The sequence below is a fragment of the Phragmites australis genome, chromosome 10, assembly GCF_958298935.1.
Source record: "Phragmites australis chromosome 10, lpPhrAust1.1, whole genome shotgun sequence".
Lineage (NCBI taxonomy): Eukaryota > Viridiplantae > Streptophyta > Magnoliopsida > Poales > Poaceae > Phragmites > Phragmites australis.
This window is the reverse complement of record NC_084930.1, coordinates 7,625,196-7,697,284: the sequence shown is the minus strand read 5'-3', so window position 1 is coordinate 7,697,284 and position 72,089 is coordinate 7,625,196. Positions and strand designations below refer to the sequence as shown.

General features: G+C 42.2%; 2 protein-coding genes and 2 pseudogenes across 2 annotated transcripts; 2 read left to right on the top strand and 2 right to left on the bottom strand.

Moving 5' to 3' along the window:
- The first annotated feature begins 24,125 nt into the window (after nt 1–24,125).
- LOC133931218 (D-3-phosphoglycerate dehydrogenase 1, chloroplastic-like) lies at nt 24,126–26,129 on the top strand (annotated as a pseudogene).
- An 18,012-nt stretch (nt 26,130–44,141) lies between these two features.
- LOC133883407 (zinc finger protein CONSTANS-LIKE 5-like) lies at nt 44,142–45,829 on the top strand. Its single transcript, XM_062322726.1, has 3 exons — nt 44,142–44,915; nt 45,017–45,142; nt 45,238–45,829. Exons 1-3 carry the CDS (start codon nt 44,286–44,288, stop codon nt 45,529–45,531), a joined length of 1,050 nt encoding a protein of 349 aa, XP_062178710.1. The 5' UTR covers nt 44,142–44,285; the 3' UTR covers nt 45,532–45,829.
- Nucleotides 45,830–52,281: 6,452 nt separating this feature from the next.
- LOC133930062 (protein NSP-INTERACTING KINASE 3-like) lies at nt 52,282–53,062 on the bottom strand (annotated as a pseudogene).
- Nucleotides 53,063–62,001: 8,939 nt separating this feature from the next.
- LOC133931150 (protein GLUTAMINE DUMPER 4-like) lies at nt 62,002–63,161 on the bottom strand. The gene has a single exon (XM_062377956.1). The coding sequence runs from the start codon at nt 63,015–63,017 to the stop codon at nt 62,448–62,450; it is 570 nt and encodes a 189-aa protein (XP_062233940.1). The 5' UTR covers nt 63,018–63,161; the 3' UTR covers nt 62,002–62,447.
- Nucleotides 63,162–72,089: the final 8,928 nt, after the last annotated feature.

Here is a 72,089-nt window from a genome sequence, read left to right as displayed (position 1 = left end):
TCGAGAAAAGCGGTTGAAAGAGATCTGGCTCTTTGGAGCCTCCTCAACAGAAACGTATGATTCACGGTGGTGAATCCGAACTTTGGGAAACAAATCTTTGTGTCTCCACTTCGATTTGTTTACTTTTGAGTTCTTATTTTGATATGTGCTTTCCACTAGATCTACTTGGTTGTGCGTACTTGTGAGTGCAAATGCTTTATGGATCTGCTAGTGGACACCTCCAGACGCATATCTTCTTGTTTGGTTTGAGCTAGAACTTATTAGACATAGTTTACATTCGAGCTGCCTCTATTTTTGTGAAATGTTCGTAAAAGTGCGGAGAGTCTGCAAAATTTTTGGAGACTCCACTTTTAACTAATCTGCTGCAATTTTGTTTGAATTACAAGGAAACGCCAATTCAACCCCCCACTAGGTGACATCTCGATCCTTTCAATTGTATCAGAGCCAATGCTCTCAATTTCGAGCTTAACCGCCCTTGGAGAAGATGTCGACTATCGGTGATGTATCTTTAGAACCTCTTTTGTGAGATGGTTCAAATTACCCTTTGTGGTCCGCTCGCGTGCTTAGTATTTTTCGGGCCATGGGTCCTCAATTCGAGTGAATTATAGATACGAGCATTTCTCCTCATAGTGTTGATTGGTTCAACTTATCCAAAGAGAAAGAGAAATACATACATCTCAATGCTTTAATTCATGCTTTGAGTGAAGATGTGTTTGACTCCATAATGCTTGAGGATGCTAATCTCATTTGAACAACTCTTAAAGAAAGATATGACAAGTCCAAAAGTGATAATGAAGTGCTTCTGATGGTGAAGATGACTTTGCCACATTCACTTTTCACCAATATATGATTATTACCAAGGTAATGAAATAATGAGTAGTAACAATGACCTTACTTATGGTACTTCTGCTTCCTCTAGTTCTTGTGAAACAAACCTTTTGAAGAAAGACAAAGGTTGTGGCCATCATCGGCCAAGTGAAGAATCAACCTCATCTAGATGCTCACTTTACTTTGTCGAATCCCACATGTGCTATATTGCAAGAAACAAGAAGAGGCTGGCCAAGAAGGTGGAAAGTGAGAGTGAAGATGAGAGTGAGGATGATAGTGATGGTAAGATTGAAAATGAAGATCTTGAATTTGATCACTTGAGTAAGAAGGATAAGCTAAAATTAATGAAGCTTTTGAAGATCATCAAGAGATAAGAGGAAGATCATGAGAATAAAAAAGGATGCCTCATTAAGAAGGTTAAAGAGTTGAAGACTTTGACCAAAGAGCATGAAGAGCTGGAGCGCTCTCATGCATCCTTGGTCAATAGGTATAAAAAAATTATCAATTGAGCATACTTATGCTACTTACTCTACTTCTTGTGTAGTTCAATTGGAGAAAACAAATTGTGAGCTAAAGGCTCACCTTGAAGAGCTCACTAGCAAGCATGTGGCATTGCAAGAAAATCATGATGAGCTTGTGTGCTCTTATGAAAATCTTATAGACTCACATGGTATGCTATAAATAACTCATAAGGTTGTGTTAATAATGGTAAAAATCCTACCAACCTTATATTCACAAGTGCACATGCTCACTAGTTCATATTGAATTGCCTTATGCTAACCCTTGTTGCTCTCAAGCAAATATTGCCCTGAGCACTACATGTGGCTTGTATCATGTAGGTAAAAATAAGAAGCATAAGGATCATAGACTTAAAGCAAAATCTAACAAGAAGAACAAGTCCAACAATATCAAGAACAAAGGGGTAAGAACAAAAGAAGAACAATGCTCTCATCACTTACTTCAAGTGCAAGAAGGAGGATTACCATGTGAGAGATTGCTCCTTGAAGAAGGAAGAGAAGGACATGAGCAAGAGCCAAGATAAGAACAAGACTTATGTCAAGTGCTTCAAGTGCTCAAGCATGAGACATATGCGCCTATGTGTTCCAACAAGAGTGATAACAAGAGCACACTTTTAAAGAAGAAAACAAGAAGAAGCAATAGAAAGTGCTATGGATGTAATGAGAAGGGGCATGAAATTGCATCATGCCTCTACATAAAGAATGAAGGTCTTATATCATCAAGGAAGAGGCTCACCGGCAAGAAATCAAGCAAGAAGAAAGATGAGAAGACATCTTGCAAGGACATGCCCGCATTTGCTACACTTGCCGGGCCAAGAGACATATTGGTAATAATCGTCCCATTAGTAACACTCCTAAGCCTAACTCTTCAATTGATTATGATTTATCGCTTAGTAAGGCTAAAAATGAAACTTGTGCTACCAAGGTGATTAGTTCATCATTTGCTAGCACAAAGGCCATTTGTATGCCTAAGTCTTTTGTGACTAAATGGGGTGGACCCAACATGGCTTGGATACCAAAATGTGCTTAAAATGGCTAAATAGCTACTTGGAGGTACATTGAAGACTTGGCATGCTTGAGAGGAACTATATTGTAAAGAAGTGCCAAGATATTTAGGCTTTCTCTTGATATTTGGAAAGAAGTGACAAGAGTGTGGATTATTGCGTTATTTTAATTTTCAATGACATCTCAGTAACAAATATCTAACTTAAGCTATCTAGCCACTTAGCTTAGCATATGTGCTAATGTTCACATTTTTTCATGACTGTGAGCGCTTGAAGGTGGCTAGGTAAAATTTGAGCAAAATTTATACATTGTGTAATATGATGTTTTCAACGGCTCTCTAGTAGAGCAAGATTTTGTTAATAATGTAGGTGATGAAAATCAAGAAGCTAGCCATTGAAGAAGTGAAGCCGCAAAGAAGCTCGAGATCAAAAGAAGGATGAAGAAGATGAATAAAATGATCAAATTCCTTCAGCTGCGACAAAATGCGGAGAGTCCGCAAATAAGTGTGGGGAGTCCGCACATTGCTAGAAGAGTGTCCAAGCTCGAGTTCATGATCAAGGTCAAGGTCAAGATCAACCCAATGAAGACTCCATTGAATTTATACAAGAATGGTGAAGAAGGGCCAAGTCAAGATCAATCCAAAAGGGCCACATCCAAGAATCCAGAGATTACCTTATCAACTATATTCATGAAGACATTTGAAAAAGAAGTGCCACTCAGGATAAAAGAAACACTTGAGGACCTACATTGGTTGATGACCTTGCAAGAAAAGCCAAATCACTTCAAATGAATGAATTGGATTATTGATGGGAATACCAAGTAAAAGGTCATGATTGGAATCATATTGATCTTCCACAGTAAGCAAGAAATGGATGATACTTGGCTCACATCATTGAAAAATAAAATGAATTTCAAGCCAAAGAAGCCAAGTGTGAAGATCAAATGAAGTGGAAGAGCACACCACTTAATTCTAGAGGGTTCCACTTATAAAAGCTCATATATGGTAGATTGTCAAATCATTATTCATATCTTATGGTACTCTACATGCTTTCATAGTTGCAAGTAGTTCTTGGCATGAGTATTTTGTTTTTTTTGAAAAATATCTTTTGCGCTTTGGTCCAAAATATAGGGTACACTCCTCTTGAGTCTTAAATGAACTCGTGCATGTCTCAAGAAATTCAAATACTTGGATGCACATATTTTGGGGGCTCTTATCCTATGTTTTGTGATCTTGAGACTAACTTGTTTACAAATGAAATTTGTGTTTAGGATCATGGGAAGTGAAAAATACACCCGAAGGTATGTAAAATTCTCTCTCTTTTAATTGGTACTTCATTGTATCTTTTTTCTACCTTCCATAATATAGATTAAATTCCTCTTATGATTTAAATGTCTAATGGTGTACATAAACTTGCCTTCCATCATATATATGCACCACTTTAAGGGGAAATTTAGTATATATTATGAGGTTTTATGAATAATTGATCCACTTGCGTTCCACATCGAGAGGATCATTATTCATCAAGGTTCTTCTAAGTACTTTCAAGTTGTCTTCAAAGTTCTTATATATGAGTCATGGTCCCTTCAAGTGTGCTCCTCTTCAATTGATGTCACCTCAATTGAGATTATAATCGGGACCGAAGCAAGTAAAGTTGTAAGAAGAACAATATCACTTGGTTGGATGAAATCAAAAGAAGAAAAAGGATAATAATGGATCAAGAGGGAGTTGAATTTTCATGACAACCAAACAGGGAGGATGAAGTGGGATAAAATCATTTAATCTCCTTCATTGTGAGGTTTGAGGTTCATAAATGCATGCTTTACTTTTCAGTCCTTAAATTCCTTTCTTTTGGTAAAGTTTGCTTGCTTGAACCAAGATATAGTGTAAACTTCTCCCTTGACCTCTTTTTGAGAATGTGCATGAGTGTACTTTATTTATTCTTGTATGCACACCTTGCGGGGGAGTTTTGTCTATATCTTATGGGACTAATGCTTTCTTTCAAGTTATGTTGTATAGTTTTACTTGTTGAAGAAAGGAAGATATCAAAGGAAGAGGAATGGTTCCCGAGGAATTTTTCGGATGCTCCGAAATTATTTTGAGAGTTCTCAATCTTTATAAACTGGGTACTCCTGTTTAATACTTGATGGTCCGATTCCTACCGTGGATATAGATTTGACTAAGTTGCAGGAAGAAAAAGGAATTTAGTTTTCTATACAAACTCTCCACTCTAGAGCTCATCAAATATCCAAGAGATCATCCCATTGATCATCCATGACCATAACTTCAAAGGATGGTAACTCATAGTTCACAATTTGAAAATTTTATGAATTTTACCTTGTTTTTCTCCTTGTGAGCTGCTTAAGGTAAGGAAAAGAATTAGGAATTTAAGTTGGAGCTTGGACATGCAACAGAAACTCAAGTTCACCACAAGACATTGAGTGAAGGAATTCAACACTCAAATCAATGAAGCTTCACTTGATAAATCATCATATGAGGATTGTCAAAATTACCTATATCATATGGTGATCTACATACCTATATGGCGGTAAGAGTTTCTTGGTATAATTTCAATTTTGCAAATTTCTTATGCCTCGACCAAGATGTAGGGTAAACTCATCTAAACTCTAAATTAAATCAAGTGCATGTCTCAAGTAATTTAAGTACTTGATGCGCATATTAAGGAGAGAGCCTATCCTATGTCTTGTGTCTTTAAGACTAACCTTTTCTTCTGTTGAATTTTTATAGTCTCTTGGTGAGAATGAGTTTCTCAAGGATATGCTACCTTAACACAACCCAAATTGGTAAAAGTATCTCTCAATTTCAATTGGATTGCACATTTGTCTCTTGTATAGCTACTCTCCATAATATAGCTTACATTCCCTTGTTTGGACTTAATTGATCAAAAGTGCATATGTACGTGTCTTCTATATACACATGTATGCTTTATCAAAAAGGGGGAATTTAGTCTATGTTATGAGATTTCACTATTTAATGATCCACCTACCTTCCACATCCAAAGGGTCACTTCATGTGAAACGCTAGCTTGTGTAATTTGATGCTATGCTATATCTTGTCTTTGTGAGTAAATAAAGCTGATATTAAAAGGAGATAGCATATGGGTTTCAAAATTGATCATATACAAGCTATTGGGCTATCTTCACCTAAACGAAGATTGTGAGGATTAGAACAAAGGTACATCGCTCCATGAACTCTTGTATTACCTTTATGCATCTAGGCCCTAACATGCTAGTGTGCATGTGTATGCAAAAATTTTAGTCATCATGAGTTTGTCTTTTGGTGGCGATTAGAGAATTTTTTAGATATTTGGTTGATACCTCTTGTTATGATGGTGACATGAGTTTGTCTTGTGTTAAAAATGTCATCTAAGTGAAGTATGCGCTAAATTTGCTGATTTCTCAAAATTTTGTCTTAAGGTGTTACATACTTTGTTTGGTATAATAAATAGGGTGAAATCCTATATGCTAAACTATTACCCCACTCTTACTTTCACTTGTTTATCTTAATTTTTTTCTTTTGGTGGAAAGATCTTTTTGGAGATTGATGCCAAAGGGGGAGATATTTTGGGGGAGAGTGTAAGGAGGAAACATTGATCCTTAGATTTAAAGGGGTAAGGGGGAGGCATATAAGTTTCTTTTTCAAATTTGCATGGTGTGTGCTAAACTCGATGTACTTGTTTATGAACTAAGATACTCATTATGTTAATATGCAGTCATATGTTTTGTGCTATGATGCATTTTTTTAGTTTCTACAAAATTTGCGGAGAATCCACAAATTTGTATGGAGGTTCCACACTTTCAGAGTTGCGGAGGCTCCATATCTGTTGCGGATTGTACGTAGTCTGGCAGAGACTCGGCTTTCTGTTGTTATGTATATTTTGTCATACGCATCACAGATATTTTTGTTCACACATAACTTGTGCATCCCATGAATGCTAAGATATAGGGGGAGTTCTCACACTTTACCTTAAATAATGTGCATCTGGCATTTGAGGCCAAAATTTGAAATTCATTCAATGCACATATTTAGCGTGAGCTCTCTATATCATAGGATTCAAAATCTTATTTTTATCAATCATTTATAAACTTTAATCGTGTTATCATCAATCACCAAAAAGGGGAAGATTGAAAGTCCATCTAGGCTCTATAGTGGGTTTTGGTGGTTGAATGATAAAACAATTAAAGGACTAATAAGTTTGTTGAGCTTGGATAGGTTTTTACTTGCAAATGACAAAGTGAAGCTCATATCATATGAAGTATAAAAATTAAAGAAATGACGTGCAAATATTACAAAGGGCAAAAGAGACAAGGATGCAAGTGCAATTGTATGGTTTTATTGGTTGTTTGCTTGTATAATCAAAGGAAAATTGAAAGTGCATAAAGATTGATCAAGGTTGCGGCACTAAGAAGAAAGGTGATCAAGGGTTTAGTATTTCAAGAGCTTTGGAAATCAAGGAAACTTTAGTTGAGAGCTTGTTTGGTCACAAAATTTGTATCTTGATCAAGAAAGAAGACAAGTGATCAAAGACTTAGTTGATCAAGAAGTGTTTATATGGAAGCTTGCTTGGTTACAACATTAATTTAAAGAAAGATACTGAAATTAAGATTAAGTTGAAGAAATAGAATATATGAGTGTATATTAATGATGAAGAGATATGTGATCAAGAGCAATGGTAAATCAATGTGAATTGCAATGATAGGTTGCTTAGTCACATGGATAGTATTCTTAATCAGAAAGAAGAAAGTTGATCAAGGGCTTAGCAATTCAAGGAAAGTCAACATAGAAGCTTGATTGATCACAAGATTGATATAAAAACAAATATTTAAGCAATGATCATGTTATTGAAGAAATGAAATTCAATGAGTACATATTGTTGATGTGAGTCTATGTATGACTCAAGATGGTAAGATGGTGAAGAGGTGGCAATGGCTTGGCTACAAAGGACCATGCGAGTGGAGAAGGGCAAGCAAAGGGCTTGGCGCCGAGGGACCCATGTGATGGAGAAAGAGCAAGTATTGGCCTAGCGCCGAGGGACTGATCAAGGCCATAAGCAGTCATATGCTGTCATGTATCAATTCATTGTTGATTCATATGGTTTAAGGTGGCTTGACGATGTCAAGTTGATTCTTGACCATATGTGTTTAAGAATATCAAGTCATAAGCTCAAGGAGGATGTGCTCAAGAAGAAGAGACAAGAAAAGTTTGCATCCTCTTCAAGTGAAATTGAAAAGAAGTGGCAAGTTGAAGTTAACCAAGCTCAAGAGGTTTAAATAGATTTCATATGTGACCTTGAGTATAGGTATGTCACTCTATCAAGAGGGATGCGATATATAATGGTTTGATAAGTCTCGGTGCTCAAACTAACCAAACCCAAATGCTAACATGAGAGAAACATGTGTCACAAAACTTGCACCTGGTGGTCTTGGAGCTCTTTTTTGGTTGGGATGGGTAACCCTCCGAATAAGCTTTTCATAAAGTCTAAGATCATCGAAATCGGAGTTCGTAGCAAAAAGTTATGGCATTTTCACTACGGTGACCTGAGCTATTTTGTTAAGCTCCAGAGTATCCGTACTTTTTTGCGGATAGTCCACATTTTCTCGGAGGGTCCATAAATTCTAGGTCTAACAACTAGTTTTTTTGAAACAATGGCTAATTATGTTAAAGTCTAGTGTGTCTGCAAATTTTTGCAGAGACTCCGCACCTTTCTAACTGTAACGACTACTTCTTGTGTGTGGGATATTTATTCCCTATCCCCTTCATTTGGAGGTGGTGCTGATGCTAGTGATGGTGCTCTTCACGTCCACAACTAATGCAAAGGCTTGTAGAGCTCTTCCCAACCCCTCTTTGTGAAGTGTGTGTGTGATTTGTGAGAAATCTTAATAGTTGGATCGAGAAATTGATGTTTGAGAGCACAAGAGAGAGCAATCCATCCTTGAGCACTTGTGGGTTTCATCAAGCAATTCATGAAGCATTTGTTACTCTTAGAGGTGAAGCCTCCTAGATTGCTAGATGTCGCCCGGTGAGCTCCCGTGCTTGTGGTGAGCCGCGAGAAAGTTTGTGAAGGTCTATATCGCCTCCGCATGGGAAGAGATCAAGCTAGTGGATGAAGGAAAAACGGTTGAAAGAGACCCGGCTACTTGGAGCTTCCTCAACGGAGACATATGATTCATGGTGGTGAATCCGAACTTCAGGAAATAAATCTTTATCTCCACTTCGGTTTGTTTACTTTTAAGTTCTTGCTTTGATTTGTGCTTTCCACTAGATCTACTTGGTTGTGCGCACTTTGTGAGTACATGTGTTTTGTGGTGCTAGTCGACACCTCCGAACGCATATCTCCTTGTTTGGTTTGAGCTAGAACTCATTAGATGTAGTTACATTCGAGGTGCCTCTATTTTTGCAAAAGGTCTGTAAAAGTGCAGAGGCTGCACAAAAGTGCGGAGAGTCCACAAAATTTGCGGAGACTCCGCTTTTAACTAATCTGCTGCAAGTTTGTTAGAATTGCAAGAAAACACCTATTCACCCCCCCCTCTAGGCGACATCTCAATCCTTTCAAGCAGCAATCTTGGACTTTTTGGCTTCTAGTGTAGTACTTATGGTGAACATAGTCTTACTCTTCCCGATGTAGGCCACCCTCTCAAAACCTAACCCAAAAGCCGCCTAGTCAGCACACATCTTGGTCTTGGCTAAAATCAAATTCATTTTTCCCTTGCCATCTGAGCACTTCTCCACTAGAAAAAGGAGGTACTCATTATTTGTCAAAAGCTTTTGAACTTGCTCTCTAACCCAGTTAGGCTTGTCTTGAAGGACTATACAAGTGGAACAGTTCGGCTGTATATACTTTGAACACCCAACACTCTCCAATCTAGATTCTAGATCTTTAAGGTACTTGTCTTTTAGTTCAACATCCATTGCAAGCACATAAGAGAGTAAACCTAGACAACTCCTCAAGGAGCTTCTTCTCGGCATTCTCAAGCCAACTGGCAACTTGAGTATGCATATTCCGTAGCTCGGCAAGTTCAGTCATGACAATCAAACTACTCTCACACTCCTCAACACCAAGTCTAGACCTAAGTAATGCAACTTCAGTAGACATAAACTCATACTTAGGTCTAACATCGTTCAAATCATGCACAACTTTCTTAAGTAATATATCCTGGATAATAAGAGCATTATTCAAGCTATTGACTTGGATAGAAAGCTAGTTGTAGGAAGGCAATACCTTGAAAGGATCAAGCTCGGTGTCGTTGTCGTTGTCGTTGCCATACGCCATGAAGCAGAGGCTGGTGAAGTACTTGGCATTCTTCTTGATCTTCACTTATGGTTCCTCCTCCTCCGAACTCTCCTCCTCGCTTGAAGAGGTGTCGGTGTCGCTGAGAGCCACCACGAACGCCCTAAGAAGCCACCTTCTTGGCCATCTTGTCATTGTTCTTTTCGAAGAAGTACTTCTTGTTCTTCTTCTTATGCTTGTTGTAGTTGTGGTCGCTGTCCTCCTTTTTCTTGAGCTTGGGGTATTCCACCTTGAAGTGAGTGGTTTCACCACACTCAAAACAAACGTGAGAACCCCCTCTCCTCCAATCTCTTCTGTTGTTATAGAAGCGAGTGAACTTCTTTACAATGAGCGCAATGTCCTTGTTATCCAGTATGACCACCTACTCCTCTATGATAGAAACCAAAGAAGAGAAAAATAAATCCACTATGTAAAGTATTAGCATAAGAAAAACTTGCTCCAGCCTGATTGTCACCACTTGGTCCAAAAATCAACACCATATTCTAAGACAAAGGGTTTTCAAGACCGATCTGAGCCACCTTGGATATTTCGGTGGACTTGAGCTTACTGAAGAGTTCATCATAAGTTAATATGTCATAACTTGGTGACTCTTCAATGCTCGAGATCTTAACTTTTCATATGCTACGGTCAAGAGCATAGAAAAGGTTGATTGTTCTCTCGTGGTCAGAATAGGGTAAAACACCAATGGATATAAAGTTGCTAACAATTCCATTTAAATGAGCAAACATAGCATTCAATGACTCTCCAAGGTTCTGTACGAATATCTGATATTCCTAATTGCACGTGCTCTGGTGTCTGGCCTTGATATGGTGAGTTCCCTCATAAAAGACACTAAGAGTTGACCAGATCTCACGAGCATTTCAGAGGTGTTGAACTCTGTCAAACTTATTACGACTCAGGCTAGTGACCAATATATTACGAGATTTGTTGTTGGCCTCATATTGTTCAATCTAGTCCAAAGAAGAACGAGCAAGAAAAATCGCATAGTTGGAGTCCATAATCTCCCATATTGTACTTCCTTGGCTTAGGAGATAAGCATCCATGCACACCTTCCATTACGAAAAATCTCGACCATCGAAGAACGTAATTCTCCCACTTCTCTCCATTGTTGGCTAAGGACCATAAAGCTGATTAAGGTCAACAAGTGATTAAACCGGCTCTGATACCAACTGTAGGACCGAGATAGGTGACAAGAGGGGGTGAATATGCATCTTGTAAATTTCTTGCGAAATAGATGATCTACTTCTTATTCACCAAACGCACCTTAAGAAGAAAACACCACAAAGAACAACGCAGCAGAAATTCAGGCTCAACTCGGTTCCGATTCAAAAACCAAATTTGAAAATTCAACAAAAAGTGAGTCTCATGGTTGGAATCGAACCGTAGATTCCACAACAAACCAATCCATGACTCAACCCTACACAAAAATTAGATCTTTAGGAGAAACACAAAAAACTCAAAGAGATAATCACCGAGTGAAGAAAACCTCCAAGTTGATGGATTAGAGGCAAAGGAATTCAATACCCAATTGTGTACTTTTATATGCAAATTTTATGCCCCTAGCAACTAGAAGATTAACTCCAATAAGGTAAAAAAATTTAGTTCAAACATGAAAAAGAAAATTGCAACCGAGATTGAAAACTTGCAAACAAAATAAAGGAACAAATACAGTAAAACTAGAAGGAGGGGAATTCAAGCATATACAAAAATATAAACTTTATTACTCAAAGAGATCAGTCCTATATTAGGCAAAATATAAAGATTTTTCTCTCAAAAATCACACATATTACATAGGCAAAATGCTCATCATTCCTTTGCTCTAAAACCCTTGCACTAGGCTCTCAAATAGATAGCATAAGAGGCACAAGTGGCTGATTCACACTCTCCCATAACCCTTTGTCACGTCCCGAATCCTTAATCACGCAATTAAGCATAATTATGCTTTTAAGTATTATATTTAATTTTATGTAATTGTAATTGGAAATACTAATGTACTTCGTTAAAAGTCAATTGGATGAGAGAAAAGAAATCCAGACGGGAAAAGAATGAAATTCACAGTCAAAACAAAACTTTTTCTCTAATGGACCCCACATGTGGGCCAACCACTCAACCACTAAAGTGGGCACCCCCACATGCTCTCTCTCTCTCTCTCCTCCCTCACTCCCCACACCTCCACCTTGCAGCTGCAGTTGCAGCTCACCCCCCTCTCTCTTCCTCTCTCAAATCCAAGCTCAAGAGGAAAAATTAAGGTGTGCATGTGGTACCATTGCATTCTCTAGCTCATGAGCTGCTCATCTATCCAATTCATTTTCATTTTTGTGGAAGATTCAAGTATTTCTAGAAGTTCTTGGCGTTCTTAAGCTTTTTGAGCAAAAATGGAGTTTTACGCGAATATGAGCTCTAGAGTCGTGTTGCTAGTTGATGAATAAGTTTCGGAGCCTTAGACTACCCCTAACATGTTCTCTTTAGGCTTGGAAAAGATCGCAACTCGAATCGACCAAAAATCCACTCGAGAGCAGTTTTCTGGGCTGACCCGGATATTTCGGCCTCACCCGGATACTCCGGGTTCAACAGAAATCGTCCGTCGAATTGTGTTCAAAATTGGTTAGGGTTTAGAATGCAAGATGGGTTTAGGATCCTTTGGATAGGGTATATACACATTTGTGTAGCACAGATTTGTAAAGTGAGTCGAATCATCGAGGGGAAAAGTTGTAGAAGAACCCAAGTCTGTATCACCCGGATAATCTGGGTAAGCCCGGCGACTCCGGGTAACTGTGTTAACGAATAACCAAGAGCCTCTTCCGGAGCCTCACCCGGAGTGTCCAACATATACCGGATAGTCCAAACCAACCCGAAGGTTCCGGGTTAAGTTATAATAGTGGCTAACTGAGAGCCTTCACTGGAGGATGGCCCGGAGGCTCCGAAACCCGGATATTCCGGATTCACTCGGATACTCCGGGTCAGACAAGCAAAAGGCTGTAACAGAGCGCCTCTTCTGGAGGTTCACCCGGAGGGTCCGAACCTGAATACTTCGAACCAACTCAGATACTCCGGATGGTTGTTATTTTTCGGATTTCATTTAGATCGTTTAGTTTTGCAATGTTTCGCATATCTTATACTTCTAGCATGTTGTTGAGCATTGTGGCATATCTTGTTGCATTAATTCATGCTCATCATTGCACACGTTCTTGTTTAGCGAACAAGGAGCCAGAGCAGGAGGCGACCGTGGTCAAAGATGACTCCAATCTTCCGGATTTCTGCGAGTGTTGCGTGGGTAACTATAGGCAGTCACCTGAGCAGCAAGGCAAGCATCTATCATATTGCACCTTTGTCGAATTGAATGAAATCTAAATATTGATAAACTATGCTTATGTATAGATTTGCATGTATAGGGAGTCGATGTCGGGTTTTTATGGGTAGAATCTATGTTGATTGCATAATCCCTACTTTGAATTCTTCATCTATATCTTTGTAGCCTTGGTAATATGGTAAATGTCTAAGAGTCGATCGAAATGCTTAGCAATGCATAGGTCCTCAGTAGAAGACAAGCAATGGTTCGACCGTTGTTCGCGAGCTTAGGGCTTACTATTTGTTCAGGTATATGGTTATATGGATGTTGGTTGGATGAGTGGTGAGTATGAGACGAGATGTGAGCGGTGTTAGGGGTGAAGCCTCCCTCGAAGGAAAGTCCTGGAGGAAGTTCGGGAGAGAAACCTAGGCACCATAAACCGCTTGCATCATTTAAGACCCATCGTTGGGGTAGTTGACTTTAGCATTTACCTTACTCACCACATGTCGATCTAATGGTAAGGCGAGCCGAATACCTTCGTAACTGTGGCTTTTTGGGCCTAAACATCGACGATGTGAGCGAGCGGGCTTGTAAGTGGTACTAGTTTGCTCTGCGAGTAGTTCTAGTATCGCCGCGCTAAGCGATGCACGATCCACACAGTTCGGGCTGGTTGGGAAAGGTTGTCACGAGTACCCCTTGTGTGCACTTTAGCGGGTGGCACAAACCGTATGATCCTCATGTCGTGTGGGTCCAGGAGTATCCCTGCAGGGTGTATAAACAGTTCAAACTGTCGCGCTCTCAGTTATGAGCATGCTATTATTTCATTTGCACCCGGTCGTAGAGTTCTCGTTTGTGGGTAATGGTTCGGATATGTGGTTGATGGTTCGGTTATTATGGTGGTGGATGAATTGGTTCAGTTTACTTATATGTTCAAGTACGTATGTTACATTTACGTTACAATTTCATTTATGTTCAGTTAGTTATTGCAGGGTAGAATGACATGTTTAGTTAAGTATAGGTGCTGACACATATATGTCTAGGTTTCCTACCGCATATATTTTACTTAATCTTATGACATGCCCTTGCTACCAGCTCAATGCATAATCCTTGAAGTCGGAATATTAAATATCCATATTGTGTAAGTCTTGCGAGTACCTTCGTACTTAGGGTGCTACCCTTAAGTTGATGTAGGTATTGTTGCTGTAGAGGAAGAGGTTGTCTTTGGCTACTTCGTGCCTGCCGATCAGGGTGGCGGGCAAGAGTAGTTCATCCTACTCTAGGTGGTCGTGATTTTGGGATAGTGCCTAAGGGCATGTGGCACCACTCTCTCTTTTGTTGTATAGGTTTCTTCCGCTGCGTAGTTGTTCTTTCTCTTTTCTTGTAAATTATTGGAAACCGTTGCATGCTTAAAGAACTTGTAATATAATGTTGATTACTTGCTTTTTCTTAAGCTAGGTTGTGATGTTAAATGTTAGAAGGCATGTGTTCCGATCTTAGGAACAAAACATGTGCCGGGACTACCGGGGTGGTATTCGGGTTAATCATTGAAGTCGTGATTAAGTAAATGATCGACTTAATGATTAATTCAAATACTGTTTGGACGGTTTGTCAAACCCTACATCTCTATTTATAGACCTAGAAAACTTGACTCCTAAGTTTTCTAGCTTATTACCAAAATACCCCTCTCTTATAATATACTCCTACCTATCACAGAGAGCATTTTGGTCCATTGTTTGGTCCATCCCTCGAACGGCCACGATGCCTTCACGAATTAGCTTCGCCTTGACACAAACTTTGCGATGGTACTACATACTCCTCCAATCCTCTCATGATTTTAAGGCTAAACCGTGAAACCCTCTACACGCTTCTTAAAGCGTGACTCGCCGCTTGTTTACACCTTAAGCAAGCGCTCTGATGCCAACACATATACTCTGTCTTGTGATCCTAATCATCGACAAGTTTATTTCACTCTCGATCTCTCAGGTCGTCTTGTCACTTGCATTGATATTCCTTTTACTTGACCCAAAGTTTCCTAACTTTTTACCAAAATACTCATCTATTGTAGTGTACTCCTACCTATTACGGAGGATATTTTGGTCCATTTCTTGCTTCGTCCATAGAACAGTCACGACGTCTTCATAACTTAGTTTCGTCTCAACGCAAGCTTTGCGATGGTGCCACATACTCCTATACTCCTCCCACGATTTTAAAGCCCAACCGTGAAACCCTCTGCACGTTTCTCAAAGCGTGACTCGTTACTTGCTTACACCTTAAGCAAGCACTTTAATACCGACACGTATACTCCGTCTTGTGTTTCTAACCGTCAGCAAGTTTCTCCCGCTTTTAATCTCTCGGACCGCCTTATCACTCGCATCAGTATCTCTTTCACTTAACTTTGGCAACACACAGTCATCATTCTTTGTTTCATACTTTACTTAACCTCCACATATACAGCTAAGATTACCCTTAACTCCATCCGACCTCCTTACAGTGGCGGACTCAGGATTTGGCGATTGGGTATTCAGTATTAAAAAAATATTTAATTCAAAATATGAGAAATTTATAATAACGTAAATTTTAAAGTATAAATTATTCATAGTAGAGAAGTTTCAACTAATTAAGAGAAATTACAAAATACTTAAAAGAAAATTATAATTTAACTTTGTGTTCCTTCATAGCTTGGAAGCGTTAAATGATATCATTATCCTTAACTTGCACAAAAAATTCACGCTCAACTGCTGACTGTCGAACTGGGCAGTCACAACATGAAGATCATGAACTCCTGATGCTTGTTGCTGTGGTATGAGAAGGTAGGCTCTTTCTAGTTAATAGGTCGAGTAGAGGATGGATAGTAGCTTGGGTTCACGATTTGCTAGGTGATCTGATAGATTGAAGCAACAAACAAGTAAGTTGACCTAACTAGAGATATATATACGTAGTATAGCTACTATATAATCAATTTTTTTGCAAAAAGTTAGGTATTCAACTTAATACCCATGCATCATGGTGGGTCCGCCCATGCCTCCTTATCGTCCGATACCAAGTACTTATTTAACCCCGATTACCCGTCAAATTATATCTATCACATACATTCCATAAGACAAATAAATATATTTCTCTAACTATAACTCCAATTAAACTATAATTAAAATGCTCAAATCAAGATCAAACAATCTAAACTCGACAAACTAAATCAACAATTTTATCAACCACTTATACTATACAAATCAAGTTACAATTCAATTTGATTTCTCATATCGATGTTCCAACTCCCCTCCTCACCGTCACGCATGCATGCACCTGCAGAACTGATCGATGTGTAACCAAGTTCAGTGTTCCCCAAAGGTACGTTCGGCGTTCCTTGCACCGGGCGACGGGCACGGGCCAGCCGTTAGAAGGAGAATCGATGATGCATGCAATTGCAGGGCGGGTTCATAAGTTCGGAGTTCGGCAAGCTTGTACCATGCATTACACCCCGGCCCCAGCACGCCATGAACATCCATCTGAACAAGCAACCACGACTGTGCAGCGATAGATATTATCAGCGACGGAATCGGAGAACAGAATCTCTTTTGTATTCGGTGGAGGCACCCTGTTCTTGGAATGGAATCAGGATGAATAGCTAGGCCATGAACGACCGACCACCTTTCTTTTTATGCATTCAGTGTATATCCTCTTTTCTTTTGCTGGGTGTTCCTGAGTCCTGACAGCGTATACGTATGGACAATTGGAGTTGGACCTTGGGCGCCGAGCTGGGTCGACAGCGCGGCTCTAGTTCCCAACGTTTTTTCACGGGCCAATGTCTGGCACCTTTTTGTGGTCGGCACGCGCAAGGTGAAGTATATGCGACGCTAAAGGTGGCTAAGACCAACTCCAGCAAAGATAATATCCAGCGCTACAGTACTCCGCAAAGTACTGTAGCACTGGAAAATGCACTCCACCAGCTACCGTATCCAGTGCTACAGTGCCAAAACAGTGACGCTACAGGTTGCGGGGAGAGAGAGCAGGGGTCTGTATTTTTGCGGACTACTGTAGCAGCGCGTATCACTGTAGCACTCTGCTCCCCTGGACTGCCAGTGGGCCCGGATGCAGGAAAACGCGCTCGGGTACTGTAGCAGTACTGTAGCACACTGTTCACAGAGGCTGACAGACGGGTCTAGAGAGAGAAAAAGAGGAGTAGAAGATAGGAAATGGGGTAGCTGCTGGACATGAAAAAATAAGGGACGCTGTAATAGTGATAGAGGATGCTGTAATAGTATTTTTGAGGATAAAAATTTAAGGTAGCTGCTGGAGATGGTCTAAGTGGGTTGGATTAAATGGTCCGGTGCGAGACATAGTTATTTCGGTCTAGTCTAGATATAGCACGGCTCGATGGTTTGAGTCATGCTTGGTTTGAGTCATAGTTATTTCAAAATCATTTTGCAAACGTTAATCGGACTTGGGCGGTTATCGAAAAATCGTGGTTATCGCGATAACCACTCGAAATTCAGCTAAAATTTGCTCAAATTTCATCCATAAAATTTGAAATTTAGACAAAAAAAATGTTAGATTCGTCGTTCGGTAACGATCGAATTGGACCGGTTACCGAGCGATTTTTGCAATAAACCAAATGGTTTTTTAAGATAACCGAATGTTCAACAACCTAGCGATTTTGATCGAAAACCGAGCGATTTGAAACGATAACCGATCGGATTAACTCCTAATCCATGAATTTATAGGAAAATAAAAAACACAAAAAATCACCAAAAAATCAAAAAAAAAAAAAAACTAGTAACAAATATGGCATGAGATTTGCTATGTTTTGTTTAATCAATTTTTTTTTGTATGACCTTTACTATATTTTAGATATTTCTAAGAAAACAAATAGAGATTAATAGCAATACGAGCATGACAATATAATTGTTTCATTAATATATGCATACATTACATATATAGCACTCAAATTAATAAATATGTCGAATTGTCTATACAAAAGCTAAAAACATAATCACATGTCATCCATCAGTACTTACCAAAGTGAGAATCGATGCTTAAAATGTAGTTTGCATAGTATCTACGCCACATGTGACCTATGAGATGTAAAAAAAATAGTATAATACCATGATATGGAAATAAAGTAGTTACAGAAAGTAAATTATCATCACCTTCAGAATCACCAGCTTAGGAGCGATTAAATTCGGCTGTATTATCAAATATACATGAACTCTTGCTGACTCTTGCCTCCGAAACCTCTCATCAACCTTTCTCTTCCTCTTATCTCTTGCCTTATCCAGCTCACGTATGAAATAATCACGCCTATCTGAAGGCACCATATCACAATATATAGCATTCGATCGCGCCCTGCCAAATGTTCTTTCATCTTTGTGGCACCACCACCTTTCTCTTCCTTATTGTAGCAATTGCACCTAAACCTCAGGGTCAAATTGTCCCCGTGCTGTCACACCACATCTCTATCCGCCATCGATTAGTTTGTATTGTCTCTGCTGGTAGAAGAAAGCTCAATGGTTAACCTACTAATAATTATGTCCATGCATGTTAAATTGATAAACATGTGCTGTCATGTTGCTAGTCATGCATAAATGTCTCAAGAAACAATTAACTTGATCAATATTAATAGCCCTTACCAGTACAAGGTAACAACAGTGGACATCGGGCTAAAAACCGACACAATAGGGTCCATAACCGAGCGAATCAACCACTAAATTATCCTAATTGACCACACATCGAACTGCCGATCTTCTAAGAACGATTACCGAATGAATTACATGAAAAATTGCTAGTAAATGGGCGATAACTGAGCGAATTAACTACTAAATCATCCTAATCGATCACACAACGACCTGCCAACCTTCTAAGAATGATTACCGAACGAATTACATGAAAAATCACTAGTAAATAGTCAATAACCGAGCGAATCAAACACTAAATTGTTCTCATCGACCATATAACGAACTACCGACCTCCTAAGAACGACTATCGAACAAATTACATGAAAAATCGCTAGTAAATGGGCAGTTACCAAACAAGGATCTTCGAAAATCGCTCGGCGTTAGGCGCTCTGCGCTGCTCTTCGAAGGAGGACGGTAACTGCTCAGATGCGGTCAGTTACCGACGCTAATCGCTCGATAACCGAAGCTTCAACGTTAGATTTCTGTCAGACTGTTGCAGATTTGGCCGGTCAGGCGACGATTCTTCGATTTTTGCTGTGGACACACGCGAAGGGAAAGTGAGTTGTGCACCAATGCGAGTTGAACGCTGGCTGCCCTTATCCATTTGAGCTGGGCCAAAACGGGCAGATTTCATTGTGCATTCAACCCGTTTTGACCTTTTAACCATTTTCGTCCTTTTTACAAACTCCAAATGTTTGAGCAGTTATTTGGTGATGCAAATGATATTTTTTTTTAAAAAAAATTATAGATAGTCTTAGAATTGCTTCTAGTTTTTATGGATTTGTTTTCTGAATTTTTTGAGTTTTTTTAAAATCTATTTAAATTTTTTAAATTCAAATTCGGTTACCACACGTATTATAAAATCGAATCGGACCAGTACGGTCGGTTACAACACATTTCAAGCTGTAACATTTTTAACCCTGCCAGGAGCGGTGGAGGGGGCTCAAGCCCAACCGACCGGGCGCAACTGATAGCTCCTTTAAGTCCTCTCTCAATTTTTGGACATAGAAGATAAGAGAGAAGAGAAGAGAAGAAAAAAAAAGGTAGAAGAGGGAGAGCTCCTTAGGGCCTGTTTGTTTCAGCTAGAGATTCTGAAAAGCAGCTTATAAAAGCTAAATTGTGAAAAGTTGGATTGTGAAAAGCTTTTAGACTGTAGATTCTAAAAAAATTTTAATGGACAGTTTAGTAAAATGGACTTTCACAATATATCAAAAGCTGAGAAAAACCAGCTTTTCAGATTCTCACAATCCAACCAGCAGATTTTAAAAAGCTATAACCAAAAGCTACCTGTTTGTTTCAGCTTCGAATTATAAAAACTGAAAGCTAGAATTCAAAACTGAAACAAACAGGACCTTAATTGGTGGCCTGGATCCACCACTGATGACGCGGTACACGCACAGGGGCGCTCCGTACATAAAGCATCGTTGGCGTGTTGCCGTTTCCAGCTTCTGTGCCGACGGACGAGTCCTCGCCCGGCGCGCTCGCTCTTGCCGCCGGCGTGCCGCCCTTGTGACGTTGGAGCCTGACCTGCCGTCGAGCGATACTGGGCCTACCACGTCCTCCTCGGCGTTCGGATAACTAGTGCCTCGCTGGATGGACGACAGTACGACACTTGGGTTACTGTACCAATTGCGGCTCTAGCCCACTACGTAATCGTGGCCCATGCTTCCTAGTTCCTCTTTGGTTCTTCACGCCACCGGACACTAGTACACAACAACGTGCCAATGTGACCAGAACGGATTGAACCTGCATGCGCTGGTACATCAGCGGTGTCAATTTCTTCACAAGTCTCTGGCATTGTTACGTGAAGTGTGCCGATAGTGTCATGGACAGATGAACGGCAGCTAAAATTCCTGCACAAAAGGATCCCGACACATTTGGCAAAGGAAGAGGTCACGGCGAAGATAGGAATGATCATGGTGTTTGGTTGATTAGCTTGGTGTTGTCGTTCGGTTATTTGGTGTCAGCTCGTCTTTAATGAATAGCAAAGTTCCTGCCCTCCTTTTGAAAGAAAAAAAAATCCCGATCAACGGGTAAAAAAATGAGGCCGTGAGAACATTGTCACGTTGAACTAAACACACTCCCTCGTTGTCTCGCCTCCATGGTTCAGGCGACATCTAGCACAATTTTATAACACCACTATCCCAGGAAAGTCAACTTCGTACCGGGGTGTGAATACTTAGATTATTTTATCTATTTATATCTTACTTGATATTTATTTATCAGTTAATTTTTATTTTTATTATTATTTTTAATATGAATTTTAACGTAAATGAAGCGTTTAATAGCGTGCAAATTTATCGCTTTCCCGCCATCCCCACCGGATTCCACTTCACGGCACTCTCCAATCACAACCACCTACACGAAACCCAAGGCCCTGGCGACGCCGCTCCGCCACCTGCTCCCGGCGGCAGTCGCGCCGGCCAGGCCCCCTGACCCCGCTGGGGCTTCCCTGACGACGCACGGCGCCCTCCAGCTCCGCCGGGGCCACCTCCGCGCGAACCTCCCCGCGGCGCTGTCCCCGTCCCATGGGGCCAGGGGCGCGGCAAGGGCGGGCGGGAGGCCGACGGTGCCGGTCACGGAGAAGCTGGGCCCCGCGGGGTTGGAACTTCCGCGCGTTTGCGAACATGGACTGCGCGTACGACTAGGGATGTCAACGGGGCCTCGTTCCCCGTTCCCCGACGGGGAATTCCCCTATTAGGGGACGGGGATGGGATCATTTTTTCCCCCACGGGGAGTTTAATGGGGAAAAAATCCCCCCCGTCGGGTATGGCGGGGCGGGGATGATTCCCCATCCCCCGTCCCCGTTTCCCCGCGGGGCCCCGAATATTAAGTTTTATTTTTATTGAGCTGAATTTATTTAACTTCAATCGGCCCAGCCCAAAAATTTCTACCTAACTACAATCGGCCTAGCCCAAAATTCTTTCTCGATAGCGGGGACGGGGACCCCGTCGGGTACCCATTCCCCGCGCGGGGGCGGGGATGGGGGAATTTTTTTCCCCGCGAGCGGGGACGGGGACGGGGAAATTTCCCCCGGTCGGGGACGGGGAAGGTTACCCATTCCCCGCAGGAATATTCCCCGTTGACATGCCTACGTACGACCTCACCACGGAGGAGCTCGCCCCAAGGTGTCGCTCGTGGACGCGCTGGTGGTGCGCAGGGCGACGCGCGTCACGCGGGAGGTGTTCGAGGCCGCGCCAACACGGTCGCCGCTGCCGGGTACGCCGTCGCGCTTCTCGCCGCCATGGCACGCAATGTCCGGCAGGCGACGCCTCGCTCAAGGCCGGTACGCCCTCGGTTCTCCACACAAATGTGTACACGATAACACGACCATGTTGTTCCTACCACTGATTGTGCGAATGGATAAGGTGGGTGCGTAAATAATGTGCACCTGTTGAAGGGGCTGTGAAATGCGATCGCAATTTTCTTCTAGTATTTTCTGATCTGTTCGCATTTGTTCACTAAACAAACGCAGTACATGTTATGCCTACCAATACACTAAGGTGTCACTCCTTCCACAGATTATGCGAATCGACAAGTGGGTGAGTAAACAATGTGCACCTGTTGAAGGGGCTGTGAAATACGGTTGCAATTTTGTACTAGTATTTTGTAATCGATGCAAATTGCTCGCTAATCAAATGTAGTACATAACTACATAAGCCAATGACATGTTTGTTGTTAGGAGACCCAGGATGGCAGCTTGCCTGCTTCGTGTTTCTATAGTTGTGTACCTTCGATGGTTAGGCTGTAAATGATGCTGGTGATGAGTCCATAATTTCTTCAATCAATATCGTTAATAATCTTTAAATCATACAAGATTCAATTATAAAAGCACGTCTACGATAATTAGACCATCAGGTGAACTCGTTTCTCACTGTTCATGTTTTCTTAGATGTATTACTACTAAATTCTTGTGATATTTTATTGTTTAGGAACGTGAGAGAAGCACTACAATCTTACTCGGATGTCACCTCTTAAAGGCCAGGTCTACTCAGACTCAAGGCTGAGCTCTAGTCGAAGTCGTGGACGTGGTCGAAGTCGTGGTTGTGGTCGAGTCTCAAGACAGCACGTTAGTAAAATGGGCAGAACTCTCTCATACGAAGTCTATTTTAGACATTTTTGGACTTGCTGGAAAGTTTATGTCAAACTCTTTCCAAAGGATCTATGCTTGACTAAATATTCTTTATAGTTTAATCAGAGTCAAAAGAATAAGGTGTTGTGTCACCGTTCTAGACTCTGTCGGGTTTTATAATCGTGTCGAGGTCGGAGTCCAGGTTGTGCACGCTTCTTTCTACGGCTGCACAACCCTAGGTTGATCCCCTCATGCCCCCCCTATAAATATACGGTAGCCGTCATAGTTTAGGTTCGAGTTTAGCTTAGATTATTCTGTTTTAGACAGTTTTATCGTTTATCGGTTTGTTGAACCCTAAACTCGAGCACTTCATTGGTAATTAGCAATATTCAGATTACACCTACTTGTTCTTGCTTGTGTTCTCAATTCGCTTATAAAAAAAACCTTTTTGGCGAGATCAACTATGTTTTGGCACGGTTGATAACCACGGAGTAGCGGTGTAGTGCTTGCGAGGGTTCTCGATCTCTTCTGATCGGAGCCTTTGAATCATCAACGTCAAAACTTCACCAATTGATTTATCATATTACCTTCAAAAGATCGGACAAACACGTATCAGCTGGTGTGATGTGCAGAAAACTTGTGCATGTAGTGTCTAAACTGGTGGCACCGATGGCGTGATGAAGTGGAAGAATGTTTTGGCTGCAATATCATCATACATGGAATGTGTTTACCTCAGGAACAATATCATCGCACGGGAGTTCCGATTTATTTCGGATTTCTCCAGCTTCTCCGGCGTGGTGCTACAGAAAGGATTATGACGTGCTCGTCGTCTACGGGATTCTTGATGAGTCCTGGTGATCTTTGGATGGACGCTTTCTTCAAGCTGTGTGTAGTTGTAGGGCTAGCATGTGCGTGCGTTAGGTGTGCGTGGAGTGGGTGCGTGTGTGAGGGGTGAGTGCGCGCGCGTTCATGTTCAGATACTACAGCTGTATTCAGTGGTGAAGAGTCAAAAAAAAAAATGGCGCATACTGATTAAAGGTGTACTAGGTCAAGTGTTGGTTTTGTGATGTCGTCATATACAAAATGGAAAAACTTTGCATGTAATGTTGCCATTAGGAAGTAGTAGAAGCTTTAAGTGTTCCGAAGCACATTTGGGTTTATGACAATTTGTCCAAAGCTCATTTCATACACGACTGGGTTCTGCTAGCTTTCTATTCTGATGAGGCCAATTCCTACTTCCGATAAAGAAACCCGTTCTCCTGCAGGCTACAGTTCTACTAGTTGGTAATCAACGAAGTTTTTATCAAGTAGTTAGCTGCTTCTAACTTTACTGACGCGGGTTCCTGTCCAGCACTCTTGAGGCACTGAATAATAACAACATTATTATTTCCAATTCTTTGTTTATTGTTGATATATTTCAGGCATATCATGTTCCGATCAAGTAGCAGAGTTGATACATTATTGTTATGTGTGTAATACATTTGTACTGAGTGGTGCGCTTTGCATAATTCAGGGAAATGGCAACGCAACAATTTTGTTGGTGTTTCCTTGGTGGGGAAGACACTAGCTGTTATGGGCTTTGGAAAAGTTGGCTCAGAAGTGGCTCGACGTGCGAAAGGACTTGGGATGGATATCATTGCTCATGACCCATATGCTCCTGTTGACAGAGCTCGGGCAATTGGTGTTGATCTTGTATCATTTGATGAGGCCATCTCTACAGCAGACTTCATCTCATTGCATACGCCTCTTACTCCATCAACAACGAAGCTTTTCAATGATGGAACTTTTGCAAAAATGAAAAAGGGTGTTAGAATTGTCAGTGTTGCAAGGGGTGGAGTAGTCGATGAAAAACCATTGCTGAGAGCACTTGACAACGGAACAGTTGCACAGGTAATTCCTTTCATCATGGCCATCCATCTAAATTTGACAATGCATACCTATTACACAATTGTCATAGGCATCTGGCATCATTATTTACTGTGCAATGTTTTGTCTGAGAAAGAGAGATCTTTTAGCCTTTTTCCTGATTACTCTGTGGTGTAGTCAGGCTGCACTTGATGTATTTGTTGAGGAGCCACCCCCGAGAGACAGCAAGTTAGTGCACCATGAGAATGTAACTGTCACACCGCACCTTGGAGCTAGCACAACAGAAGCGCAGGTCAGCTGTTTTTTCTTTTTAATTTCCTAACAAACTTATTTGTATTACCTCATATCATATTTATCCTCTGAACTTTATGTGCTGTACCTTTACAGGAAGGTGTATCCCTTGAAATTGTAGAGGCCGTTATTGGTGCACTGAGAGGAGATCTGCCTGCTGCTGCTGTAAATGCTCATGCTGAGGTACTTTCTCAACCAAGGAATAAATTCTTTGTATAGTAGTATCTTTTTAGTTTAATTGTGCAATCTGCTTGCATTTAAACAGTCCATCTCTTCCCACAGGTTTTCTCAGAGTTATCTCCATATGTTGTCCTTGCTGAGAAGCTAGGCCGACTTGTTGTGCAACTTGTAGCTGGTGGGAGTGGGGTTAAGGGAGTCAAGGTTGTCTATTCATCAGCTAGAGACCCTGATGGCTTGGACACCAGAATTCTTCGTGCCATGGTCACCAAAGGCATCTGAACCTTTTCAAGAGCAGTTAACATCGTCAATGCTGATTATGTCGCCAAGCAAAGAGGCCTACGCATCGTTGAGGAGAGAGTTTTGCTTGATGGTTCACCAGAAATACCTCTAGACTCTATCCAGGTCCACCTTGCCAATGTAGAGTCCAAGTTTGCTGGTACCTTATCTGATGCTGGTGGCATCAGAGTGGAGGGCAATGTTAAAGATGGCGTGCCAAATCACACTTGTCGGGTCTTTCAATGTTGATGTTAGTCTTGAGGGGAACCTAATACTATTCCGCCAAGTTGACCAGCCGGGCATCATTGGGAAAGTGGGGTCAATTTTGGGAAAGATGAATGTAAATGTGAGTTTTATGAGCGTTGGAAGGACTGCTCCAGGAAAGCAGGCGATAATGGCCATTGGAGTCGATGAGGAGCCCGAGAAGGAAGCTCTCAAGTTGATCGGTGACATACCGTCTGTTGCGGAGTTTGTCTTTCTTAAGCTTTAGAGCTAGTAGGTAGATACCCATAATAACATCTCTGTTATATTAGCATGAGAGTGATTTTTTCCAAGCTCTTGGTATCTAGTTTGGGGTAGAATGTCATCCTTTTGTGTCCTTCAGGACACGCCATTTGTAGATATACATCAAGAGGTACATGCAAAATGCAATTTTTCCTCTTGGGCCTGCTGTCCTGCTAATGTGTTGAACTCTATTGTTATTGCGGTGGGTTATCTCACCTGTGTGGTTCGTCTGAAATACTTTGGTGATGCTTGTTAGAATCTCTCTCTAGCTTCAGGTTTTTTCTGGATACTGAACTGGAGATCTCTGTTCTGAAACCTCTTGGCTGCCCTCACAAACTGGTGCGTAGAAGTCCATTTCTCTGAACTACTTCGCAGTACTATTTTATAGTCCGTTTCGTTTCTATTCTTCCTAAAACGCAAAACCGTTATAGAACATTTGACTATGCATCCAGATCAAACTTTACAATATTTGTATATGAACTTTGTAGGAGGGGAAAGTAACTTTTTATAGTCATTTTAATTGCTGCAATTTTTTCTTGATTGAATTATATCTAGTCTTTTGCATGATATCCAACATTAGCATTTAAAACACGTGCAATTTCACTGAACTTAAACACCTTTTCCCCTTTCGGCCTTTCTTTTATGGCATGGATGAACTGGTGCATTTTGATTCCATCATGTAAGGCTTATTTGTTTTTTATTCTGATTATTAATTCTAGCCCTAAAAGAAAAGCAAAAACAAATAATTACATTTAAAAAACTGATTCTCACAATCCACAAACCAAGTTATACTATGAAATCTTATAATCTACATTCAGGTGGGAATGAGTTTCTCCATAAAATCTAGATTATGACAATCCAAAGAAAAAACAAAAATAAATGGTCACAATATAGAAACGGATTCACATAATCTACGAGTCAAATTGTGCTACAAAATCCCACAATATGATGAGAAAGAATTTCTACGGATTCTACAGACCGGACTGATTCTCGTAATCTAAAGCTAAAACAAAGTTTGTTAGGTGGTGAGCCTAATAAACCCCTTGTCCCATCTGACAAGAACGCATGCATGTTCATACATCTAAACAGCTCTGCCGACCCATTCCATACCTTCAACTTCTTTTACGAAAGCCATCGGCAATTCACCGTATGTTTGGTCTTTTCCGATTCATCAGCGGATCAGCTGGCCCATCATCCCATGCGGCCACGCCTCTCCTTTTTGCTGCTGCTGGCCACTCTGATCAGGGCTTCACCGGACTGGGGCATCATGGGACGCCAATCCATCATCCATTCGCCAGCTTTTGCACCCTTGCCGCTCCTCCCTTTGGGGAAAGGAACGCGCGGTGCACTGATGATCAGAGCAATGTGAGTGCGCGGCACACTAGATAAAGGCTGCTCCGATGGCGACGCGAGGTCGTGCTCGAGGGAAGGCTAAATGGAGGAGAAATCTTGGCGATCCTCAGGGGCACAGAAGTGCACGCAACTTGCTCTCTGCTAATGCTGAACGTTACGTGCACCGGTGGCCGGCGTACTATGCAACTGTAGTGGTACACTGGTACTACCATTTATCCTTCCCGTGATTTGTCTGAAGTCTGAACCATCGAAACTGCTGTGCACTCTGAAGTCTGAAATGGGCATGGTGTGCGGTTTTTCTGACAGAAAATGGTCGTTGCTGTTGCAGGTCAAGCCAGTTCAGAAATCAGACAAGGCGCACGCGATGGTGCATGGCGTGAGTAGCTGACATGATCTGGAGGCTGGAGCCAAAATGTAGATCACGCACACCACTCGCGTTCACTGTTCATGCCACACGACTGACGGCGACGTCCAGCCTTACGAGGGGTTCTTGGCTGGGGCGGCCCGGGAGATGGTTCGCTGAGCATTACGGTTCTAGATTCGTCGAGGCTTTCTTTTTAATCGGAATTCACGACGAGATGAACCTGGATTTGGCAGCAATTTCAAGGGTGTTTGGACCTGGTGATTGCTCGAGGAAGTTTAATGATTCACTTCAAGTTCAAGATTGATACTAGAAGAAGACTGCTTGCGCATAAAACTGCAGCAAATTATCTGATCTGAACAGCACAAGGCAACTCCCGGCCCCTGTTTCAACAATGGAATTGTTGCTTAGCATTTGTCCGATTAAGGGTTTCTTTAAAACGCATGACTGAAAAAATATATGAATAGGAAAAACATAAGAATAAAATAGAAATGTATGTGCAAAATAGAAGATTGGAAAACAGAGAAATTCTGTAAGAACCGGTATTGGGATGAGTCATAGGAAAAACACATAAAGCTATGCCTCGATCCTACACAAGCGAGAAAAAAAAGTCAGAGTGGATGTTCTCATTCCTGTACTCGGTATGGAAGGGAACTTTCCTCTATTTTTCCTTGCGTGGTTCCTACGAACCGAAGGACTCTACAGGACCAATTCCTATGGATTGTAGAATTCTATGTTTTTTGAAAATCCTCATTCCAAAGGACTCCTAAGAGTTTGTTTGAAAGATCTCCGGTTTCAAGAATTTTTTAGCAAGATATTTGTAGCCTTAAAAATTTATAAAGTTAGAGCTAAGTGTATACTATAGTGTTTATGCGAGTCATATTATTTATATTCTAGATAAAAATATATATTTAAATTATTTTATATTTAACTGTAAACATCAGATCAACGATAAATCTAGAGTCAAAGATCTGCCAAATAAACCTAAAATGTGTTTGAGAAGCTTGGTGGACCGACGTGTCCACTTGTAAACATCAATGACGGCTAGCCGATTGCCCAAGTCGCAAGCAAAATCGTCTGGAAAGTTCCGAGATCGTGAACTGTCGAAAATTATGAGATTTCGCATTATGGCGAAACCCAAAGATCCTAAGTTCCAAATGCTGCAATCACGTGAGGAAAGTTAAGCAGCACGGGAAGGTGGGGCCGCTCGAGATGTTGGCGGCAAAACCAATAGTCGGCCCGACCCCGCTTCCCAGATCCGGTGCGCACAGGAGAAAAGTATACAACATTGAGGCACCCGTAATAAAATGCTTAGTGCTAGGCAAACATCTTATGACGGATGTACCATTAAACTTTTTTGGAGCGATTTAAGTATGAACATGTCATTGGACTAAAAAATGGCATATGATTCTTTTTAGAACGAAATGGTACATAAAACGATTCTACAAATCAGTAAGAAGTTTTTTATTGGACAATCAAAATGATGAAATAAATTGCCCTTAAGCTGTACAAATTCTATGAGATCATTACAAAATTCACCAGCATAAAGTAATTTCCTAGCATATAAAATCATCTACCAACTTACCTGACAAAACGATAATACATAATGTAATCTAGTATAGCGTCATAAAAAAATAGTTAGACAATACTACATTGACTAAAAAAATACAGCTTAATGATCCTGTTTTAGTGAGTACGAACTAAAATTTGCTCCAACATCTTTTCAAGAGTTAACTCCACTCGGTTGCAGAAATGCAGCTGAAACGATGTGCATATGTATCAATATCCTATTAAATCTCAACCAACAAACAAAAACATATACTTCTCAGTACATACCTAGGAATATAAATAGTGTATTTAATGGATAGTTCTGACCTTTTGGATTATTACTTAGTTTATTTTTTATCTTAATTAAGTATAATTGAATTTTTAGTTCATTTTTTATTTTGAAATGACCTAATAATTAAAAAATATAAAATTTGTATCACTAACCATACACTTCGTCTTTAGTTGACTCCTTGATTTGGCAACAAGATCACATGGGCGACGTCCGCACCGGATCCCAGCTTTACGAGATGACGGCATCCGGTTCGTCACTTGGCGCCGCGCTTAATGACGCTTCTGCCCCTGGGTTGTTTCGCCAGTCGACGCGTCCACGTCAGGCGTGTGGGTCAAGATTCTCGAGCCGGACTGTGACTCAACACTGCCGAGTCGGCCGTTCTTGCTGCCAAATTACCATAGTGCTCATCCTATCCTCTCAACAGCGGTTCCAAGATTCCAATTTCCAAACCTAAAAGGAAAGCTTTGTCCATTTCCAAGGAAATATTATTTTTCTGCTAGGAACTTGTTTGCGGCACCACTGACTTTTAAGCGGAGGCTTTCTTCCATCAAGCTTGACTTAGGAGACGAGATGCATTTAGCTTGGAATTTTAAATGAAAAAAGATCGTGGAATTTTAGGAGTGTGAGATCATACGATGAAAAAGTGATTTGAATAAGAAAATTGGGAGAGCAAAGTGAGTATTGGTTTGATGCACTAGTAGAAGTTGGGTATGTTTATATTAACGTGTTGGTTTTGTTTGGAGTTTGCGTGATGTTGTGTGAACCGATCTTGAGTCAAATCGGAAAGGATTTGTGCTAGTACTAGTTTGTTATTTGATTCATATGCAAGTGCTACTCAAAGACGAACGTGGTCGATGACAAATTGACGAACTAAGTTCATGAAGAAACTAAGGTTCGATAACTAGGTTCAGGAGGAACTGATGTCATAGTGATCAAGGATATCATATGGAACGTTCGAGCTAAAGAACAGTGTACGTGAAGATAAGGTTGCAGGTGTGCGACTAGGTACGTTGCGGAAGAGCAGACGAGTGTGAGGTCGTGGGCAACCAGATGATGTGTTTAAATGATGAAGTTGTTTGAGTACATGACTAGGTCGGGCTGCGATCTGATAGGTTGGAAAGTCCAGTTCCATAAAAAATCGAGTGAGAGTCGAAGTCGGACTCGAGCACAATTAGAATCGGTTATAGATGGGCTTCTTTTGGTATGATTTGTATCTTTATAGAATACAATTAGATTGTTTTCAAACTAAGGACGGTTTGAAGGGCTATATATTGAGAGGCTCTCGGTTAGGGTAAGGAGAATCAAGAACAATAACTACTCAGAGAACTTAGACTTTTCTAACTGATCTTAATCAGTAGTTAGAAATTTGATTTTATATAGGTATTTGTCGGTGTATCTGGAACCGGGGGTCCCTGAGTCCCGAGGCCAGGCCAGCCGTCCGCCACGTGTCACCATCCCGCGAGGTCCCTCTTGCGGGGTGAGGAAAGTCCAAGTTCCGGGAGAAGGTGCTCGGGGCCACAGTCCCTGGTCCCCGAGCACCCCAGTTCCCCGATGATCCGCAGAGTCTAAGTACAGGGAAGAAAGTGCTCGGGGAGGTGCCCGGTCACCCCCGAGCACCCTAGTCCCCCGACGATCAGAAGAGCTAAGTTCCGGGAGAGAGTGCTCGGGGGCTGCGTGCGGCAACCCCCGAGCGCCCGGTTCCCCGAGGGTCAGTGTGAAAGTGCTCGGGAGAGAGTGATCGGGGTTGCTCGTGGCAGCCCCCGAGCACTCGGTTCCCCGAAGGTTCGTGCGAGAGTGCTCGGGGAGGTAAGCAGTGCCCCCGAGCACCCGGTACCCCGAGGGCAAGGGTAGACATTCTCGGGAGAGAGTGCTCGGGGAGGTGAACAGTACCCCCGAGCACTCGGTGCCCCGACGACCCAGAAGGGCCCCCGAGGGGCCCGCCGATGAGGTGTCAACCAGTCAGAGGTCTGAGGCTGCATTTAATGAGCATGCGCGGCCTGACATCCCCAACTGCTCCCGCCGCAGTGTCAGTCCCTGCCATGCTTTGGCAGAGAGGTGTGGGGCTATTAATTGCACGGGTCCCGTCCCGTATCATCCGGTGTGTCTCGGGATAACATCACTAGGATCAAGGCGTTCCGTCCGCCACCCTGCCGTGGCAGAGGAACAAGACAGGGCGGGCACGCCAGGTTGCTCTGTGGCTGCCCGGTGGGCCCCCTCTACGGCGTCCGTTGCCAGGGCGTTTATGATGATAGGTGACCGGGCGTGTGCCGCGTTTTCTACCCCTCGGTCACTTCACCTAGAAGAAATGATGACGCCTTTCCCAGTCATGGCGTCTTGAAACTTGTGCCCCCTCCTTCCCGTTCGGGGCATGCCTTAGCCGGTGAGTGCATAAAAGAGTTGGCACACCCAAGAAGGAAAGGGGCCCCCCGGATCAACGAAGAAGAGACTGTAAGCATCGAGCCCAGAAGCACGAAGAGCTGAATCATAGTCCCTGCCCAAGAACAAGGAGCCTCAAGCTCTTAGTTAGACACAATATTCTTGTAACCAGCTACATCCTTGAGGGATCTCCCTCAGGACAGTTATTGCATCCATACAGGAGTATGGTATTACGCCCCCGTGCGACGCGAACCTGTCTAAACTCCGGTGCATTTACTTCCCTTTGCACTAGGTCGATCATCCCCCACCACCGGCCGTTGCATTTACTTCCACTTCCATTTATTTCTCCGACGAACTTATTTAGGATCATCCCCCCAGCCGAATCTCTAAAAAGGGGTCTCTCGGGATCCTTGCGACAGGAGTTAATCCTCCGACAGTATTCCACAAAACCTTGTGTTTTCGATGGAGTTAATTTTCAGTTTTGGAAAGTGAAGATGGATGCCTACATTCAAGCATATGGCTTTGCAATTTAGAAAAAGGTTTACAAGCCATACGTGGTTCCAGAGAACAATGAGGTGATAGCGTAGAACATGCCGGTCATCGAGACGAACAACAAGACAAAGAACCTGATCATCCAAGGATTAGGAAGGAGCGACTTTGACCGAGTTGTACATCTCAAATCAGCGCATGAGGTATGGAAAATACTTTGTAATTACCATGAGGGCTCAACTACTATAAAAGAGGCACACCGGGATTTATTTAAGAAAGATTACATGTGTTTTGATATGAAGTCTGGCGAGTCACTAGATAATTTTTTTCTCGATTTAATAAAGTTATTAGCAATTTGCGTGCTATTAATATTACATATACTGATACTGAGAATACACATCGATTACTATGAGCTTTAAATATGTCAGTCTGGGAAATGAAAGTTACATCTATTAGAGAATCTACTATTATGAGTACACTTACATTAGATGTTCTTTATTCTAAATTAAAAAGTCATGAATTAGATGTCTTTGCTAGGAAGAATGTTAATAAATCAACTGCTTTGGTCTCTCAACTCAGCATGTCTCATATTGAATCTTCCTTATCAAGATTTTCATTATCTTCTATGTCTTCACTAACTGATGATCTACTTGAGTTTATTCCTGAAGAAGATTTAGCACTACTTTTTACTCGTTTCTTTGAAGTATTGCAGAATGTGCGTATGAGAAAAAGAGGAAGTGGAGGTCCTCAAAGATGCTATAAATGTGGTAATCTCAACCATATTCGTTCTAATTGTCCTAAGCTTGCAGAGAAGATATCAAAAGGGGAGAAGGAGAAAAAGAATTACTTGATCAACGACAAGAAGAAGAAGAGCTTTCTCAATTGTAAGGTTGTGCATCGAGTTCTTTCGGTGCTGGAACAAGTCAACTTGAGTGACGTTGATTCGAAGAGCAACGAGGATGACACAACATATAAGAGCAAGACATTGCATGATTTGATTGGGTTGTGTCTCATGGAAAGCAACAAAGAAAGCTCAACCGAGGATGAACTTGATAGCGGCGGTAATGAGGTATTACTTACTTATGATGATCTATTTATTGTTGTTGTTCGTCTTGGTACACTTTTAGAGAAACGTAATAAGAAAATTAAGAAATATAATATTTAATTGAATCATTGAATTCTAAAATTACAAAACTTAAGATTTTAATTTCTAATAATGATGCTTACAAGTCATGTGACTTAATTTATTCTAAGCTCACTTCTCTTAGAGATGTTCATACTTCTACTCTTGAGAAACTCAGAGAAGAAATTGAGAAGAATGAAAAACTTGTTATGTTAAATTGCAGATAAGTTAAAAACACTAGTTGTTCAACGTCTTATTTACTTGATTCAACTTCCTGTTCTAATTGCTCAATTCTATAATTGAAGTTGCATGATGCTAATGCTAGAGTTTCTCAAATAGCTAATGACATGATTACTCATGAGGTTCTTTCATGCTCGAATTGTCGTAAACAAAAGAAACACATTAATGTTGCTTGTGATAAGTGTCCAACTCTTTCTAAACAAGTTGATTACTTGAAAGGAAATTTAGAACATTTTTCTAAGGGAAAGAAAAATTTGAACCTGATTTTAGATTAATCTAAGTCAACCACATATAAACAAGGTTTAGGTTTTGGTCCCTATGCTCGTTCTAAGACAAATACACCTACTGTTGTCAGGGCTCTTGGTTGTGACAAATTTGAAACACTGCTGAATCTGAACCTAAGAAGATTGTTTTTAAGTCTACTGAATTTTATCTTCTACAATGAATGCAAATGTAGCTTCTTCCTTTAAATACACACATCGGATTAAGTACACTTGCACTCATTGTGGTAGAGATAGATATTTAGTAGAGTTTTTCTTTAGACTAGCTACACAACAAAGAAAAGAAAAGTTTAAGACTAGGTCTAATTTTTGAAAGGCACATGTTATCCCTTGTGAGGTTGTTATACCTCATTTTATATCTCGGGTGAAACAATCATCACCTTTTACTACTCGTGTAACTCATCATAAGCTTACTCGGGCTTCGCGAGTTGATACTACTCGGGCTTCTAGTTCTCCTCGAGTTGAACCTACTCGAGCTTCTCAAGTTGAGTCTACTCGGTTTATTCATATATTGGCTACTCGCATTTCTAGTTGGGTGACACAGTACTGGATTCCTAAATGTTTTTATTACTAACCCCAGTAGTGAGGCATCGACATCTTTTGTTTCTTTGTAGGTTTCTCGAGCAAGGAAGGAGAACATATGGTTAGTCGATTCCGGATACTCACGCCATATGTCCGGTGACAAGAATTGGTTCTCCTCCCTTGTACATGCATCTTGTGCTGAGAGTGTTACATTTGGAGATGTTTCTTCTACTTCTGTTGTGGCAACATGTACAATGTAGGTAAATAACAAGTTTATATTCAAGGATGTTGCTCTAGTAAAAAATTTAAAATTTAACTTGTCTTCTGTCTCACAAATGATTGATGAAGACCTTGAGATTTTTTTAAAGAAAAATGAATGCAAAGTATTGGATGCTTCAGGTGATCTTGTTTTTAAAATTTCGTGTTTTGGAAGAGTTTTTAAAGCTAATGATGCATCACCTTATTTTAAGCCTAGATGTCTTGTTGATAATGTGTCTAAAGATTTATTTTTTTGATATCGTAGATTTGGTCATGTTGATCTAGATAATCTAACCCGAGTTAGTGGTTCAGATCTTATTCGTGATTTGCCTAAGCTTAATAGTGATAGCGAATTAGTATGCTCTTTGTGTAGACATGGTAAAATACATTAAAGTTCACATCCACCTGTTATCATAGTTATAACAAATGCACCCGATCAACTTTTTCATATTGATACTGTTGGTCCTTCTAGAGTATAATCTTTTAGAGGTAAATAGTATATACTTGTTTTTGTTGACGATTTCTCTAGATACTCTTGGATTTTCTTTATGGCATCTAAGGATGAAGGTTTTGATCATTTTAGGAATCTATTTCTTAGATTGTCTGTTGATCTACCAGGTTCACTTAGAGCTATTAGAAGTGATAATATAACCGAATTTAAAAATTCTTCTTTTGATCACTTTTGTGTTGAGAAAATGTATTGAACATTAATTTTTATCACCTAGAGTACCTCAACAAAATGGTATAGTTGAAAGGGAGAACAGATTTCTGGTTGAGATGACTAGAATCATGTTAGATCAATTTTCTATTCTAGAAAATTTTGGACTGAAACTATATCTACTACTTGTTATGTTTTAAATTGTGTTTTCTTGAGATATAAATTGGGTAAAACTTCATATGAGATGCAGTTCGGTTATAGGCCTAGTGTATCTCATTTTAGAGTTTTTGGTTGTAAGTGTTTTATGCTGAAATCTGGAAAATTAAATAAGTTTGAGTCTAGATCAACTGATGAAGTTTTTCTTAGATATATTGCTCATACTTGTGACTATCGTGTGCTTGTTTTAGAGACTGACAATATTATTGAAACCTGTGAGGTTACTTTCGATGAGGCTAGTTCTGGAAGTAGATCAAGTAATGCATGTACAGTTACACATGCTCAGAGGGAGTCTAAGAGCATATTTGTGAATGATGATGAGGAAGAGGAGGATGAAATTTTAATTTCTTGGATACAATCAGTTGAAGATCATTTGGTACCTTCAACTACTTCGGCTACAGTTGGATATCCCAAAGCTACTAAATTATCTGTGCATGTTGAAGGAGAAGAAGAGATTGTTTATGGAGTCAATGCTCTTTTGCATATTCAGCGGAGTCATTCACCTAATTAGATGATTGGATATTTGCATAAACGAGTTATACGGTCTAGGTTTATTGATTCTAATTCTGATGCTCATTCAGCTTTTGTTGCTTCTTTTGAAGCTAAAGATGTTTCACATGCATTACCTAACAAATCTTGTATCAATGTCATGTATGAGGAACTTGAAAATTTTGAACGCAACAAAGTCTGAAAACTTGTCGCACCTCCTCCGAGTCATACATTTATCGGAACTAAAGGGGTTTTCAAAAATAAACAAAGTGAGGATGGTGTTGTTGTTAGAAATAAAGTTAGACTTGTAGGTCAGAGTTTTACATAGGTAGAAGGACTAGATTTTAAGAAAACTTTTGCTCCAGTTGCTAGACTAGAAACCATTAGAATTCTTTTAGTTTTTGTTGCATCTAAAGGATTTAGATTATATCAAATGGATGTCAAAAATACTTTTCTGAATGGCTACATTAATGAGAAAATTTATGTTAAGCAACCACCTGGCTTTGAAAATCCTATATATCTAAATCATGTATATAAGTTGTGTAAAGTTTTGTATGGTTTAAAATAAGTCTCTAGAGCATTGTATGATAGGCTTAAAAAAATGATTTTGTAATGGGAAAAGTGGATAAAACGTTGTTTGTGCTCAAGCATGGTAATGATCAACTATTTATTTAGATTTATGTAGATGATATTATCTTTATTTATTCTTCTCATGCTTTGGTGTACTAAGTTTTATAAACGATGAACAGAGAATTTGAGATGAGTATGATGGGTGAACTAACATACTTTTTGATTTTTTTAAGTCAAACAAACCAAAGAAGATATTTTTATTCATCAAAGTAAATATACATAAGACCTGCTATTATGTTTTAAGATGAAAAATAGCAAGTCAATCATGCTATTGAAGCAACAACGATGTTTGATCCTGATGAAGATGGTGAGATAGTTGATCAAAAAGAATATAAACCATGATTGGATCACTTTTGTATCTCACCGCTTCAAGACCAGACATACAATTTGTTGTATGCTTGTGTGCACGATTTCAAGCTTCCCCACGTGCTTCACATTGACAAGTTGTCAAACGGATTCTCAAGTATCTTCATGGCACTCAAGATTTTGGTATATGGCTTTCTGTTTCTTCTTGTATTAGCTTAACAGCTTTTTTTGATGCTGATTTTAGAGGTTATAGAATTGATAAAACAAGTATATCTAGTACATGTCATTTCTTGGATAATTCTCTTGTTGCATGGTCATCTAGGAAATAGTCTTTTGTTGCATAGTCTACTGTTGAATGTGAATATGTAGCATATGTAGCCGCTGCTAGTTGTTGTTCACAAACTCTTTAGATTGTTGCCACACTTAATGATTATAAGGTTAATTTAGAGTGTGTTCCACTTTTCTGTGATAACACTACTACTATAAGTATTGCTAAAAACCCTATGGAATATTTTCAGACTAAACATATTGATATCTAATTTCATTTTCTTAGAGACAATGTGGAAAAGGGAATATTGAAATTCTCTGTGTGGATAATGAACATAAATTGGTAGATATTTTCACAAAACCTTTAGATTCTTCTCATTTTACTTCGGGGAGAACCTGATATTATTCATCCTATGAGATTGTTTTGAGTGAGAGATCTTATATCTACATATGTAGGATGGGCATCATATCTGATACATATGTGACTTTTAAAACCAATATTTATGCTACATGAGAGTTTTTGCACCTTTATATCTACATATGTAGGATGTAGTTTTTGTCATAACTTTCTAAATCAAATGATAACTTGGATTAAATCTTATCATGGTTAAACTCTCTTGATTGCTTTAATCTTTGATAAAAATATTATATGTGAAAGACTCAAATTAATGAAATAGTGCTGAATAATAGTTGATAGGAAAAAGATCAAAGAAATATGTACTGTCACACTTCTTTACGAGACTATTTATCATTGTACTTTGATATGAACTTGGAAGAAATTGTGTATGATCGTAACCGTTGTCTTAAGCTTTTGATTGTCTTTTTGATATAGGCTTAGCATGGTTGTATAGAATAAGGTTGATGGTGCATATAATTTCTTGCAAAATAATATGAGACATTCTTGACAGCACAATTGGTATATTGTTACGTATTATTTTAATCAAAACAATGACATACTTTTTGTATCCATATTTTTGATAGCATATAAATTCAGGATTCGAGTAGTTGAGATTGTGAGACTATGCCTTGCAAATAAATCATTAATTATACTTGATAAGTTATGCTCACACTATATTTTTACATGTATAGACGGGTTGGTGTAGATATTCTTGATATTGTAACTTGGTCGAGTATCTGTTATATATGTGTCTGATCTATTATGCTCATTATGATAAAAAAACAATGCTCTCTTTTGATTTTTTTTTTGATGAAATAATTGTCAAAGGGGGAGAGAGTTGTTCACTTTGCGTTTGGTTTTTCTCAAAGGGGGAGATATTTTCCGTGTTAGAAATTTTTCTTAATTTTTATTTCACTTTGTGGTTGATTTTAAAATCAAATCATGCCTGTTAAGAGGTTGCCAATGTTCATATGAGGGTTGTTAATATTTTCATCAAAGGGAGATTGTGAGATCATGTGATGAAAATTGGTTTGAATAATGAAATGGGCAGAGCAAAGTTGAGTATATGTTAGCATATATGGTTTGATGCACTATTAAAAGTTGGGTATGCTTATATTAGCGTGTTGGTTTTGCTTTGAGTTTGTGTGATGTTGCGTGAATTTATCTTGAGTCAAATCAGGAAGGACTTGTGCTCATACTAGTTTGTTGTTTGATTCATGTGCAGGTGTTACTCGAAGGCGAACGTGATCGATGACGGATCAGTGAACTAAGTTCATGGACGAACTAAGGTTCGACGACTAGATTCAGGAGGAACTGAGGTCGTAGTGATCAAGGATGTCATGCGGAATGTTCGGGTTAGAGAACAGTGTAAGTGAAGATAAGGTTGCGGTTGTGCGACTAGGTGCGTCGCGGGAGTGCAGACGAGCGTGAGGTCATCGGCAACTAGATGATGTGTTTGAATGGTGGAGTCATTCGAGTACATGTCTAGGTCAGGCTGTAGTCTGACATGTTGGAAAGTCTAGTCCCATAAAGAATAGAGTGAGAGTCCAACTCGGACTCGAGCATGAGTTGGATTCGGTTATAGGGTGACGTGTTTTGGTATGGTTTGTATCTAGGTAGGATGCAACTAGGTTGTTTCCAAACTAAGAACGATTTGGAGGGCTATATATTGAGAGGGTCTTGGTTAAGGTAAGGAGGCCCAAGAACGAGAATGTACTCAGAGAACTTAGACTTTGATCTAGGGAGTAGATCTGTCTAAGGTTTGAGATTTCGTGGAAATACTTGTTGGATGCTTTAGAGAGGGTATCTTGTAACATTATCTATGTAATAAAAATCAAGTTTCGTAAGTTGATGAGTTGCTGATTCGAAATTTTCTTTCTGTTCTATATTTTGCGTACTTGGCTTCGATTTTCGATTAATTTCATGTTTCTATCAAGTTTCATCTTGGTTTAATCCATCCAACACCTTGCTAGAATATCTAGTGTTTGATCTGAGAAAATTTCAAGTGAATTTGGATTGATCTCGAGTAGCCTTTTGTCAACTCGACTAGGTTTTGATATCCTCGATTCTTATTGATATAATCTTCTTCGACTAGGTATTATTCTTGATACACATATCCGATTGACTCGATATTGTTAGTCTAGTTTCATATTTGAATCTAGTTTATTGTGTTCAAATTTGAGGGCAATCAGACCAGTGGATCTTTCTCCATATCATTTTTACTTGAGCATATACACTTTATTTCAAGTGGAATTTCGAGTTTAAAATGATTTTCAATTTGGGTAAATTAAACTTTGAATTTGGTTTTCACAATCATTCGCCCCCCTCTGATTGCCTTATTAGAGTATAATCGATCCTACAAAGAGTTTGGCTTCAAGCGTACCTGACGCCTGCTGCTCAATTGGATTTTTATATGATTGCATATGATAAGGTGTATCCTTCGGGTCAAAAATACTTGATGGTTTGGATACGGAATAGTCTCCAATGCGTATATTTGACCGTTATTTTCTACTAGAGTATATTTATAAAGTCCACTAATTTTATGAGATTATGAAAGTATTTTTTTAAAATAATTCTACACATATATTTTTTATGTTTTTAAACTAATTTTTAAAAAGTTATTAATGATTAAAGTTTTAAAAGTTTGACAAGATCTTACTCAAAATATCAAATATTTGTAACCAAAGGGAGTAGCTAGATATGAGTGTACTTATAATACGTTACCTCAAGATTTTATCGTCTACGTCCTACCGATCAAAGTCTTAGGTTGCTGCCGACATGATCCCTTTCCCTAAATCATTGAAGAAGTGGTAGGCTACTAGAGGGGCTACTGTTTACGTTAAAAAGTCAAGAATAGGAGAAAAATGATACAGCAAGTTAGCGTGTTCTTTGCATGAGAATTGCACAAATCATACTGTACAAAAGAGACACGATGGGCCGGAAGTCCATATATAGACAAAAAGTGATACACAAAGTTAGCGTGGATTTGGCAAGTGAATTGCACAAATCTTTACCACACCAAAATATTGATCATAGAGTGATAAAGACATTTTTCTGCAGCAGCACCTCCTTGTTCTGGAACTAGCTACGGCCATCGGAGGGTAGTTTGGACATTTGCTCGATCTCAGGATCTGTTTAGGTGGCAGAGAAAGGTTGGTTGATTTTGACAGGCAACGAATCACCGGCTAATTATTGATGCGCGGCAGCTAATCTTGCAACGGTGCTGTTGATGGTGTCAGATCCGTAAAGCTAATCTTTGTCTTTTTCAGCTTTGAATAACTATGAGGTTGCAGCTTGTGACCCTACGGGTGGTTCCTTTCAAAATATTTTATTTTGGAAAGGTCACGGCTAGCTAAAACTCCGGCCGAACATATATTAAAAAAATAAGAGAATTAATTTAATTTTAAAAAATAAGTCCAAAAATCTTAACAAATATACGATTTTAGAGAGGAAAACCGACCCTCGATCTCAAGACGATAAAACAATCCCATTCAACAGACGATGCTCATACCGAATAACACAACCAGACAATAGAAAAGACTAATCCAACTCAATTCACATGCTAACCAACCAAATAACGATCACCCTCACAACTCGGTTGGCGGAGCCATGCTACTAAGCCACACCTCTCTGCTCCCTTAATACTCAAACGGCGGAGCCCTACTCCCATGCCGCATCGCCCCATCACACAAGTCGGCAGCGTGTCACTTCGAAGGAATACGCATTCGACTAAAACGTTGTCGTGAAGCGCCAAAACTAGAATGAAGAGCCGTCGCGAATCAAGGGCGTCGGTGTATCAGGAACCGGGGGTCCCCGAATCCCGAGGCTAGGCCAGCCATCCGCCACATGGTGCCATCCCGCGGGGTCTCTCCTGCAAGATGAGAAAAGATCAAGTCCCGGGAGAAGGCGCTCGGGGCCACAGTTAGTGGCCCCCCGAGTACCCCAGTTCCCCGATGATCCATGAAATCTAAGTATCGGAAAGAAAATGCTCGGGAAGGTATACGGTGGCCCCCGAGCACCCTAGTCCCCCGACGACCAGGAGAGTTAAGTACCGGGAGAAACATACCCGGGGCCACCGGCGGTGGCCCCTGGGCACCCAAGTATCCCGAGGACTCACCGAAGGAAGTTCCGGGAGAGAGTGCTCGGGGCTGCGTGCAGCAGCCCCCGAGCACTCGGTTCCCCGAGGATCCGTACAAGTGTGCCCGGGAAAGAGTACTCAGGGAGGTGAACAGTACCCCCAAGCACTCGGTCCCCCGAGGACAAGAAAGGGCGTTCTCGGGAGATAGTGCTGGGGGGGGGGGGTTCTTGTCCTCGGGGGAGAGAGTGCTCGGGGAGGTGAACAGTACCCCCGAGCACTCGGTACCCCAACGACCCAGAAAGCCCCCTGGTGGAGGCCCCCGAGGGGCCCACCGATGAGGTGTCAGCCAGTTAAAGGCCCGAGGCTGCATTTAAAGAGCGTGCGTGGCCTGTCACCTCCAACTGCTCCCGCCGCGCTCAGCGTCAGTTCCTGCCACGTTCTGGCAGAGAGGCGTGAGGTTATTAATTGCACGGGTCCCGTCCCGTGCCATCCGGCCTGTCTCAGGATAACGTCGTAAGGACCAAGGCGTTCCGTCTGCCGCGCTGCTGTGGCAGGGGAACAAGACAGGGCGGGCACGCTGGGTTGCTCTGCGGCTGCCCGGTGGGCCCTCTCCACGGCGCCCGTTGCAAAGGCATTTATTGTGATGGATGACCGGGCGTGCGACGCATTTTTCACCCCCAGTCACTTCGCCCAGAGGAAATGATGACGCCCTTTCCATTTATGGTGTCTCGGAACTCGTGCCCCCCCTTCCGTTCGCGGCACGTTGCGGCCGGCGGGTACTTAAAGCAGCCGACGGCACAAAAGAAGGGAGAACAAAAAAAAAAGAAAAGAGGAGAGGACGGTTGAGAGGCAAAGAATAAACAAGAACACAGCGCAAGAGAAACACGGCTGAGAAGTGAGCAACACGAGACAGGCCGAAGAACAAGGAGCCCCAGGCTCTTAGATAGATCAAGATTCTTGTAACCAGCAACATCCTTGAGGGACTTCCTCAGGACAGTTATAGTATCCATACAGGAGTAGGGTATTACGCCATCGTGCGGCCCGAACCTGTCTAAATTCCGGTGCATTTTCTTCTTCTCGCACTAGGTCACACCCCCCACCGGCCGTTGCATTCATTCCCATTTATTTCTCCGATGAACGTATTCAGGATCATCCCCCCGACCGAATCTTTAAAAAAGGGTCTCTCGAGATCCCTGCGACTGGAGTTAATCCTCCGACAAAGGGCGTAAGGGTAAACCTACAGACCAAAACCAACAGACGATCCTGAGACGACAATATGACCTCGAACAACTTAACGACGTCCACAACACACGGCACACCCAATAGTCACGTCCAACCTAACTCAATTCGCACACCAAATCAACATCATGAGCAACAAATATCTTTAGTTAAAGATCATATGACTATTCTAATGTATGAATATATTTTGATGATAAAAAATTAGTTACATGTGGGTCTCACATTTCATACTCACAACTTTCAATTTTTTTTGACATGACATTAATCCAAACGCCCATTTCTAAACTCAATTTTGGCACTGCTCTAATATTAACTTGGTCACAAATTAAACGTTTTTTTTTTTACAAATTTTAGAATTCTCCTAACTTTGACTATGACCAATATTTGGTAAGTTTTTTGGAGTATACAACCAAACATGCCCTTGATTTCACATCCCAACATTATTGCAAAGTTAAATATATTGTAATAGAGTAAAAAGCACATAACCGTAGATGTTTTGGCCAAACTACCAAGAAACTACATGTTATAGTAAAATTTCACATAACTCCGGATTCAACGATAATCTATTTTGTGGAATTACACTTTTTGACTAACCTGTTTTGAGCCACAGTTATGACTTGTTACATGGCTAAGTTTATGCGCCCTCAAGTCCAAAAATAGGCTTGTGCATGGATAGGAATACAAGTTTTGTATTATCGATCTAAAACTAAAAAAATAAATTAAACATTCACTTCCACCAAATTAAGGTAAGAATAAATAAATTAAATAGTAATGTAAAACTAACCCTGGAATACCCACCTACATTCCTATGCGTGGGCGACGTGCAAAAAAAATTGCGCAACTTCACGTAGAGTGACCGCCGCTTGTTGACACGAAATGTGAGGCCAGGAGATCTCCGTTTACCCGCGGCGTCTAGTCCAGTGGTTGATTAGTCCCGCGTAGATTCGTCCACGCGAAAGGCTAACACGGCCGGCCCGCCCGCCCGCCCGACGCGACGCAGATATCGTCCTCTCCGTCGTCTCGTGCGCGGGGCCCACCGTCGTCACATGTTCCAAAATCGACTTGCAGGCCCCACCGCCCCCCGCCGAAATCTCAATAAAATTATTATTTAATTGATTTCGCTTGGTTCCCAGCCCCCCACGTGTGCCACCCCGCCACGTCACCGTCCCCCACCTACTACTACATGTAGCGCCCCATCACCACCGCGCCCTGCCTCCCTCCACTGCGCCGTGCTCCTGCCTCCCACCACCACCACCACCACCACCACCACCGCACCCACCGGTCCACCACTGTCATTGCCGCGCCGGCCCAAGCTTTGCTGCCCAGGTAGCGCTCGCTCTTGGGCGCTGCTCGTCTGATGGAGCTCCACAAGTACTGGGGTGTGGGGGGCCGGCGCTGCGGCGCGTGCGAGTCGTCCCCGGCGGCCGTGCACTGCCGCACCTGCGGGGGCGTCTTCCTCTGCACGGCGTGCGACGCGCGCCCCGAGCACGCGAGGCTGGGCCACGAGCGCGTGTGGATGTGCGAGGTCTGCGAGCTGGCCCCCGCGGCCGTCACGTGCAAGGCCGACGCCGCCGTGCTCTGCGCCGCCTGCGACGCGGACATCCACGACGCCAACCCGCTGGCGCGACGCCACGAGCGCGTCGCCCTCGCGCCCATAGGTTCGGCGGCCGCGGCTGCAGCGGTGGAGGCTATGATGTTCTGCACCAGCGAGGCGGCGGCGGAGGCCGAGGAGCAGAAGGCGGCGGCCGAGCAGCAGCAGCAATACGCGCTGAACCTGAACGTGGAGGCTAAGGACATGAAGCTGGACTACCTCTTCTCCGACCTGGACCCCTACCTCAGCGTCGAGCCCCCGCGCTTCCAGCACGCCGACAGCGTCGTCCCCAACGGTGCCAGCGCCGGCGCCGCCGTTGAGGTGGACTTCACGTGCGGCATCGGCGTCAAGCCGTCCTCCTATAGCTCCCACACAGCAACCTCCCTCGCGCACAGCGTAAGCTTCGCCTTGCCTTCGGATACATAAACACTTCTTGGAAACTCATGGACGCCTTACTGATCGATGAAACTTGTCGGTTCTTTTATCCTTTTTTGCAGGGCTCGTCGTCGGAGGTCGGCGTCGTGCCGGAGGCTATCTGCGGCGGCGGGGGCTTCGAGCTCGAGTTCACCCGGCCCAAGCCTCAAGCCTACATGCCGTACACCGCGACTCCTCCGAGCCACAGCGTAAGAGCCCAACCAAAGCTGCTACCTTTCGGACGAACACGTGCAGACAGTCCATGTGCACGTACTGACGTAGATGTACTACGCTCGGCATGCAGGTGTCGTCGGTGGACGTGGAGGTGGTGCCGGAGCGCGGGGAGTTGGCGGTGGCGAGGCCAGCGCCGTTGATGGGTGAGGGGAGGGAGGCGCGGCTGGTGCGTTATCGGGAGAAGCGGAAGAACCGGCGGTTCGAGAAGACCATCCGGTACGCGTCCCGGAAGGCCTACGCCGAGACGCGGCCGCGGATCAAGGGCCGCTTCGCCAAGCGGGCGGACCAGGACGCCGACGCCGAGGCCGCCGTGCCGTCGGCTTACATGCTCGACTTCGGCTACGGCGTCGTGCCAAGCTTCTGATAGGCCTCGGTCCACGCGCGCGCGCACGGTCGGCACCGCGCTTGACCCGGCACGGCACGGCACCGCGCGCCACTGCGCGCGCGCCTTGTACTTGTATCGATGTATAGGGGAGGACTAGTAATCCCATGTACTCTCTTTTTGAGCTAGCCTTTACGTACGCTAGTGATTTGTAACTTGTATACTACTACTACTTACTACTAGCAGTCTAGCATTTTTTGCTAGAATTAGCCTGCTCTGTTTTTGAATCTGAAAGAAATTGTAGTAGCCGCTACTAATGAACCATCAATTAATCATCTAAGCTATGGTGACTCCGTTTTGTTTTGCAGATTATCAAATGATTCTAGTTTGATCCTGCTGTTTTGATCAAGCCCATCTGCAAACTTGAACATGGCAGATGAATGGAGAACATGTTTTATACATCCAAAAGTGTGCATAGTCTTAGTACAACGGATAACCTACTTGATTCTTGAAAAGTAATTATCATTGTGGTAAGCATCTAGGACCTTAATTCAAGTTTTGATGGTTAATGATAACGCGATCAACATGTGTTTTATAGGATCATTGAAGTTAGGTCGCGGGGATGATTCTTGTGTATTCTCAGCCTCTATATTGGTATTCATGGTAATTGTCAAATAATATACGTGGAGATTAAGGACTATTTAGTTTTAAGTATCGTAAGGAGTTGGATTGACGCTTAAAGTAGATATGCCTATTATTTTTTCTTTGGTCGTACTATTAGGGGGTTGAGAATAGTAGTTTGATTTAGTTTGAGCTAGAGATATAACTGTGATGCACACTGGTTGAATCTAACACTAGGTAGCTCAGATGAAGTCCACGAACGCGAAGATCAAAGATGGATCAAAGTTTGGATTGATTTGATGAATCTTAGATTTTTTTTATACATCGAATGATCCAATGTATGTATCGGAGGATGCACCAGAGAATTTATACATAGAGCATTGTTCTGTTGAAGTAAAGTAGCTATATGCACCAGATATTCTGGTGTACATAGGAGAATACACTGGAGGAAGTCTCCAGAGAAGGATTTTTTTAGTGAAATGGTGAAGTTGTATACACCGGATTCCGTTAGAGACACCGTAGGATTGATCGCTGGATGTTTTGTTGTACATCGAAGAGTACACCGGAGTAAGTTTACAGAAGGGTCTCGTTTTGGAGGTTTGGACTTACGACACATAAGATGTTTTGGTGTTGGAGTTCAAAACTCACCAGTTCATTCGGTGAGTGTGACGTACAATAACGGCTAGTTTCCAGACGTTGTTTTCTTATACACATTGGATGTTCGGATGAAGAAAATGAAGGCATCACCGGATCATCCAAAGAGTGCAATTTTTCTAGGCCAAGGGGTATTAGCTAGTTTGTGGTGGTTGACTATGAATACACCACCCTCTACGCTATGAAGACTCTCTTGGCTCGTGGTTGAGCTCATTTACATCCTTGGAGAGTCAAGAGGAATAAGAAACACTTGAGTGATTTTCAAGCTCCTTAATTGTAAGATTAAGAACATTATTAGTGCTATGAGAGTAGATAGTGTGCATCCAATCATCTCTTTGGTTTAGATTAGATCAAATGAGGTTCTTAGCTTGTTACTCTTAGTGACTGGTGCCACTTAGATGGCGTGATGATGTTTGATTTTAAGGAGCTTCATGGTGAAGTGATTGTGGAAGCCCCAAGATGAAAATGTACTGATTTAGAATCCACCGATCTAGAGTGGAGGAGGACTACCAATAGAGTGCTTGCACAGGATCAAGAGGGAGCTATACCGTTGCGAAGGTTCTCTAACAAGGACCAGGGGAAGCGCCAACTCCTTAATACATATAGAAAAAAAATTGAGTCTCATATCCCTTCTCTTTACTTGAAGTAACTTCTAGCATTTAAATTCTACATTTACATTCATGCAGTTTTCTTTAGTAGCATTGCTTTGCTAGAATAAGGATAGTGCTTGGTTGAGCTTTCATGTCATTCATCTAGAAACTATTGCACATGCAATAGTGTCGGTATATGGAGTATAGGGGTACCCTGGAAAAAGGGTCCCCCAAGGAATATAAGAAGCAGGGATGTGTATTTCCTAAAAACTAGTCGATCGCATGACCAAGGTAGGAAGTCCCATGACCAGTACGAGGCTTACGCGACTAGTCTCATTGGGACCTCGTCTGAACCCATGACCAGCCCCACTGGTCGCAGGGTTGGATCTGACACAAACTGTCCAATCACATTTATTGATATCTACTCAAGTGTTTTTCCTTCCTTAGGCGCCTTCCCCTACGAACAAAGTCATGGACGGTGCAGAATGGTAGTGTCACGTCCCTTAGTATTAAACGCTACGAGGTGGGGCAGTGCAGACCAGCACGGCACCGCACAACGGATGGGATGGCGTCAGCAGGCCGATCAGGCAAGTTGATAACTCCACATACAAGCGGCAAGCAGAGCCGGATGAGACGACGTGACAGCCAAAGATCTACGGTGCACGACGAGGGGATGTATCAAACCCTCAGGGCAAGTGGGCACGCTTTGTCCTCTATAATAATGGCTTGGGTTAGATATTAGGATGAGCAGGAGTCCTTTGTATGAACCCATGTGTAAGTTCTCCTCCTCCCTCATATATAAAGGGATGAAGACCCCCGTTTGTAAGAGAAGAGGAAAAAAGCCTGGCAACCAGCTAGAACACCCTCTGTAACCCACAGAGATCCTCCATAAACACAACACACAGGACGTAGGGTCATTATCCTTTAGGAGGTCCGAACCTGTATAACTCCTCCCGTCTCTGAGTTTGTCACACACAATTCATCATGTGCCTCACCGAACGTCGGCTCATCAACTCCCTGTGTTTCCGAAACGCCGTTCATGCACCCATTGTCCAACATATTCTAGAATCACTGTCAGAGATTAACTCTCGACAAATAGTTTTTAAGTGTAGAAAATTTTTAGAACTCAATTCACTCCTCCTCTTGGACATCTTGATCCTACAATTATTGAATTCTAGTAAGACACATATCAATTCAGTTGGTGATGTTCATGTGTAGAGAACAACTAATCTCCCCATTTTTGGATAGGGAGGGAACTAGGGTTACTTCTTATCCCTTGAGACTGGCATAGCTATTACTTTTATTAATTTTCCTTCAAACCTAAAGATATATGACCTAATTCCCTCATGTGCGAGCAATTTTTTCACCAAAACAACCTAAAGATTGTTCGAGCAAACCAAACAAACTAGGGAACAACTAATGTCTATTGCACATTCACTTTCATTTTTTTAAAAGCACTTTCAAAAAAAATGTCTATTGTGCATTTGGTTACTTTGTTAAGACTCGTATGAATTTCCCTATGTTGGATCACACTATTCCATGCTGCATCTACTTCCAACCCACCCTATAGAAGAGACAAACCTAATCAATCACCTCACTCCATCCCCACCCTCCTACAGTTCACCGTTATCGGATACGCCATGCCACATAAGCAACGCCGTTCTACTGCCCATGATAGCCACCCTACCCTTTGACATCCTACGATTAAGGTGGTTCTACCACCTTGACGCACCATAGAGACAATGAGCCGCCACCACCAGCCCACCACAACCTCCCTCTAAGTATGTTGGCACTACAAACCTTTACCTAAATCTCATAAAAATACCAATGCAATATTGAAACATCTGAAAAATTAGCTATTTTGGACCCCAAGAGAGCATGCGACTACTCTTTAGCAATTTTGAATAGTCTATCAATATTTCAGCTATTCTGCTTTTGGCTATTATGTTTGGCCCATTTCGATGAATGCGATAATAGCTAGGATATGGACACCTCTACAACATAAAGACTAGTCACATTCCTTACATGAGCACTGACATGACCCATCTTAAATTGAGCCAAGGAGACACAATTCTAACCCAAAATTGAGGCAACCTGTGACAGGTCCTGTGTTAAGGTCACAATAGCTGCAATCCACCTTCAACGTCTATCCAATAGAAATAGGAGAAGTCATAACATCTTGAATTGTTTTAGTTGTAGTATATGTTTGCCACTTTGTTTCACTGCTTTTTCGAGAACATGCAATGCACGTATTTCATTAAAAAGAAGAGGAGTACAACATTATATGACCTTCACACCAACTTAGCAAAAACAATGAGCGGTAACACACCAAGACGAAGGGCTACTACTCGTAATATAGAAATCAACCTGCAACCAACTACACACATAAGACGAAAGGCTACTACTAGTGGTATGAAATACGACCTACAAACAACGACGCAAACAATGAACTAACACCACTCCCTAAACCTCCAAACTTCTCGTCATTCGCAATGAACTTTGGGAACAACTCCTTAGTGTCTGAGTTGGTGTTGGTGGTGCGCCCACGGCTCTTGCCATCAAGACAGGCACTTGGACAAGGTCCCACATGCGCATGCGGGCACTTCTTGCTAAAATGGTTCTGGGCGGACCATCGATGGTTCGCATTGGCACACACGGCTAGTGTAGCGACTGGACTGGCCTGTAGGCACTCCGACAATGCATGCACAACAATAGGACTGCGACATAGGGTGGGCGCTGATGGTTTAATGACTCCATGTGCGTGCAAAGGGATAGAACAACACGCACAGCCAGCGGTAGTTGACGACAATGGCCACAAGGCATCCCTACCTAACTGCAAGACTCGTCTCCTCATGGCCACCTTCCCACCATCCCAAACTTGGGTGGGGGTAGGATGGAGAGGAGCAGGAGCAATGCTTTGTGCTAGAGGGTAACTCTTTGGGCATAGCCCATCGAGCAACCACCACGACTAGATTGTGACTAGACTCTTTGGTAGAGCATGTAGCGACCTCCACGGTCGGTTTGCGACTAGAGGGAACATCCATGGTAGGACATGGAGCTATGACACCACACTTCCTTGTGGCCGCTTCCAAGAAGGAGATCCTATCCGGTAAAGCCTTACAAAATGAGCGCTCAGTGACCAAAAGTAACCTAATGTCCGGAGCCATGCCGATATGCAACACCACTTCCTTTGTGATTTGCACCTAAGTCTTGGGCATGAGGAAACCAACTAGTGACGACGAGGAGCTGCCCATATTCCACCATGATTGGCCACCTACAACAAAACTAGGGGTATGACTCATCTCCTAGGTGGTTAGTGACTATGGAGTATGTGGAGGCTTGGTGCCATCTGGAGCAGTGTGAGAGAGGGGAGATGTAGGAGGAGATGCAAACATAGGAGTTGACGGCGGCTTGGTTCCCTCGATCGGACCACCGGCGTCGGGGTGGGGCTACTATGACTAGAGAAGCCCAATGATGGGAGTTATGCATGGAATCGTGGATGGCGTCATGACCGAATGGTAGACACACATCCACATGCTCGGCCATGACGCGTCCTACACCATTTACACGAGCGACACCTCGACCTCTGCCAGCATCGTGAGGGTAGAGCAACCACAGTGAGAGGGGACCATCCTGTTCGCACCCCGCTCGCCGCCCATCCTCCCATGTGTGGTTGAAAACGGTGGCTCTGAAGCCAGCATGGCGGCAGAGGGCTCCACCTTTGCAGATCCAGGCGAGCCAGGGTGGGTGCATGCCATGCACAGAGGGGCGGGGGACCTGGAGGGACGTCGAAGGGGGCGTCGATGCTAAGACGACAACCAATGGCAGTGTGGGGCATCCTAGCATAGGTCACCACCCACAATGTGAGGGCCCTCGTGCTGCCATCTTGCCTTACGCAATGTCATGGAGGAGGGAAAAAAGGAGAGGAGCGTGTGGGAGGGGGATGTCAACACTGGAGACGCGTCGACCGGTGGCAGGAAAACTCTAGTGCGGGTCAACCCCCGCATCTCCCTTTTTCATTGCCAAGGGTTTGAAACGAAAGATGTGAACAATTCGAATTAATCTCAACCCCCATGTCTCTATCCAACATTGCAACAATTCCACTCTTATGATGTAACTAGATAGTTCTCACTAATGTCTAATGGCAGTATATCCTTTACTTAACAACCCATTGTTCCTATCAAGTATAAATCATATGACTGGGAAATGAGAACATGTGCACCACTGCACCACACAAACTAATTTGTTATGTTACACAACTACTCCTTCACATAACTTAGATATTCAACTAATAGTTCTTTCTACTTTGCAATTATAAGGTGATGCATACACACCCCACTATACGTGCACACAACACTCAGACGCCTATGAGTTTGCACGCTGAAAACACTTTGCGTATGTAAATTGTGAGCATCAGGACTTAAACCCTACTCAAGTGGTTCCCCATGTACAACGGGTAATCTCGACTATCAAATGTTGGCCATTAGATGTACTACATTAGAGAACCCAATTGAAGTTTAATTAGCACATAGGAACTCCATTCCAATGAGTTCCACAAATTACAAAAAGATTCAACAGAGAACCAACACTCAAACTAATTAAGGACAGGTTTACACCTAATAAAATTAATCGAATGCTCACAGAGTACATGATCAGATCTTGATCGAGTTAGCATTTCCTGCGAACCTCTTGACGTATAGGTCGTGCATGGTCTGCATCGGCATGGCGCTAAACACCCCGAAGTTCATGCTGCTCTTATCATTCATCAGCGAGTACTCCTCCACCTCATCATCGTCAATGTCTTCCTCCTCCTCCTTGTCAATGTTCTCCTCCTCCTCCTCGTCACCGTCCTCCTCCTCACCATCATAGTACGAGCTACTTTTGTCCATCTCCATCAGGCGGTCCGCATACTTGACGCTCTCGATCTTCACCGACCGGTCGGCGCCCCCAATGTGGTCGCATCGCCATCCCCGCGCAGGATGTGCATGATGGTCCGCATGTCTGGCCACCAGTCGAGCTCTCCTTGCACGCAGAGCGCGGCACACTCAACGACGTGTGTGAGCTATGCAACATAGAACGCGCCCTGGATGCACGGGTCGATGAGGTCCCTGAGGCGGCGGCGCGGGATGAGCCGGTCCACCCACTCAGTGCGCAGCCCCGAGGGGGGCCGCTCAATGGGCTTCCAGCGGGAGATAAGCTTGAGGAGCAAGATGTCAAAGCTGTAGACGTCGCAGGTGATGGAGAACTTCCCCCACATGGTGTACTCGGGTGCCAGGTAGCCCAGTGTGCCCTTTACCCGGGTGGTCATGTGCAAGACCCCATCTGACACGTGCTTGGTGAAGCCGAAGTCAGCGATGAGTAACGCGAAGTCCAAGTCCAGTAGTTGCTAGCCTTGATGTCTTGGTGGATGATGTGTGGCATCACCTCGTGGTGCAAGTACCTACATGTGTCTCATGATCTCATCATGCTTAAGCATTGTACTAATAGTATGGGCGTGTGCATGCATGGATCAAACAAGAGTGGTGCAACACGTACACAAGACCCTGGGTGGAGCTGACGGCAATGTTGATGCATTGCTTCCAATCAAGCTGGACCTCACCGACTAACTGTCCGTGGAGGTACGAGAGGAGGCTCAGGTTGGGCAGTGCCTGCCACTGGCTGAGCAGGTCAAGGATGCGCCGCATTGACTGCGGACTTAGATGGACCATTGCCCCTTGCCCGCCTGCCGAGGGTTGAACGAAAGAGTTTTTTTATATTTTTTCAATTAAATATTTAAATATATAGATTCCTCGGGTTAACATTTGCAAAACTAGACGACTTCTGCCCTCTGAAAGGGCTGCAGCCCTCTCAGAGGGCGGTAAGGACTCCTTGCCGCCCTCTCAGGGGGCGGTTAGGAGTCAGCCATGCGATCCCTCCTCTCCTCCCTCCTCTATATAAGCCGTTCAATTGAGGAAAAATCCTCATTTTATTCCAAAAAGAGAGAAAAGTAGAGAAGAAGAGAGGAGAGGAGAGGAAGACAGCGCGGCGAAGCCCTACTGTTTTCGATCGGCGGATTTGAAGAGAATTTTCTGGTAATTTCTTTTATACTCATATGGAGGGTGAAACAGAAGGATACCAACCAAATGTTTATTTGATTCATGATAGACATGCAGGGTTGTTGCAGGCTTTGCTGGACATGTAATATGGGAGTGTTCGATGGTGTGTTGCAGCAAAGTGGCCTGACTTGAAGAGCAGGTGGTGCATGTGCCATATGAGTGCGAACTTCTATAGACCGTTCAAAAACAAAGACTTGATGAAGCTTTTAAAAAATTGTGCAGTCAAAATCAGCAAAGAAAGTTCAATACCCTATGGGCAAGACTGGACGAACTAACTATGAAACAGACAGCTGAGGTAGTAGCCATATGTGATGAACCAATAGCTCTTGGACCTCTCTCAACAGATACTCCTCAGACAATAAGGTCAGGGTCAGCTATTAGAAACTTTTCACAGTGGATACGTAATGAGCCAAATGAAAAATGAGTTTTGTTGTACGACAGTGGTGGGGTAAGGTATGGGATAATGACAACAAATCTTGCTGAGGTCTATAACTGGGTCATACGAGGTATGAGGTCCCTCCCACTCGTCTGAATTGTAGAATGTATTATGCATGGGACTTGTAAATACTTCATTGATCGGGTACGCAGCTGCTTCTAAGGTAATATAAGATAATCGTATGCTTTATGGACGGATACTATGTGAGTACATGGATAAGGCTACAAAGAAGGCACACATGCATCGTGCTAATCAAGAGGGGACTGCGGAGCACATGTTCAGTGTCCTATGCCGGGATAAGGGTTGTAGGGGTGGAAGACATGAGTGACATGTGCAAGAGTGCGTGCTTAGGAGTGGGACATGCATTTGCACGTGCCAGAAGCCACAATTGCTTCATAGGCCTTGTACACACGTCATATCTGCGTGTGCGGAGCACAATATGCTTCCCAGGCAATATGTTTTAAAGTACTTCATGAAGGATCAGATATTGAACACCTGGAATCATGAGCTGTATGGTTACGAAATTGTTGATACATTATAAGTAATCCAGGCACTTCACAAATCTATGTGCCTGATTTGGAAAGGATAAAGAACGCACTGGGATGTCGACAAACTCGCCAGATTCGCAACGATATGGATGAATCCGAGGTGGGTCCAATGGTCAAGCGATGCAGCCAGTGCAATGAAACAGGTCACACGTACAAGTATTGTCCTAAAAATACACCTGTTGTGTAGGTGAGTACATGACCGTGGTGTAGTGTGAATGTATTTAGCATACCTTGCTGTTATATTTGTACGGTAATTGCCTTAGTTCTCTATGTTGCATTTTGACCTTACATTTGTATCTACATGCCGCAATATATTCATGTAACTTTTCGTACGTGTATGTAATATGCTGTTTTGTTCATGTAACTATGTACATATTTTCATGTAACATACTGTACATATTATTCATGTATATGTACTTGCAATATAAATTTTGATTCAATATATATTCTTCTTGTCTACATGTTGCAATATATTAATTTACATGTGGTTTTAATGCAGATATGACGCACCCTTCGACCCCTGAGCTTCTTGACCCTGCAGTGGACAAGAGACACCGCAACTTCTTGTCCGCCGTGCACCAAACGGAGTTAGGGGTATTTCGATCACGTAGCTCTGAAGAGCTACTTACAATTCACGATCGTTGGAAGCACCAGTATATCACTATTTACATACGCATGTGCCGATTTTTTTATGTATTGCATCCCCCAGTTTATTTATATAACCAATGGTGCAGGTTGGTAGCATCGGGACTCCTACCGCTTTGTCGTTTGGTGGAGACCCGAGCGACGGAGAACCCCGAGGTAGTGGTGAGACGATTCTATTTTGACTGCTCGCTAATAGCAGCCCTAGTTGACCGATGGAGGCCTAAGACACATACTTTCCACCTCCCCTGCAGCAAGATGACTCCAACATTGCAGGACATAGCCTACCTGTTAGGCTTACCTTACGCGGGAGCTGTGTTGGAGTCATCGACATGGATGCTGGCTGGATGAACGTCATGCATCAGCGCTTCGGTCGGGTTCAACGACAGACGACGCACCCCCCTACGTGCCTGAGTTCTTATTCGATCCACGAAGGCCCACAAAGAAGTGGATCCTACAGTTCCAGGTACCTTCCAATTGAACTTACATATGCATATTCGATTCAGCAGGGGAGATAGCAGTAGGATTGCACATTTGTTTTTGTAACTTACATGTGCATATTCGATTTGTGAGCTATTCTTACATATTCGGATTCGTCTAATCTCTATGGTCTACTTACCATGTCGTAACTGCATTTCTTATTCCAATATGACTGAACGCTAGTTGCATTTCTTAATCCAACGTGACCACACGCTACTTTCTATCGTCCTCAGCTATGTATGAACCGTTCACGATAAACCTAGAAAGTATTTCTTACAAAGCTACTTATACACGAAGTGACCATTCACAAACACTGTCGGGAGTCTAACTTTAGTCACGAAGTGACCACACGACTGAACTTTAACCATTAAATGACATCACCTTTATTCTGGTGTAATCTGCAGACACAAATTGACCGCACCACTCAACTTTAATCATGAATGGCAACACATTTGTCCTCGCGCAGGCTATAGACAAGAAGTGACAACACAGGATAACTTTTACCAAAAATTAAATGACAACACATGTATCTTGACACATGAAATCTCTGTTCAGTATCAATGCCACAATTTTTCCATTCTTCAAGAGGGAATCCAATGCTCCTGCCCCCCGCTAAGCCCTTCCACCCACTCATTTCTTCAAGAGGGAATCCAATGCTCCTGCCTTCCCTCACCATAAATAACCTCACCTTCATACATGGATACACCACTCATGTCTCAGTTCTCTCAACTGCAATATCTTCCTCAGCTCCACCAAGTCCACCAAAGAAACATTGGGGGATTTTCATCCCCAGGGGATCGAACCACCGATATACTTCTGTGGTGACCGTTGTAGGCTTCGCGAGTCCCAGGACATCTCTTACACCTATAGATTACGCTTCTTCATGTGTGCCAACTACCAATACGACAAGCCTCAACATGGACCGTATGAGTATCCACGGGTATAGAAATAAAGATTAGCCACATCTTTCCCGATTTCATACACTGTTTTACTAATCTCTCATCTTGTTCTATTTGTCCAGTCTCCTCCACCTATCTGTGACTTTATTGAATTGCTCGACATTGAGCAAAATAAAAACTAGAAGCGGTGGGTCGACATGACCATACGGTGGAGGAGGGAAGCTTACGCACGCCGGGAGTTCGAGCAACAAAAAGAGGAACTACGCCTGAAGCGGCAGGAAAAAGAGCGTATGAGAAAGGCAACGCAGGATCATACCACGGCTCAGACCCGCGAAGCTGAGAGGGCAAGGAAGCGGGAGATGGCCCGTCGCGCTAAGGCGGCAGGTCCCGATGCTCTGCGAAAGGGCAAATATCATAGGTGCACTCAGTAGAGAGCACCTAATATAACCTTACATGTTTCCACTCTCTAAGGCATGTTAGAATTAGGAGTGGCACACTATTAAGTATGTCTTTATGCGAACTGTACATGTCACCTTTTTTTGTCGTCGTGTCTTCATGGTTATAGTCTCATGTAATATTTTTCACCATATGTATAATATTATGTTAGTCGCCGTTTGTAACCTCACTGCTGCGTAATATGTTGTGAGTGCTTCACATATACTCCCTCCAATTGCAAATGTAAGTCGTTTTAGACTTGTGCATAAGGATTAAGAAAGTAGATTAAATGAACTTGTTGCCCTTTATTTATTCTGCACTAGAAAAGATAACTTATTTATTTATGAGAGTGGTAGCATTTATCAAACAAGGGCAAAACAAAAACAAAAGAGAAAAAATGCATAGAAGTTCGAGAATGACTTATATTTAGAGAATAGTTGAAGAGGCTAAAATGACCTACATTTGCAAACAGAGGGAATATAATTTATTCACAAATATTGATTTTGTATCCTCCTAACAGAACATAAACTATTTCAAAATATCGCTTCCCCGTTATACCGTATTGACCACTTTTTAACCATTTTAATTACAAATTTTGCAACATATTTATTTCAAATATTGAGCAATTGTATACATTTAAAAAAAAGCCTATCCACCTCCTGAGAGGGCGGTTGGAATCTACCCGCCCTCTCAGTGGGTGGTTGCCTCTACTGCCCTCTCAGGGCGGCAGACACCTAGTTTTGCAAATATTATCTCGAGAAATCTATTTATTTAAATTTTTAATAAAAATATATAAAAAAACTCGGAAAAAACCGTGGAAGCAGAGTGGACCGCATAGCCTCGGGCAATCATATGGGTTGCGTCCTACCAGAGACCCCGGTGTTTCAGCCTTTTCAGCGCGAGAATGAGGCCTCTACGCAAATGGGCCACCGTATGAGTACTAGACCTACGAGAGCCCATGCATATGCAAGTCCAAACGTTTGATATGCACTGCATAGTCGTCTCTCGTCTGCTCAAACCCTGCAGAGATCACGACCTGGGTATGCGCACTGATCGAAGCGTTACCCTTTCCAGAGAATCAAATCCTGGAAGGCTGGCTGCTGGCACATATGGCATCTGATCCAGGGATCCAGCAGGCAGCCCAACTCGCTCCTAAATTCCTTGCGCTTCAGGTGCCCTTCCACTAGGAACGCAGCACACACAGCACCCTCTGGAATTTCAAAAATGGAACGCCGAGTCCCAGCGAAACAGAAAACGGAGAGAAAGCGATCGGTGGATCGTGCCAGGCCAAATTCCATCGCCCCGTGCGCCAAGTGAAAATGTTCCTACCTGGTAGTAGCTGCCCATTAGAATAAGTCATGATTGGCATTAGTACTGGAATCAGTGTTACCTGATACAGACACAAGTGTCAGAATCTGATTCGAACATGGATATCCGATTCGGTAAAAAAAATTTAGACACGCGAAATACAACTCGGAATCTGATACGGATGTCAGAATCCGACTCGGATTCGGATGTCCGATTCGACAAATAAATTTGAACACAGTGTCCAAGTAACACTGCTGGGAACGAAGCTGCCACGTTCGTACGTACGCGCCTGAGAATGGATCCCAATTCTTAGCCACATTTATGAATTCAGCAGTGCTGGTCTGTATATGGATGCTTATTATTCCCTCCCCAGCATGCAAGTGGGAGTAGCATCGATCATGGGAACGGAAAACGATCGGCCGGAGATGGAGTCGAAGGAACGGGGACAGCTGAGCTCCCTGGCAGCCGGATGCGTGTCTCGTTGGCTCCGCTGCTACGTCGCCGTCCCTGGAATTGAGGTGCAAATCCAGTTGCAAATGGGAGGATCGGAATCGGTAGCTGTTCGAGTTTATCCGTCAATGCTTACCTGTTAAAAGATTATACGACTATGGACAGAATGGGTTGAACAATCTCACAATCGATCTGGAGGCCAGTGAGCAAGAATGGATGGAAGAATCAGTGTTAGTGCACACAATACAGTATTGTAGAATCAAGATGCTTAATAGGGGGTGAATTGTTATGAAATGTAATAACCTTAACTTAGATGTGCACTAATTCTAGGTAATTCAAAGAAAGCTCAACGAAGCGCTATCCCTATTTTAGTAAAGCAACTATACTAAAGAAAATTGTAAGAATATAAATACAAAATTTAAATGTTAGAAGTAAATTACTCAAAAGTCAAGAGAGATAGGGAGACTCGAGGAGTTGGCACTCCCCTAGTGTTTGTTGGAGCACCACACAAGGGTATAGCTTTCTCTCGATCCCGTGCAAGGGATCAAGCGCTCACTAGTTGTAGTACTTCTTCACTCCGAATCGATAGACTTTAAACCGGTACATCTTCATCTTAGGGCGTCAATAATTACTTCACCATGAAGCTCCTCAAGACCAAACGTCACAAGCTGTCGAGATATCAATCATGAAGAGTAACAAGTTAAAAATCTCACTTAGCCTAATCTTAGCCAAAGAGATGAGTGGATGAACACTAGCTATTCTTCTAACACTAATGATGTCCTTAATCTTACAATTAAGAAGCTTAGAAATTACTAAGTGATTCTTCTTTCTCTCGCCTCTCCAAGGATGTAAATGAGCTCAACTGCCAGCCAAGGAAGTATTTATGGCACAGAGGGGGTGTATTTGTAATCAACCACTACAAATTAGCCATTACCCCTCAGTCCAAAAAAATTGCATTCATTGAATATTCCGGTGATGTCCATTTTCTCTCCATCAGAACATTCGACGCGTACAATTCCAGTGCAATTCAGGAACTAGCCATTATTATACGACACACCCACCGGATGATCCGGTGTGGTTTGAAAGCACACATTCGAACATCCAGTGGGTGTATCATCTTCAACCTTTACCAACAGTGAGTTTGTATAAATACTCAAGTGATACCTTCTGATGCACAATGGAACATTCGGTGCTAACCTTCCAATGCATACACTGAAACATCTTATATGTAGAACTTTAGCTGATCACTTCAAACATGCTCTCTATATAAATCTTTTGATGATCATCAGATCATCCGATGGTCATCACTTCAAGTTTTCGCTAACAATTGCTTTTGGTATAATTGTTTCGGTGAAATCATCTGATGTTAACATTAGATCATTCGATGAACCTTTCAATTTCAACTTCTTTAAAATAATTCAAACTTTGTTCCGTCTTTGATCTTCGTTTTCATAGACTTCATCTAAGCTACCTAATGCTAAACTTGACTAATGTGCATCACAACTATCTTACTAGCTTAAACTAGATCAAACTACTATCCTCAACCTCCTTAATAGTACGGCAAAAGAAGAAACAATAACTCTATCTACTCTAAGTGTCAACCAAACTTCTTACATCACTTAGAACTAAATAGTGCTTAATATTTGTGTATATCCTTTGACAGTCACCATAAATATATATATCAATATAGGGACCGAGAATACCTAAGAATCATCACCGTGACCTAACTTTCAACAATCTTACAAAACACACATTAGTTACGACGATCCTGTTATCATTAATCACCAAAACTTAAATTAGGAGGCTAGATGCTTACACAGTATACAACATATTCTTCTTCCTAGTACGTGAGACCAACTCGAGCACTGTTTTTCAGGACATAATCTCAAGTTGATTTACCCAGTGATTAAGCAGATGAGTGATGCTTGATAAACTGCAGTAAATTCGATCTGTATATATGCGGCGCCACGTTGCTGGAGCTAAGCACGCATGAACTGATTGGCAGCTTACCGAACAGAAATCTGTTATCGAGCTGACCGCTCTGCCTGCATGGGACAGACCATGATTAACGACGTTCCAATCTTATGGGGGTTTTAGTCTCACAGTCTGCAAGCCGGTGATGTGAGAATGCTCATTGCAGGAAGGTGATGCATTTAGGTGCTGTTTGGTTCGTCGTTTTGTAACGTGACCTGATAACAAAGGGCAATCAATACCGTTACACCTGTTTGTTTTTATCGAGCTGTAATCAGATTACATTGAATCAAATACCGGTGCTATACAGGTTTGATTCTGCTTGCACCCCACCGCAAAGACAAAACGATACCACCGTCCATGCCTTCGCCTTCGCCTCCGCCTCCTGCGACCCCTCCGACCGGCGCACCGCCTTCGCCTCGCTCACGTAAGGGATCATGCCACTTTCTCCTTGCCCCACGCGGTCGACTCCCAGGCCTTGCCCCGTGCAAGTGTCACCGACTACCCCGCTCGTTGGCGACCGGTGCGCTGCCTCATCCATCCCCGCGGGCCACAACATATGCGCAAGAAGAAGCGTTGATCAGGCGGCCATGGCTACTCCCCCATGTTGCACATGGCTTCCTTACCATCCCTCATCACCTCCGAGCCCGTTTGGGCGGTAACCTTGCCAAATTTGTCGACGGCGAGATCGGCTCCGGTGTCGAGACTGCGGCCTGACGAGGCTGCGACGTAGATCTCTGCCCAGGCTTTCTACCGGTGGGCCTATGTGCTTTCCTTTCCCTCACCACTGCTCATCCAAACAAAGCAAGTAATCATCGATCACTTTCCAATTATCGCTGTGAATCCATTCCCTGTGCGTTTGCATTACCGTTCATGGAACCAAACACCACCTTAGTGTTGTAGATCAAACGTACCAGGTGGAGAGGTTGCGGTTAGCATGATAGCTGCAGGTAACTGCAAATGTCTCTGGGACTGTCGGATGGATGATCAACGGCTCGGATCAAACGAACGGGCCCAGATCCTCTGCAGCTCAAGAATCAACAACACCCTTTTTATCCTGACGAAGAGAGAAGGCACTAGTTATGCATTGGGGGTCATGCAGGGGTTGTGATCCCGTCCATTTTCATACTCTTTGAGCTTTAACTGTTCCGGTTAACGAGGAACTGCATTCTGTTAACTCATTGTACTCATTAGCATGATGCTACTACCAGTTGGGCCGGCATGGTCATCAGCCGCTCAACTACCTGTCTCACTATTCCGGTATCCTCTGCATTTTCCATCGAACCTCTCTGCTCTGTTACTGGGTGTCTGATTTTCGGCTCATGACTTCAGCAAGCGCATACAAATGAGATCATTCGAGTTTCCTTGTGCAAAAAATGGATCAAAATTTAAAACACCGTAGTTTGGATTCAAATATTTATCTATACTCAGCTCCCCAAGCACCACTGTTTCTTTTCAACATTCTTCGGCCAAGTAAGTGGTGTGTCACAGGGAAAAAAATTGAATAAAACTGCTGCATGGTGGCTGCACATCCATCCATTAGAATCGTTTCTGAAGCAGCTACGTCAGCTTTACAAGTTACTGCGATCTTACCATTCTTCAGACATTGGCAAAGTATGCACGGTACTGAGCATATTTCCAGTTCCATTTACATCCGCAAAACTCGCATTGAAGCTTCGTTTTTCATTAATTTCACCGAACCCCAACCAATCACGTCAAGAATCTACACGTCGAGCTAAATCTAACACCAGCAAGAAAAGGGGAGAGAGAAAAAGAAGCGATCACGTACTCGACCCAAAAGGAAAGCTAAAACCAAGCACCGGCAGCTTTTATTGAGAGCTTTCTTGCAGCGCTGTTGTACTGCTGCTACTGCTGCTTTCATGGCTCCGGCTCATCGCACCAGCGTCGGCTCGGAGCCGCGGCTGCGAGCTGACCTCCGCGCAGCCGCCCTCCTCCGGATCCTGCAGCTTCTTCTCCTCTCCGCCCGAGCCGCAGGAGCACACCCCCGGCGCGGCTCCGAGCTCCACCTCCACGACGGCCCGGCTGGCGGCCGGCGTGGCGAGGAACCTTGGCCTCTCATCGCCGGCCATAATGACCACAACGTGCTCCTGGAACCCCGCCGCCGGCCTGGCCGCGCCGGCCGCCGACCCCTTCTCCCCGTCGGAGCCCGAGCCGGGCTGGTCGCGGTCCGTGCCCGGGTCGGCGTCGAGGTAGCCGGACAGCTTCCAGTAGGAGCACGCCAGGATGAGCAGCGCTAAGGCGATGAGCCCCAGCATCGCCGCCAGCCCGCCGAAGAGGTACGGCACCGGCGACTGCCACGGGGAGTGCGGCGCCGTCCCGTTCGCCGGAGCCGCCGTCGGCGCTCCGTGGCTCATGGGGAACTCCGCTCCTGGCCTCATGGCAGTAGACTAAGCTAGTCGTAATGAAGCTGCTCACTTGAAGTCTTGCACGAGCTAGCAGCTTGTGTTCTTGCTGTTTGTTGCGTGAGAGAGACCAGGGAGATACAGGAGTGTTTGTTCTTGGAGGTGGTGTGGAATGGTGAGAGGGGACGGCAGCTATTTATACAGGTCAAGTTGGAGAAGATGTAGGTGTCTACATGTGTCTGAAGTCTGAACTCTGATGTGTGATGCTAAGGGGATTAAAAAAAAGAGAGAATGGGTTTTTCTTGGGTGCAACATGAGTTAGTTAATCAGCCAGTTGAGTTATGTTGGTGCTTGAGCAGATACGATGGATACCTTCTTGTCCTAATTGCATGCGGGATAACTTGTAGGTTAGTGAACTGGGTGCATGGAAGCTTTGTACGACGAAAAGTTTAGGAGTTCCCTATGGGATGTGGGTTGGAAATATTTAGCTCAGTTTCGATTCTATACCATGTTGTACAATGTAGAAAAGTTTTACTCTACATAAGAATAGTAGTTGAGTTCAAACGATACATGATTAGTTCACATATGAGATGAATTTCTCATTCTCTGCAACTTAATTTGCTATTGGGGAGCAAGAGCAATAGCATGGTTTCTGAACTTTGTTTCTAAAAGCCAAATTTCATCGCGTTGCTTTTGAAAATAAGGCGCATAATTGTACTAACTATATATTCATCGGTTATTAGGTTTAAAATCTAATTACAAGGCGCATCATTGTACGAATTATTCATCGATCGCATTGTGTGTTCGTGTGGACATGCATGCCTTGGCGGGAGGGGAGGGAGAGTCATCTAGAACTGTGCAAGAATGATTGCTTGTGCACTTATTATTGGCAGACTCCAAACCGAAAACGAAAAGGAAGTTAATGTGATATGGTTTAGGACGTACGTAAGCATTGTCCTTGCTTAATTCTTGGCAACTAAATTAATGCAGAGATTGAGATATGCTGATACCAACAAAGGGAAGCATTGCAGATGTGTCCTAATTGTGTGGTAGTAGTTATATATCCTATATATTAACCTAGCTTTAGGATAATAACTAAATTACAAAGCCATATATGTAGCTTTCTTTTCGCACACATAAGAGCACGCATATTCTTGGATTCTTAGGTACGGTAATAATATGTCATATGATTTCATTTTGACGTGGTAATCTTTCCTTGAATATAATCCTGCGGGGATTGAACTGTTTCCGTGAATTATTTATTGCTAAATTCTTGTGCTACAAATTAAAATGTCCTTAGTTCTTATCCAGATGATTGAGGGGTGGATCAAAGGTAGACTTGACTACAAGAATTTACCAAGAGGCTTCATGTTTGTTATCGCGTACTCCACTTATTGGTATATAATTTTTTTAATTAGCAAGACATTGACATATATTCACTTAACTTGAACCAGGTGATCATGATTCGATTTCCAAAAGTTAGGTGAAATACATGCACTTACAGCACAAGTTCTTAATCACTTCAATTTGAAAGCAGTGTCCTTATCCTTAAGCATCAATTAGCTAGCTTAATCCATCACTTAGTGGAGCTTTACCTGCAACAATGTGGATTACGTCTGCGAACTTTAGTTAAGCTAGCGTGACAGTTTTGATGAGTGGAGAAGGCCGGAGGCCCCAATGGAATAATCGTGCTCTACATACTTTAGAATCACATATCCTATTCTACTTGTAGTAGTATTCTTTAAGCTAGCTTTAATCAAAACATATATTCCCTCATAATCTTTTCATCAACACTTTTTTGTTAGGGTCTATTCTTCTTATTATTAAGTATGCTCCGCTAATAGTAATGCATCAAAAGCTATCATTTTGGTGCATACATTATATATCCTATACACAATGCATGGCTTTGTTGCTTGGTGTGAGCTTATCCACATCGGGGAAAAAAAATGAGGGGCCCGGACTAGGCTTTCTATTGTAAATACAGCATGGTCGAGAGACATGGGTGTAATGTGTCTCGATTTCACAAGCAACCTTAATGTGTGTTTTGTAGCGCACCGTGTTGCTGGTCGATTTGTGTCGCCGATAAAGCTACTTATGTAGATTGGCTAGTTTTGGAATACATATAATGGATGGATTGACCCTTCATAATTACTAATATTTTGTTAAAAATCAAAGTTTGTTTTAAATTACCTTAATGCGATGCATGCTGATCAGCATTATAGCGAATTTATATCCGATCCTTTTCATTTACTTTGAAGGTTACGTTATAGTTGATGACAGTGATCCCCTTCAGAAACGCCTTCCATTATACCCGTACACGTATCAGTTATTACATCTGTATGTTGCATCAATACATACGGGAGCTAGTGTTCCATTACCAGAAGCAAAGGTACATGGATGTGTCATCAATTAATGTTATTGTTGATGATGATGACGATGATGACGATGACAATGATGCTGTAGGTGCATCATTTGCCAGCAAGTAATAGACAAATACTTTAAGCTTAATTAGCTACAGCTATCCTCAAACTTCCATTATACAAGTACGAGCAATTATTAGATACCACTATATTGGGCTTAGTAAATTATTAAACTTTGATAAACTTTTTTCAGTGAAGAAAAAGAAAAGAGGGACAAAAAGAAATATCAGAGAGAAAGGACCTATCTAGCAAAATACATGCACACCACTTTTTTTTCCAAGTGGCTTCTCACTTTGGCACGGTGATTGATTCCACTCTAGAGGATCTCATTGATAGCCCATGGTTTCTGAGTAATTGGCTTTGTTAGTGTTTTGATTATGGCCTTGGTTTTGGCTGAAGTGTTCTCACCTGGCTTGCTTTATGTGGTTCGGCTCACGTGTTGCAACAACCTCTAATTGGGTGGTTGTGTGGAATTGTCTGAGTGACACGGTAGAAGTACTACGGGGCGTACATGTCGCATTCGGTTCAGCTTGGTGTTAAAATCATTGGTGACTTGACTTCTAACACCAAAATACACTACCCACAACGGGTATTTATAGATGAATTTTAAATTATATTATAGACAGTTAAAAGTTTCGTCTCTGTAAAAATATATGTGATATTAAATTTGTTAGACAGTTTCTGAACCATCTGTTTTACACTTACACATGTACGAATTTTTTAGATAGTCATATGTGCAGTAAGAGTCATAAATAATGTTTGTTTAAGTCTGTCTGTGAGTACTAGGAGTCACATACAGGTTTTATTTGAAACCGTTTGTGTTAATTGTCACAGGTGATTTAAAAAAAAACCATCTATATCTCCCTTTCTTCCTATAAGCAAATTTGTTTCCTGCTAGAAAACAAATTTGCTTATAGGAGGAAAAGTCACACATATACATATTTTATAATTCTCAAAAAGTTAACACATTGACATATTATTTAAAATATTGATCGCATATTGCTCATAACATCGATCACACATTATTCAGAACATAAAACACATGCATTTACAGATCACAAATGTTAAGAATATCACACATATCTAAATCACATATTATTCAGAATACATAAAAGGATGAAATGATTGGCATCATGGTGATGTTGTCTCCCAAAAAGACAAAAAGTGATCAACAAATTTGGATCGATCAGCACCATCTTTTATAAAGATGAGATGATGTCTATCATCTCAGCTTCTTGCGTTTTAGCATAATGTCAACCTAAGTATCATCTTCAATTAGCAGCTCGCAGTCATCCAGATATAGCTGCACCTTAACTATCTCATGCATGAGCCAGAATCAGACTCCATTGCTGTCAAACTGCTAGCCATGGTTCAATAAGAAATGAGTATTCAAGCATGTCTTGTAGTTGACGAAATTCTCCATTCCGACGAATAACAATGGAGAAATTTCCATCCGATGGAACATAATGGAGAACGCGATTGACAGCGTACGTAGGGTCGATGGAGGGGCCTTCACAGTAGTGAAGAAGACAAAGTCCACTGGGCCAAAGTCGACACCAAGCATCTGCGCCGTCGAAGCTGCCATAAGAACAACCCCATCCTGCCACCTCCTGATTGTCATGAATTGTACCATTGTAGATAGGGATAGCAATTTATCCTGATTACCCATTTACTTACGAGTAAATACTCGAATAGGGTAGGATATAGATAGCATTTAATACCCACAGGTACGTTCATGGGCGGAAAATACTACCCGATGGGTAGACATGTAAGGGAATGGGTAAGACATATCCATAGTCGCGAAACCATATACCCGCATAGTTTTCTGCCTCAAAAACCTAGCTTCTCTCATCCACTCAGCATATTGTCCACTTATCCACTTAGTCCCCCCCCCCTTGCCCCATGACCCATGCTCCATCGCCCTACGGTTAAACGAGTGTACCCGCGGACATGGGTGGGTAAAAAACTGATAGGTATGGGTATGGGTGAGCACTACCTGTACCCACCGTACCCGATTGTCATCCCTAATTGCAGATCTATGATGGAAACAAGGTTGTGTCATCAGTTACACAGATCAAAGCAATAAAAACCTAACAAACTCTAACTAAACCGCGAAGGGAACCATATGATACACCTCGGTGCAGTGAAAGGGATTCAACCCCCGCCGAGATCTCGCTTCTCTGACGCTGATGGCGAGTAAGAACACTTCTTAGTGCAGTGGAACACCTGGATATGACGAGTGAGGAAGAAGAACACTACTCGTCGCTTTATATTGAGGGGAGACGAGGAGTTATGTGTGTGAAGCAAAAAAAGCAAGTGGAGATGGACGGCGGGTCTTTAAATATAGACTAGTATTTATAAAAATCATCTGTATCTACCAAATAGACACAGATGAATCTTAGAAGAAACTGTATGCGATAATATCACATACGGATTTTTTCTAAAAGTCATATGTGTTTATATGATAAAAACAGACGTATGTATAAAAACTGTCTATGAGTTCATTCACACCTAGACACTTATCTTGTTGCAGACACATATGTCTTATCAACCATCTAAGGATACTTTGTGACGGGCCATAAGAAACCGTCTATAACATATCATCGACTTTCAATAAGAACTTTGTATACAGTGATGCACTTCTCCGTTCCTAGAAATGTGTGCAACTTAAAAGGTTCATAACAACGGAATTTTGCTATAGTTTGCTAAAGCATTTTAGGTCAAAAGTCCAAAATTCATGTGGCACTCCTGTGCTCCAAATAGGTCTAGCTTGAGATGAAAAACCTGATACAATTTCTGCTAGATTCTTTCATAGTTTCGCACAAAATTTCTTGCTCCAATACTAGATTGTGGATATATTCCTGTCGCTATTCGACCTAGGAGTATCTTTTTTGCATGCACCTTTTTATTTATTGATTTTGTTAAACCAATTGTCAAGCTAGTTTCCTTTAACCGATATATAAACTGGACCAAGTTAGCACGCTTTGCAATGAAGAACAAAAGTTAGGTTCGGAGGATTACATGTAGGTAGAGGTTAGCTACCGTTGCTTCAATATTCGATGTGGATAGATGGTATGGCAATCAATAATATTTGTGCCTGAGATCGACGGAATCCGACCACAACAATCATGTGGTGCGCGTATCTTCCGGAGCTACCAGGGCACATTTTCATATGAGAGTCTCATAAAGTCTATCATACCCCGATGACCAATGGGGTGCTGCCAAAATACTAGTTCAATTTTTTTCTTTGATAAAAAAATGTTGGTCTTTATTAATATCTCCAATGATGGTTTCTATAGATGGAAGACGTTGCATATATTGGTCCCTATTGCCTACATGTGAGATGAATTCTCTAGCTAGACGTTGCATATAGAATGGCGAGGTTATTCTACGTCTATACGCAGTTGCTATTCGTATTGTGTACATCCTTCAGTTATAACCCGAAACACTGTGAGTTACAACTTCACATCCAGAAATACATAATTGCAACACGAGAAACTAACACTGTGAGTTACAACTTGTTATTCGCACTGCGCACATCCTCCAGTTACAATCTGAAACACTATAAGTTACAACTTGTTAGGTAGATCAGTTACAACTTCACGTCCAAAAATGCATAATTGCAACATAAGAAGCTAACACTGTGAGTTACAACTTGTTATTCGCATTGCGCACATCCCCCAGTTACAACTTGAAACACTGTGAGTTACAACTTGTTAGGTAGACCAGTTACAATTTCACGTTCATAAATACATAATTGCAACACGAGAAGCTAACACTGTGAGTTACAACTTGTTATTCACACTGCGCACATCCCCCAGTTACAACCTGAAAAACTGTGAGTTACAATCCGAAACACTGTGAATTACAACTTGTGGGGTATGCGCAGACATGAACTACAGTGAGCATACCTGCAGAATATACATACAATATATATATATATATATATATATATATATATATATATATATATATAGACACACACACACAATAAGTATATTCTATGTCTAGGCGCATAACAAACTTGCGCTTCGCCACTATCTAGCCTGGTGTCCATGCTCTGGTGGCCGCCGAACCTCGGCCTGCCCAGCCTCGTCGCCCTGCTCCCCTCGCCATATGCATCCTGCCTCCGCAAGTGGTGGTAGCAGTGGTTGCGCTCCAAGTAGCTAGGAGTTGCGGTGCGGCAGTGGCCCGAGCTCATCCCGGACGTCCCGCTCCTCCTGGACGTTGCGCTTTGGGGTGTCATCACCGACATCGAGTCTATCACGCTCGTCTTCGTGATGTGCTGCTTCTTCCTCTTCTACGGCTACACCCTATGAAGCTAGCTGCTACGCTAATACTGCTAGTATATATGATTACTTCGTGTTATTTGTTTGTTTTGCTAAGTACTTGGTAAATTAACTATGCTAGCTAGGTTGTTATCTTGGTAGTGGTAATTATGGTGCTCTGTGATAATTCTTAATCATTTGAGTCAATAGTATGAATTGTGTGCCAATATAAGAGTAAGTATTCTACAACTAGAGGTATTGTATTCTACGCTTGATAGTTTATAACTAGGGTCGTAACTGACCTATCTTATGAATCATAACTATACTATTTTTTGGATCGTAACTGGGGATATGCGCAGAGGTGAACAAGTTTAATCACATGACAAAAAAATACATAATTACGATAAGAGAAGATACTGAGTTACAACCAGAGAAGGTACCGAGTTACGACCATATATATTTATAGTAACTGACATATCTTGTGGGTCATAACTATACTGCTTTTAGGATCATAAATAGAGGTGTGCGCAGAGGTGAACAAGTTACGATCACATGACAAAAAGTATATAATTATGACTAGAGAAGGTTACAAAGTTGCTACCATATATATTTGTAGTAACTGACATATCTTGTAAATCGCAACTATACTACTTTTGATATTGTAATTGTGGGTATAGGCAGAGGTGAACTAGTTATGATCACATAACCAAAAAAAAAAGTGACTAGAGAAATTTACCAAGTTGCGACTATACATATTTGATCGTCTAACATCTGATGCACTAGTCTCATATGATCGTAACTAGGAATGTGTGCAGAGATGAACAAGTTACGATCATATAACAGAAAATAGTATAATTGCGACAATACATATTTGTAGTAATTGATCTATCTTATAGATCACAATTATACTGCTTTTAGAATCGTAACTGAAGAATAATGCAATAGTAAACTACAGTACACCTAACCACGTAATTTCTTTACGATAGTCTCGTGTGCGTACATTTCTCAAATGTGAGTTAATCGGCTAATCTCCCGTACACTTTTTAAAACTACTCCTTAACCCATGCATCGCATGAGTTAAAATATTATACAAAGTGTTACTATAATCTATTATAAATCGATCCTACTGAATGAAATTCATTGATCATTCTTTTTTTTTTTAACTAATCAAGGGGTTTTGGATTTTTTTTTTTTAAAAAAATACTGTTGGATTTCATCCATGTTCACAATTTCCTAAACTTTTTAATTCTAAAATTCACGTACGAATCGATTTTCTATAATTGAATTAGACATGTAGCCTTGATATAAATGTACTTGGAAGGGAGCTATTGTTTTTCTCGAATTTTTGAATTAGATCTTTTGTGCTCAACTTTTCTAGCTAGGATTTTTAAATCCAAATAATGTTTAACAGGAGAAATAGTACTTATACATACAAATGATGGGGCAACCTTTACTATAAAAAGGAAATGTAAAAATGGGTTGCTAGAACAGTACTTTGCATGAAGCCGTGATAACATTGGTCGATTTTACCGTGGATGCATGTTGTATAGTGTTCTAGCGAGCGGATCTCTTAGGCGCGTGCTCCATTGAGTCTCTTCTAGCCTGGTTATTGACCCATATCATAATACTGAAGGATGAAACCTTTCTTTTTCGTAGTTGGAAAGTTTTTCATTCGTTATTACAGTAGTAGCACACGATTGCATGCTTCCCACCTCATGGATTTTGAATCCTGATTTTATTAAAAGTAAATAAATAAATAAATAGATATTTGTGCAGTGCAACTATTTTCCTAGAACTATATTTGGCATGGAGTTCTGTTTCTAGAATTTTTAAACCCTAAATTCATAGATAGATCTAATCTATTAGAATTTTTAGACCCTAAATTCATATATAGTACTTATAAGGCCATTTGAAACATCTAAAATATCGTTACACCAATGCATGCTGGCCTGTTAGTCTGCTACGACACGCGATCTCGTCACGTTAAAGCGTGCTGGCCACGGGTAGACGAAGGCCGGGCCCAGTGGCAGCCTCTGCTGCCCTCTTGACGATAGCTAGCTAGGAAACTCGAGGCCGTCAGGGAACCGCTGCACAAAGCAAAAGGCGAACGGATCGCTTACGTGCGTGGACGAGCCAGTCTCACCTGATCAGGCAACGGCACTGTAACAGAATAACGGCATGGTGACGAGATCACGGCATCACGCATCAGCTAGCCACACAGCACTCGTAGTCTCATGCGTGCTCATACTGCTTTGCCTTTACCTCCAACCCATGCATCCTACTACGTACCACCTTTACTAGGTCGTTTCATACCTGCCAATAATGCAGCCAGATATATGATATCATAAGCCAATAAAGGTTAGTCACTCGGAAATGCAAAACAACTAGCACTACAACAAAATTAGTCATTCGTATCGGGT

Excerpts from the sequence above, each read along its gene's own strand:
- LOC133883407 (XM_062322726.1), top strand. The coding sequence starts at position 44,286 with ATGGAGCTCCACAAGTACTGGGGTGTGGGGGGCCGGCGCTGCGGCGCG. Across the intron at positions 44,916-45,016 it reads CAACCTCCCTCGCGCACAGC|GGCTCGTCGTCGGAGGTCGG; the intron begins GTAAGCTTCGCC and ends CCTTTTTTGCAG. Across the intron at positions 45,143-45,237 it reads CGACTCCTCCGAGCCACAGC|GTGTCGTCGGTGGACGTGGA; the intron begins GTAAGAGCCCAA and ends CTCGGCATGCAG.
- LOC133931150 (XM_062377956.1), bottom strand. The coding sequence starts at position 63,017 with ATGAGGCCAGGAGCGGAGTTCCCCATGAGCCACGGAGCGCCGACGGCG.